Below are 72089 nucleotides of genomic sequence, written 5' to 3'. Positions count from 1 at the left end.
ACGTTTGTTTTCGGGCGATCGCTCGTAGCGTGAAGTGAGGCATACACGATGTCGCACTGTTATCGTTTCATTTACTTTGATTTGTCTTGTTTTTTTTAAGGTAGAGCCTTAGATGCCTCATCAAGCACAAAAATTGACGGTCGGCGTCCCGCGTAGCCAACACGAGTGATGCACAATATCACCACACGATGACGTCGACAGAACTTGTGACGTCACTATGACGTCATTCAACGTGACGTCATATGATGACGCCATCACATGACAATGACATGGTCGCTTTGCATTGCCTCCGTGATCCGGGCCGATCATGGAGGCAATGTAAAAGCAGGCGAGGTGCAGAAAGCTTGCAATGCCTTCGATCTTGTGGGCAGTCCGAAACCACGTTATGTGCAGAAAGCTTTCGGAGAGGAGCGAGGGAGGATCAATGCATCGACCGACGAAAAAGATGGCTTTCGTTTTCGAGTCATCTCAGGAGAATGCATAAGAGACCATGTTTTTTTTTTTTCATGTAAATTTTTCGCATACATTTTACCTATGCGGTCAGTTCTTCAACATGTATAGGTAAGTCTTACATGTTGGCATCGATATTGGTGACCACCACGTTTTTCATCACCTGACGGAAACAAATCGTCAGACCACACATTGTCACAACTATTTCTGGCTACAAAAAGCGGGCTTGCGCGCCAGACGCCATATTATTATTGTTAGTCGTTACGCAAATGGCAAGCATGTCAAATTAGTGATGCCATGGCCTATCGGTCGTGTTGGGCGTATACATACATTCGTGCCCCTCCGTGCCAAGTTTTGTGCATACCACGTGAACGAGACGCGAGTAATTTTTTTACTATTGGTACCGCGGCCACGCCGACTGACACATTCGTCTTCGCATGAAATGGTTTGAAACAGCAGAGCGCCGGAGGCAGCCTTGTAAAACAAATCGAATGCACAAAATAAAAGATAGGATATGAAGGGTGCAAACGCGTTAGCATGCATGAGCTAGTTACTACGTGTATATGTGCTACCCCGTTCTCCTGATTATCTCCAGTTTATTCTTTCCTGCAGCAAGTTTTCGTTCGTCATTCCACACGAAAGTAAGTTAAGCGCCTTTTCTCACGCAGAAGTGCGCGCAGGATGCGTTCCTCAAACAGCCGCGGAAGTGTGGACCAATGCCCCCGTTTCACAACACGCCAACTAACAAACGCGTTCTCTGTGTGATGAGTCGCTGCAGTACGCAGCGACGCAGTATCGTTGCAGTGACGCAGTATTAAATATTGCCAAAATTTCCGCAATTTTAGCTAATAGCGGCCAAAATATCACGCGCGTAGCAGACGCTCGCCGCTTTGACGCGGCTTCCGCCGCGGAGAAAGCCCACGATGGATGAATGGATGCTATGAGCGTCCCCTTTATAACGGGGCGGTGACATGTCTGCCACTATAGTGCCTAGAATATACTGGCTAGTGTGCTGAGCGCGCGCTTTGGCGTGGCCACCGCGCTGATGCCTTCCCTCAGTCACCGCATGGCGGCGCTGCGACTCGCTAAGTTTTGGAATAGGGAAGTTCCCGGGACATAGGCTGGGATCAGTGATGAGACAAGCTAGCGCAAAACTCGCAACTAAGGCTAATGGACGTAACCTCGTGATAATCGCGGGAGGTCTAAACGACGTCTTGAATGAAGAATCAGCCGAACTAGCGCCCACATTGGCGAAAGGGGTCGATGACATGCGCGCCATTTCCCCTCAGGTGCAGATAGTGGTATGCACAATACCGGAAGTACCAGTGAGGAATATCAACTTGCAAAGAGCGGTTGTCGACGCAAACAAAGAGATACGGCGAATTAGTCGAGAGAAGGGCTTCGAGGTAGTGGATATAAACAGGGAGGTGCACAGGTGGGGCGGTTTCCAAAGAGACAGAATTCACTTCGATAAGAGGCTTGGTCATGAGGTGGGTTGGCGACTTGCAGGTCGCGCAGTAGCTTTTTTGGGGGGCACGCGGGCCCTTCGGTGCCCAGGGTAGCTTGTAATGAGGAAAACAACCAGGGGGACTCTTTGACAGGCAGTATAGCGAAAAACCAGAGAAAAGGTAAAAGGAGGGAGAAGGCGCGTGTTGCAATTAGTTACATAAACATGCAGGGTGGCAGAAAAAAGGCAAAATGGTTAGAGATTGAGGAGCAGTTAAGCAAGGAACAGATAGGTGTTTATGCGGTTACAGAAACACACCTTAGAGACTTGGAAGAGCCACCACACATTGACAATTATATTTGGGAAGGATGTAACAGGATCACATCAGAAAGGAGAGGTGGGGGTGTTGGAATGCTGATCCATAGCAGAACAAAAGTGGATAGAGTGAAACAAACGTGTTCAGAGCACATGTGGGTTTCGGGCACAGTAGGTGGAAAGAAAGCGTGGCTAGGTGTAGCTTACTTGTGGACGGGGAATAACTGCAGAGAAAAGAATCTGGAGATAGTGAAATGCATAGGCACCGATATTAAAGAATTTGGTCCTGATGCCGAAATAATCTTTCTAGGGGACATGAACGCTCACATTCATGACCTTGACGGATATTCAGACACCAATGGCAAGTTATTGCTAGATCTCTGCGAGCAACATAGTCTTGAGATAGTTAACGTGGGGCCTAAGTGTGAGGGGCAGATCACGTGGGAAGTCGGAACCGGCAATCGAGCATTGATTATTGTCTCATGACAGAAGGAATATATGACAAACTTAGAGAGATGAGAATAGACGAGGAAGGCATTAACAGCTTGGGTAGTGATCATAAACGCATAATATTACAAATGGGATATAAAACTGATAATAAGAACATAGAATCAAAGTTTGGCAGCTTGTATCTAAATGACAAACAAATAACAAATATAGCCGCAAGAGTCGAGGAAAAAGTAGACGACCTACCAGGTAAAGACTGGAAGTATAGTGAGCTGCTACATATAATCACAAAAGAAATGGAAAAAGAGAAGAAAACTATTTGTTGGAAAGGAAAAAGAAAGCCAAAAAGTTGGTGGAACAAAGAAATCCGGGAGGCGATCGAGAAGCGACGTGAGGCATCACGGGAGCACAGACAAGCAAAAAAGGAGAAGCGGCCACAGGACGAAGTCAACCAAATATGGGAAATATATTTAGAGCAAAAATCCATTGTGCAGAAATTAGTCGAGGCAAAAATTAAAGGTGAAAGTGAACGCTGGATGACAGAGATTCGCGAAAAGAAGAAGGCCGCGCCTAGGATACTTTGGAGCCACCTAAAAGCGCTGGGTAGGAAGTCTGTCACAATGCAACAACATATGGCAGATGAAGGAGGAAATCAATTGGAAGGGTATGAAGCGCTAGGTTACATCCGAAAGATAACAGCCGATTCGTTTAAAAAGGTCGCCCAGGGGATTCCCCCGGTGGGTAAAAGTGCGCAAAGGAGTGCAACCGACGAAGATGTAGTACTAGAGAATTTCAATTGGAAGAAAGCCGAAGGAAAAATTCCTAGGCGCACTACACCGGGCTTAGATGGGGTTCCCGTCAGTCTCATTAACGAACTCAGACATAACACTAAAGAAGCACTGCTGAAAGCCGTAGAAAAGTGCTTACAGGAGAGGGAAATACCAGACAGTTGGCGAAAAAGTAGAATGAACTTAATCTATAAAGGCAGGGGAGAAAAGGATAGCATTCGCTCGTATAGACCGCTAACCATTACATCGGTGCTATACAGGTTGGCGATGCAGGCAGTAAAATTAAAAATAGAAGCGTGGGTAGAACAAAATGATATTTTGGGAGAACTTCAGAATGGATTTCGAATCGACAGGCGGTTAGACGATAATCTGTTTGTTCTTACCCAGTGTATAGAAATATTGAAAATAGAAAACAGGCCCTTATACGTAGCTTATCTAAATATTACCGGGGCGTATGACAACGTTAATCAGGAAATTTTGTGGGATATACTGAAAGAAGTGGGCATAGGTGACGACTGTATACAGCTTTCGAGGGAAATATACCGAGAAAATACAGTTTGCATAGAATGGGAAGGAATAAGTAGCAAGGACAGCGTTGAAATCAGCAAGGGGCTGAGACAGGGATGCCCTTTGTCCCCGCTGTTATTCATGCTGTACATGGTGAGGATGGAAAAAGCGCTAGAAGGTAGCAACATTGAATTTAATTTGTCACACAAACAGGTCGGCACGATGGTTGAGCAGAAGCTTCCAGGTCTATTTTATGCTGATGATATTGTCTTATTTGCGGACAGTCAAGATGATATACAGCGACTGGCAGATATATGCGGAAGGGAATGTGAGGCTTTAGGACTAGGATTTAGTGCAACAAAATGTGGATTGATGGTATTCAATGATCACGAAGACCATGCGGTCTTTATACAGGGCCAAAAAATACCGAGGGTAAGCGAGTACAAGTACCTCGGAGTATGGGTAAATGAGGGGGATAGATATATGGAGGTACAAGAGAAAGCATCGGTAGCAAAGGGAAAGAGGAATGCTGCCATTATGAAGCACAGAGCTTTATGGGGGTACAATAGGTACGAGGTGCTTCGAGGGCTGTGGAAGGGTGTGATGGTCCCGGGGCTTACATTTGGGAACTCAGTGGTGTGCATGAAGTCAGAGGTACAATCCAGGAATGGATGTAAATCAAAGGACGGTGGGCCGCCTCGCGTTGGGCGCTCACGGGAAGACGACAAATGAGGCTGTAAAGGGTGATATGGGATGGACAGGCTTTGAAGTGAGGGAAGCTCAGAGCAAATGAGATTCGAAGAGAGGCTGAGGAAAATGAAGAAGAGTAGATGGGCAGAGAAGGTTTTCAGGTATTTGTATAGAAAAAAGCGTTGACACGCAGTGGAGAAAAAGAACTAGGAGGCTCACCAGTAAATATACGGCTAGCAGTGCGGGCGATATGGCAACAAGGAGCATTAAGCGGAAGGTCAGAGAGGCGGAGAGGACTTATTGGATGGCAGCGATGGAAAAGAAGCCGGCTCTGAGTAACTACCGAAAGGGAAAAAACGAAATAAGGAGGGAAAGGTTTTATGATAATTCAAGGGGAAGCGCTTTACTGTTTGAAGCAAGGTCGGGCTGCCTTAGAACGCGTAGTTATAAAGCGAGATTCAGTAACGAAGAAGAACAATGTACATGCTGCGGAGGAACTAAGGAAACGATGGAACATGTACTGATTGAATGTGGCGATATTCACCCAGGTATACGTGTGGGCACGAGTCTACATGAAGCCTTGGGTTTTAGGGACAACAATGGAAAGCTGAACACGTCCGCGATAGAAATAAGTAAGAGACGGTTAGAGTATTGGTGGCAGAAAAGTAGAGATAAAGAACAAAAATAAATAATGGGGGGAAAAATAGGGTCATTCTGCCTTAAGAGGCAGAGAGATAGACCGTGAATATATAGTTTTTTTGGTATAATAACATAGATTTAATCAATGTAAATAAGGTATTAGGCCAGCATAAAACAACGAAGCTTTTTTTTTTTCCTTCGAGCCTGGTGGCAGACATGTCACCGCCCCGTTACAAAGGGGACGCTCATAGCATCCATCCATCCATCCGTCCATCGCGCGTCGGCGGCTCCTGCGCTTGCATCTGCGTAGCACGGCGCTTTCTGCTGCGAGTACAGTGTTCTTCGTTCCTTTTAACACAGTCGCCAAAAACACTCGATCGCAAGAAGGAAACCTTAGCGTTAAATTATTGCCGGCAGAGAATCCTCAACTGGTTGGGCACTACAAACGACGAAACGTACCTCACGTCGTCTGCTAGTTTTCGCGACTCTGAGCTTCACCAAAGCGAAGTAGAAAAGTCGCAATTATTATACTACGACACACCCAACTTGCCAGTTGAAAACAATCAGCTAAGGTTGACACGTTAGACACAAAAAATCGTGCCGTAAAGATGGCTGACGGCAATTTAGATCGCGATCAAGTCCGACTCAGATTCATCGCTGTTACACGTGAAGATTCGCTGGTGATTTTACTCGCAGCAGGGTGCTTTGAAGGGCCAGTTGGTACATATTATTCCGTTGAAAACAGCGCGAAGACGGGACGAAGGCTAAGGAAGAGCGCGGTAGCCTTCATCCCGTTTTCGCGCTGTTTTCAATGCAGCGATTCTACTCGAAGTCGACCCAGTCAACTGCTATTCGCGCCTCTCAGTCGCGGTCATATTTTATTATATTAGCGGCGCATCACACTTCGTATGATGCAGCATCATGGACTTGCAGAGTGCATCATGCGCCGTCAGATCGGTGGCTACGATAATTCTCGCGAGCAGATATCTGATCCTGAGCGGGTCGACAGTAATCGCAAATTCCCGTGAAACGCTGGTATTACACAAATATTTCTTGCAGACATTATGACACTAGCTTTTACACTTTGTTCGCTTCCACAAACAGGATGCATTTTGCTCATCCAGTGCTGCAGGTGTCGGCATATGCACCCATACTTTCGGATCGGTGTTTCGATGTTTCTGCAGTTCAGCAGTGCCTCTGCATTGTTGTACTGCGTGAGTAAGTCCTGCAGAGCATTGTTATACGCAAATGTAGGGTGGGGTGGGTCACTTTCACTGTTCCGCGTTTTCGAGCATGGCATCCGCATTTTCTAGACCACATGCGGTGAACACAAGCCTGCAGTCTACTACTCACGCATTTTATTTGAACGCACTGCTCACTTCACAAAAAAACATTACGAACGTGTCTGGAGCTTGAATTTCATTTTAACAGAAGGAAAGGTAAATTTAAAGAAACCGAACAGGGGTCATTTGTCAAGATCGACATCTCATTAGATAATTTCATTAGTCTAGCAATGTGATTGTCTGAAATATTGCCTGAAAAAATCAAGTGCATGGCACCTTTGTGAATATGGGCTCTTGTTTTTAACCGCAATGAACTAACAGTTTAAGGTGGGGTTAGACTTGCTTTGGTAAAAAAATTCAATTTTGGGATTTCAAAATTACCTGATACAGCATTATTTATCTTTCAGAAAATATATCACATTTCGGCACTCGCTGTTTCAAAAAGAATTTTAGGTTCTTTTTCTTTGACACATTGACAGGTAAACGCGCGCGTACCTCTACGTTATTTCTGCTTTTTTTTTTCAAAAGAACATTTTTGTAATTTCTGTACATTTTCTCGAGAACTAGTGCACTTTAAAAAACAAAAAAATTCCGCGTGTTACTAATGGCATTACATAACTGGCACTAGAACCAGTAGCCTATGCGCATTTGTATTTTTTGTATAAAAATCGGTCATAAGTGGCAATTTTCATAAATCAACAAACGTAAAAAACATAACAAATATAGTTTTTGTTGTATGCTCACAATTTTAACTCCACTTCTGTAAAGCGTTAGTAGCTCGGCAGATGGCAGATCTTATTTAAAAAGTACATCAGTAAAAAGAAACACTAATAAAAAAATACTAAGCAATTTCAAACTATGTTTGAGCTTTAATGCAACCTGCGTCTACCTTAAAATACCTCGCAAATTTTAGTCATAGCTTTCATTACTACTGCTGTACAGTCAAACTTCGAAACTCACTTTCAAAGCTTGACCCCACCTTAATAACTGGGAATACAATCTGAGCTGCACTATGAAAAATCCCTCTTTTGCACAACATAACCATCAACTTATCAAGTAATGTTCAAAACACACACATAAATGCGAAAAAAACGCTCAACAGAACAGACACAATACAAATAGTCATAATACCAGTTCTTAAATGAGCAAAACACAGTGGAAAATGCTTAACGGGCAGGGAATACTCACACAACTGCTTAACACAAAAATAATAGTGAGAAACCTCATCTGTACTTCAACAGAAAATGCCATAGTCACACCGACACAGCGGTACGAAGCGTGTTTTCGTCATGTTTTCTACCTGCCCTGATGCTTCTCCCGCTGCATCATTACTCTTTGCAGTTCTAATTTACGCGTGCGTACACAAAGAACAGCGCAAACACGATAAAAACAGACAAATTCGGACACACACGGATCACTTATATAGCTGCGGAGAGACTAACACACCGGCCAAACCGGCGCGCGGGCTACACCCGCTACACCTTTGCGACAAGTGTCGCCGCCTGCCGGCGAAAGTTGGAAGGCATCACCGGCCTTGCCACCTCCTCCCATAGGAGACCCCCTCCGCTCAGCACACTAGCCAGTTATATTCTAGGCACTATACTGCCACCATGCTCGAAGAAAAGAAAAAGAAAAACTTCCTTGTTTCATGCTGGCCTAATACCTCATCTACATTGATTAAATCTATGTTATTATACAAAAAAAAATATAAATTCACGGTCTATCTCTCTGCCTCTTAAGGCAGAATGACCTTACTTTTTCCCCATTATTTATTTTTATTACTTTATCCCTACTTTTCTGCCACCAATACTCCAACCGTATCGTACTTATTTCTATCGCGGGACGTGTTCAGCTTTCATTGTTGTCCCTAAAACCCAAGGCTTCTTGTAGGCTCGTGCCCACAGTATACCTGGGTGAATTTCGCCACAATTCAATCAGTACATGTTCCAGTCGTTTCTTTAGTTCCCCCGCAGCATGTACGTACATTGTTCTTCTTCGTTAACTGAATCTCGCTTTAATAACTACGCGTTACCCGACTTGCTAAAACAGTAAAGCGCTTCCCCTTGAATTATCATAAAACCTTTCCCTCCTTATTCGTTTTTTCCCTTTCGGTAGTTACTCAGAGCCGGCTTCTTTCCATCGCTGTCATCCAATAAGTCCTCTCCGCCTCTCTGACCTTCCGCTTAATGCTCCTTGTTGCCATATCGCCCGCACTCTAGCCGTATATTTACTGGTGAGCCTCCTAGTTCTTTTTCTCCACTGCGTGTCAACGCTTTTTCTATACAAATACCTGAAAACCTTCTCTGCCCATCTACTCTTCTTCATTTTCCTCAGCCTCTCTTCGAATCTCATTTTGCTCTGAGCTTCCCTCACTTCAAAGCCTGTCCATCCCATATCACCCTTTACAGCCTCATTTGTTGTCTTCCCGTGAGCGCCCACGCGAGGCGGCCCACCGTCCTTTGATTTACATCCATTCCTGGTTGTACTCTGACTTCATGCACACCACTGAGTTCCCAAATGTAAGCCCCGGGACCATCACACCCTTCCACAGCCCTCGAAGCACCTCGTACCTATTGTATCCCCATAAGCTCTGTGCTTCATAGTTAAGCATTCCTTTTTTCCCTTTGTTACCGGTGCTTTCTCTTGTACCTCCATATATCTATCCCCCTCATTTACCCATACTCCGAGGTACTTGTACTCACTTACCGTCGGTATTTTTTGGCCCTGTATGAAGACCGCATAGTCTTCGTGATCATTGAATACCATCAATCCACATTTTGCTGTACTAAATCCTAGTCCTAGAGACTCCCATTCCCTTCCGCATATATCTGCCAGTCGCTGTTCATCTTGACTGTCCGCAAATAAGACAATATCATCAGCATAAATAGACCTGGCAGCTTCTGCTCAACCATCGTGCCGACCTGTTTGTGCGACAAATTAAATTCAATTTTGCTACCTTCTAGCGCTTTTTCCATCCTCACCATGTACAGCATGAATAACAGCGGGGACAAAGGGCATCCCTGTCTCAGTCCCTTGCTAATTTCAACCTGGTCCTTGCTACTTATTCTTTCCCATTCTATACAAACTGTATTTTCTCGGTATATTTCCCTCAAAAGCTTTATACAGTCGTCCCCTATGCCCACTTCTTTCAATATATCCCACAAAATTTCCTGATTAACGTTGTCATAGGCCCCGGTGATATCTAGATAAGCTACGTATAAGGGCCTGTTTTCTATTTTCGATATTTCTATACACTGGGTAAGAACAAACAGATTATCGTCTAACCGCCTGTCGATTCGAAATCCATTCTGAAGTTCTCCCAAAATATCATTTTGTTCTACCCACGCTTCTATTTTTAATTTTACTGCCTGCATCGCCAACCTGTATAGACCATAACACAGCGAATTCCATGCGCATCGCCATATTTGCATCGCGCGTCGCGCCATCTATCGCACACGACGAAACAAACATGCGCGGGCTGCCACGCCAGCAGACGCTACACAGAGCAAACGTGAAACTTCCGAAACTCAGCCCGTTGGAGAGCGTGTTTCGCGTCTTTTCTAGCCTGGACATTTCGCTGAGTTTATTGGAACATCAAGAACATCTTCCTCATGCAAGTCCACAATATATACAGTACGTGCTGAGTGGGCTGCGAAGCAACCTCGTTAGATACGTACGCTGTTACATTTGTAAAAAAAAACGTTCTCGCTGTAGTACGCGTGAATCGTAATTGCAGTGCAGCTCGCGAAAGAGTGAAACGATGTTTTGTTGCCCCTATTCAAGTTGTGCACAAAGTTTTGTGAAAGCTCATCATTTCAGCATGCCTCGCGCAATAATTAGAGTACGCTTTATGGGTAGTTTCGCGGAGCGTAATTTTGTGTTTCACGGCGCTCTATAATGCGTCTTGCTCACAAAAGCGTGCTATCACAGAGTATAACATGAAAATCGTTCAGCGATCCCTATTGGAAGCTACCTGCGCTATTTTATTCTTGTAACAATGGTGCTTTACAAGCGAAACTGCGCTACTCTTAGTTAAGCCGGTAAGCTACGCCTGCGACGTAAAGGACACTGGCGCGAGTACTGTTTACTTACGTGCCAATATATGCATTATGTGCAGCTGGATGCCTCGTGTCCAAATAAGTTTGGGGACATCAAACACTGAAATGAAAGCACGAAATTCTGGCCAGCTGTTGAGGAGCACCGTGTCATTTATTACCTTTTGAAGACGAAATCTCGAAGGCGTGAATGCCATCAAAGCACTAAAGCTAATACTACGTTGAAAGTGGCAAAGCATGCTGATTGCTTGTGCTTGAAAGCACTACCTTGCACTAGATTTTCGTCAAAGGAAACGCTCAAAGGTATGAAGTACACGCTCACACAAAGCTCGCGCTTGCCTTCAACCCAGCTGCGTGTCACGCAAATTAGGTTCGCAAAATAAAATAGGTGGGCCATCACACTGCAGATACCGCTGTTAGTATACTCACTCGCGCATTTTCACTCGGCTCCTAGTTTTTTTGCTTGAATCACGGTTATGCACTCGCGGCGAAGCTGAAAACACCGCACCGGCACAATTTCCGTGGCGCGTCGTAATCGTCGCAGACACACGCTAATATCCTCTTGTTGCGCTGCTTGTTTTGGCATCCAAAGACGACGCAGTAGTGCCCGACGAGCTCTCATACGCTGAAGCGGCGTGAACGGGTACTTTATCGCACTTTAAAGCCTCAGAACTGCAGCTTGCCCTGTTTACTTGGTGCAGCCCCCGCGCGCGCTTTGGCAGCCCCGGTTAGCCCGGCGTCTGGGTGCGAGAGTATCCGCTCGACTCGCCAGAAGCCTGGGTGCGAGACAGGCGTGCTCTGGTGTATAGCACCGATGTAATGGTTTAGCGGTCTATACGAGCGAATGTTATCCTTTTCTCCCCAGCCTTTATAGATTAAGTTCATTCTACTTTTTCGCCAACTGTCTGGTATTTCCCTCTCCTGTAAGCACTTTTCTACGGCTTTCAGCAGTGCTTCTTTAGTGTTATGTTCCGAGTTCGTTAATGAGGCTGACGGGAACCCCATCTAAGCCCGGGTAGTGCGCCTAGGAATTTTTCCTTCGGCTTTCTTCCAATTGAAATTCTCTAGTACTACATCTTCGTCGGTGCACTCCTTGCGCATTTTACTCACCGGGGGAATCCCCTGGGCGACCTTTTTAAACGAATCGGCTGTTATCTTTCGGATGTAACCTAGGGCTTCATACCCTTCCAATTGATTTCCTCCTTCATCTACCATATGTTGTTGCATTGTGACAGACTTCCTACCCAGCGCTTTTAGGTGGCTCCAAAATATCCTAGGCGCGGCCTTCTTCTTTTCGCGAATCTCTGTCATCCAGCGTTCACTTTCACCTTTAATTTTTGCCTCGACTAATTTCTGCACAATGGATTTTTGCTCTAAATATATTTCCCATATTTGGTTGACTTCGTCCTGTGGTCGCTTCTCCTTTTTTGCTTGTCTGTGCTCCCGTGATGCCTCACGCCGCTTCTCGATCGCCTCCCGGATTTCTTTGTTCCACCCAACTTTTTGGCTTTCTCTTTCCTTTCCAACAAATAGTTTTCTTCTCTTTTTCCATTTCTTTTGTGATTATATGTAGCAGCTCACTATACTTCCAGTCTTTACCTGGTAGGTCGTCTACTTTTTCCTCGACTCTTGCGGCTATATTTGTTATTTGTTTGTCATTTAGATACAAGCTGCCAAACTTTGATTCTATGTTCTTATTATCAGTTTTATATCCCATTTGTAATATTATGCGTTTATGATCACTACCCAAGCTGTTAATGCCTTCCTCGTCTATTCTCATCTCTCTAAGTTTGTCATATATTCCTTCTGTCATGAGACAATAATCAATGCTCGATTGCCGGTTTCCGACTTCCCACGTGATCTGCCCCTCACACTTAGGCCCCACGTTAACTATTTCAAGACTATGTTGCTCGCAGAGATCTAGCAATAACTTGCCATTGGTGTCTGAATATCCGTCAAGGTCATGAATGTGAGCGTTCATGTCCCCTAGAAGGATTATTTCGGCATCAGGACCAAATTCTTTAATATCGGTGCTTATGCATTTCACTATCTCCAGATTCTTTTCTCTGCAGTTATTCCCCGTCCACAAGTAAGCTACACCTAGCCACGTTTTCTTTCCACCTACTGTGCCCGAAACCCACATGTCCTCTGAACACGTTTGTTTCACTCTATCCAATTTTGTTCTGCTATGGATCAGCATTCCAACACCCCCACCTCTCCTTTCTGATGTGATCCTGTTACATCCTTCCCAAATATAATTGTCAATATGTGGTGGCTCTTCCAAGTCTCTAAGGTGTGTTTCTGTAACCGCATAAACACCTATCTGTTCCTTGCTTAACTGCTCCTCAATCTCTAACCATTTTGCCTTTTTTCTGCCACCCTGCATGTTTATGTAACTAATTGCAACACGCGCCTTCTCCCTTCTACCTTTTCTCTGGTTTTTCGCTATACTGCCTGTCAAAGAGTCCCCCTGGTTGTTTTCCTCATTACAAGCTACCCTGGGCACCGAAGGGCCCGCGTGCCCCCCAAAAAAGCTACTGCGCGACCTGCCAGTCGCCAACCCACCTCATGACCAAGCCTCTTATCGAAGTGAATTCAGTCTCTTTGGAAACCGCCCCACCTGTGCACCTCCCTGTTTATATCCACTACCTCGAAGCCCTTCTCTCGACTAATTCGCCATATCTCTTTGTTTGCGTCGACAACAGCTCTTTGCAAGTTGATATCTCTCACTGGTACTTCCGGTATTGTGCATACCACTATCTGCACCTGAGAGGAAATGGCGCGCATGTCCTCGACCCCTTTCGCCAATGTGGTCGCTAGTTCGGCTGATTCTTCATTCAAGACGTCGTTTAGACCTCCCGCGATTATCACGAAGTTACGTCCATTAGCCTTAGTTGCGAGTTTTGCGCTAGCTTGTCTCATCACTGATCCCAGCCTATGTCCCGGGAACTTCCCTATTAAAACTCGTTTGTCGCCTCTCACCCTTTCCTTGACTGCTTCTTCGCATCTAACTAAATTCGAGTCCCCGGCGATTATCACGTGCTCCGACTCTTCTGCTGTACCGTCCCGCACCTGGCCACTGCCTCGGTTATTAGCGCGTGTCACTGCTGCTTTGTCCCCTCCCCTTCCCAAAACTACTTCGCGGAAGCTGGGTCCTGTGACCCTTGCACCTGTCTTTTCCAAACCTGTTTCCCCCTTCGAGTCTACCACTGTGGGGGTCGATGTCCCGCTGTTCCCGCTGTCGCTTGCTTCTTTGTTCACCATGACTACCTTTGCTAACCCCTCCTCGGCTGACTTAAGCCTTTCCCCCATAGCCATCGTTTTTTCCCGCTCTGTCGCCAACGCAATCTCCAGCTCGGCGATTCTTACCATGAGCTCATTCTGGGCAGCCATCATTATTTCCATTTTCGCCTCTAACTCGCATTGCTTAGACTTGGCGTCAGCTCCCTCTGTCTTCTCATCCGTACAAACCTCTATTTTCCATCCCATTCCGCACCCTGTACACTTTACGGTCTTTTTCACCATGGCTAGATCGTTCACACGGCGGATTAGATACACTTAAAGTCAAATGGTATCACAAAACTCCGCAAGTATGCTATACTTCAAAGCACATGTGTGCCTTTCAGCCACGTGGTGAACGAACAACAACAACAAAAAAAAAAAGACCCAGGCGACTGTCACACAGGAAACAGTACAAAATTGTAAGCCCTATTAAGCTTCAATCTAGTGGCTTATCTACTCATATAACTAAAAAAACAAGCTCGAATCATGCAAAAAAAAAAAAAAAAAAAAAAACTTATCTGACGCTGTCATTCCGGAGCCCACGAAAAACACGTCCGTCCTCTCCAGCGCCTCCAGCGGAGGCGCTGGAGGCGCCTGCGCGCTCCGGATGGATGGATGGATGCTATGAGCGTCCCCTTTGTAACGGGGCGGTTACATGTCTGCCACCAGGCTCGGAGAAAAAAAAGAAAAAAAAAGAAAACCTTCCTTGTTTTATGTTGGCCTAATACCTTATTTACATTGATTAAATCTATGTTATTATACCAAAAATATAAATTCACGGTCTATCTCTCTGCCTCTTAAGGCAGAATGACCTTATTTTTTCCCCCATTATTTATTTTGTTCTTTATCTCTACTTTTCTGCCACCAATACTCTAACCGTCTCTTACTTATTTCTATCGCGGACGTGTTCGGCTTTCCATTGTTGTCCCTGCGCTCCGTCTCCGGAGCGCAGCGCCCCTAGCGGCGTCATAAAAACACGTTTCACCGCGGCGGCCGACAGAAGCGTCTGCTCACGACACTAGCCAAACCCTTCTAGGCTCTCTACTGACGCATAGAGTTTCCTACACTTACCTAGAGGGAAAAGTGGCGCTGCAAGCTGTTGGACGCTAGAGTTACTGTATACGCCTAGTGCACGCCGACGGAAGCGCCATAAGCGGCGAACTCAATCATTGCTCTCGGGAAAGCAAGCAGACGGCCGCCGTGGTTTCCTACGTCGTTGTACGTGTGTTTCCGCGTTGTTCACGTTTCCATAGTGAAATAAGCAACGTTCGTCGTATGTGTGGTGGCCGAAACTTCAAGGGATGTCGAATAACAATTGCTGTGGAGTGGAGTGCTCAAACACCTACAAAAACACGCCCGGAACACGGTTTTACTCACCTACTGCAAGGCCTCCTGAGCAAGAGCAACGGAAGCAATGGATCGCCGCTGTTCGTTGGCAAAGACGAGCCGCTTCGTCATTGTGCGGGTTAACACGTCGCTTCTTGTTCTCATGCTTTCGTTCTGTCATATCGGTGCTCGCTGGATAGAGTCGATCATGTTGACACTGGTAGACGACCAAAGTTATCAGCCTGAGCATGCGTTGGTTCGGTTCGACCGCCGTGCAGGGCACTTCGCTCAAACGTTCTATATTTCAGAAGTGTTGTAGTTCGGGCGAGTTGGTCATCCATGAACTTAGCTTGTACTAGCGCGGTACATGTACCGCGCTATTCCAAGCTAAGTTCTATATTTATTATTTACAGAAACAAATGCAGCAATGGTTGACTTCAGAAAGAACAAGAAGTGATTGAGACGTCACCTTTGTAAACAAAACAAAGCGGATGTTCACCACGAGCTGCACCTCATAGCTGGATCTTGTTACGCTGGTCTGCGCGACGCACCTTTGATATTCGCAATGCCCACGAACTATAGGTGGCGCGCCGTACTTTTCAAGATGGCGCCAGGAGGAGGGTCAACCCGTTTGTTAGCATAGGAACAGATAGTACGTGCGGACGTACGGCCCGTGCCACTTTCACCGGATGAAGTCATGAGCTGTGCTGAATTGGATATGAGACTAAACTACTTTCCCAAGCCACGGAAAGTGCTAAGTACTCGCCACCTAATTATTTGCTGTGGTGTGAAAGGTTATATTTCAGCTCCGTTACCGTGCATAACGATGCTTTGCGAAATCCTGTGCGTGCTACATAAAACTGTATGAGCTAAAATTGACGTATGAGCAGAACGGCACTCCGAGGTAGTACGTACCGAGCCAACGTTTATAGATAGATACGTTGTACCGAGCCTGCCTTACGATTTGCCGCAGTAGTAGGCCGCCAGCGAGTAGCGCCATCGCTGCTGCACGGGACCGCACGTTTAACCTCGTGATGGTTTGCAAACATAATACGCCGTCGTCATTACTTGTGCAGTTGGGAACGCGGAGTTACGTCTTCAACGAAACACAAGCATTTAACTTCCCATTCAGTAGCGCTTGTGTCACAGCCATGCTGAGACTCTAGCCGCGTGCAATTCACTTCACTCGCATGTTGAAGGCTTGATCATCGAAACACGAATATCGAAAAGAATGCACATGTATCCTTTTCGCAACGTCGAAGAAGTTAGCCGAGAGGCGTGGATTGTGGCTGTGACTGCACGTTCCAACGCTCTAACCATTTCGCTTCCCTGGTCGAGCTCAAACGTGTTGGCGGCATGCGGCGCTCCATATTATCCACAATAATTGATACATGCAATGAACAAGAGGAACTATGCTTTTATTTTGATCTCGCTCAAGGATATTATACATTAAATACAATCAAAGTGACTACGAGCGTGAAAGAACATTAACGCACGAGGGGACGTGAAGTGCAACTCGCTCCTCGGAGTTAGCAGCTGATCGTTCACCGTCGCTGTCACTCTCGGTGCCTTCACAGTCTTCTACGTCGAGTGAAAAATCCTCGTCGTCAAGATGGTTCTTTCAACATCACTGCTGAAAGCATTCTGAAGAATTTCCTCCGCCGAACAACTTCTACCACTCCGCGTCACCACGTTTACAATTACAGAGACGTCAGGGCGCGGAGAACATTTCGCCTATTTCGCTCTCAGATCGGTCAACGAGCAAATCGCTTGCAGTGTGCTGCCACCTATCAACAACGTACAAAAACAAGCGGCGCAGCGCTGGCTATGAAACATGAAACGAAGGACGGCGTGGAAAGCGTTCGCTCCACCAAAGGCGTGGAGCAGACGCGTCCTCGAATGATTGAAACGTCGCTCGCACGATTAGTAACAGCGCTTTGCTGACAAATGATAGAGGCATATTTTAATGTATCGACAACTTGAGATCGCTCAGTTTTACAAGAGCACATCGCGAGCTGGCGCGACCTCCCGCGTACAGTGTTATGGGATTCATGCACTACAAGAAACACTGACCAATGCTATATCAAGTAACACAGGGTGAGCTTCAACTGAATATGTCAGACGATAACACATAATTAACCTACGTGGCTACAGAAAGCCTCGCGAAGCTGATATAGTATGCGTACGCCGTGCGCTAGCATTGGAAGCGAGAGTCGGCACGTATTTTCACGAAAACATCGCGCCTCGCAAGAACGAATCAGATTTCTCGTGTCACTGAGGGCCCGATTTGTTCACTGATGCAGGGAACATGCCAAGTCGTAGTGTTCCTTCCTTGCCAACGCGTTAACACTGAGGTTAGCACAGCCGAACAAGGGAGCGACTGCGTAGTGCTGCCATTTTGTCATCTACTAACCCTCCTCGAGAGGACGCTCCTGAATTCCGCTTGGCGGCGCGACAGTCTATGGGCATTGCGAATTCACCAGCATGACGATTCACTCCACGCGGACGTTCGTTCTCCTCCGCAGTCGGTCATCACATGTCTTCTCGGCGACCCTCTTCAAAACTTGTCACTGTCATCTCTTGATACTTAACTCACAGCACTAGATCATCAAACAACACGTCTTCTGCGGTCGAGCGAACGATGCTATCACTAGAACGACATAACTTCATCGCCGACTAACTCCTCACTGACTGGCTCTGCCCCCGCGCGCTTGCTGCGCTTGCATTGCCTGTATCGGCTCGCGCCTGGGTTCGGGAAGGTGCGTATGATTCGTCTGTGCGTAGCACAGCGAAAGCTAGCGAAAGGGCGAGATCCTCTCACCGATTCGTCTGCGGAATCAGACGGCGCCGCTGGCTCGGCTTTGCTTCCTCGAATATCCCGATCTTTCGCGTTCGTTGGCTGTGTCGGTGGCGTCTTCTGCGGAGAGGGTAAGAGGCGCGCGGGCCCGCTCCCGGCGCCTTTTTATACTTGTTTTTTCGATGCGCGCGTTCTGTCGCGCACGAACCGTCGGCGCCAGGCTTTCATGCCGTCGTTCGAAATCGGCGATGTGCGCTTAGTTAAGCGCTCGTTCGTGGCAAATATCGTGCACAAGTCCACTTTCGTAGAGGCCCGCGCCTTTCCTGCAGCTGCCAGTGCAGAATTAGTTGTCTGGCACCCGCACGAAGGGGAAATAGCAGCCGCGAACTTCATTCATCTCCTCACAGCAAGGCTGTGCAAAGCGCTGTCGTCTGCTCGGCTTCCCGCACGTACTCTCGGCGGCGCCCGCTAGGTGGCTATCAGTGGCGCCTCTATAGACGGTGCACAAGGCGTATATACTGTATATACAGTAACTCTAGTGGACGCATGGGAATGCACTGCCGGTATAGTGCCTAGAATATACTGGCTAGTGTGCTGAGCGCGCGCTTTGGCGTGGCCACCGCGCTGATGCCTTCCTATAGTCACCGCATGGCGGCGCTGCGACTCGCTAAGGTCTCTAAGGTCCACCGCGCGTCGGCGGCTCCTGCGCTTGCAGCTGCGTAGCACGGCGCTTTCTGCCGCAAATACAGTGTTCTTCGTTCCTTTTAACACAGTCGTCAAAACGCTCGATCGGAAGAAGGAAATTTTATTGCCAAATTATTGCCCGCAGAGAATCCCCAACTAGTTGGGCACTAGAAAATGACGAAGCGTTTCACACGTACCTCACGTCGTCTGCTAGTTTTCGCGACTCTGTGCTTCACCACCAAAGCGAAGTAGAAAAGTCGCAATTAATATACTACGACACACCCAACTTGCCAGTCGAAAACAATCAGCTAAGGTTGACACGTTAGATGCAAAAAATCGTGAAATCGTGTCGTAAGGATGGGCTCACGGCAGTTTCGATCGCGATCAAGTTCGACTCGGATTCTTCGCTGCTACTCGTGAACATTCGCTGGCGATTTTACTCGCAGCAGGGTGCTTTGAAGGGCCAGTTGCTACATCTTATTCCGTTGAAAACCGCGCGAAGACGGGACGAAGGCTAAGGAACAGCGCTTGTGTTCCATAGCCTTCATCCCGTGTTCGCGCTGTTTTCAACGCAGCGATTCTACTCGAAGTCGATCAAGTCAACTGCAATTCGCGCCTCTCAGTCGCGGTCATATTTTATTATATTAGCGGTGCATCACACTCGGTATGATGCACCATCATGGACTTGCAGAGTGTATCATGCGCCGTCAGACCGGTGGCTACGATAATTCTCGCGAGCAGATATTTGATCTGGAGCGGGTCGACAGTAATCTCAAATTCCGGTGTAACGCTGGTATTACACAAATACAAATATTACACACGCTGTTTTTACACAAATATTTCTTGCAGACATTATGACACCAGCTTTTGCACTTTGTTGGCTTCCGCAAACAGGATGCATTTTGCTCATCCAATGCTACAGATAAGCATATGCCCCATACTTTCGGATCGGTTGTTTCGACGTTTCTGCAGTTCACCTGTGCCTACTGCATGCATTGTTGTACTACGTGAGTAAGTCTGTAGAGCATCGTTTATACGCAAATAGGTTGGGGTCACTTTCACTGTTCTGCGTTTTCCAGCATGGCATCCGTATTTTCTAGACCACATGCGGTGAACACAAGGCAGTCTGAATAGGATTCACTACTCATGCATTTTATTTGAACGGCACTGCTCACTTCACAAAAAACATTACGAATGTGTCTGGAGCTTCAATTTCATTTTAACGGAAGGAAAGGTAAGTTCAAAGGAACCGAACAGGGGTCATTATAGTCAAGATCGACAACTCAATTAGATATTTTCATTAGTGTAGCATTGTGATTGGCTGAAATATTGCCTGAAAAAATCAAGTGCAAGGCACCTTTGTGAATATGGGCTCTTGTTTTTAACCGCAATAAGCTAACAGTTTAAGGTGGGTTTTTGGTAAAAACCCCTGGCTATGTATGCGCAAATGCTTGCCATGATTAACAATGCAGAAATGGTCACGACCAATAAACAGCCGACGACGACGTTGACCTAACAGGCACTGGAGCATCCCAAAAGGAGCCCAATCCCTACGGGTCTCCCGCTTCCTAATGACAGCTACTTCAGTCTCCCCTCTACATCTCCTTTCTCTGTACACGAGTATGGTTTTGCTGTCACCACCCTCCTGTTATTTTTTTTTGCTTTTATTGTTACCGCACTTGACTACACGGTCACTCCTAGCTTCGTTGGGTCCAGCTGTTTTTGTTGTCAAACGCTGCCCCAGCAATTTCTCTGCACGTACGCTGCATGCCCTATGTGCACGACCGCCGGAGGCTTTAGCGCGTCCCTCCCGTCCAGATGCAGCGACAGACTGTCTTTGAGACAGTTGCAGTTTGCAGACAGACACAAATGCCGATCCTTCAGAAAAACAAGCATACGTAAGTGCAGCAAAGCGGCACGCGTGGTGCCGATCGACAAAGGTCCTTCAAACGAATGAATGGCGTGAACATGCGCTGCAGGGGAATCAGCTTAAAAGAAGAATAAAATGCTCGACCCCCTCCTCCCTCCATTTTTTTTTTGTGGTCTCTTAGATTAAGATTTTTTTGTGGTCTCTTAGATTAAGGTGCACATTAAAGAACGCCAGGTGGTCAAAACTGATGCGGAGTACCCACTATGATGCGCGGCCTAATCGCATCGTGATTTCAGCCCGTAATTCTCCAAAAACAATGAATATATTAAATTTCTATGGATTCAAAACTATTGTAACTGGTGGAGCGAACCTATAACAAATTCGCCCTGGATGAAAAAATTATCCTAACATCTAGTTTCTCTCTGCAGAGGCAATTGGCTAAGTTGTGATCAAAGAGGCAAGTAATGGCTCGGAGTAGCACAAAATTTGTTTCAGCTTGCAGCTGAGTGCAGACAGGTGGGCTGGGAAAATTCCAACCTTTCTTGGTAAAGAGCCCACTTGACAGCACGGCAAGTGCCCAGAAATTAATAGGTATGGTCTAATCATTCTGTGCGTTCCCACATTGTAAGTAACCACATGCTTAATACACAACACAGATACATAACAAACACTTCATGGCGACAACAATACTGTAGGAAATATCAGTACATCACTTATAAACACATGGACATCAAGTAAACTTGTACAACCAAGTCACGAGCTCCTTGGATTGCTTATCCTTTTTGCTTAGAACAATTATAAGACAGCAGTAGATGAACCCACAAACAACAGTCTTGAACTGCTAAGTCAATTTTTGCAGCAGACTTCCAAGTCTTTGCCTGGCATAATTCTCTGTTTTTTTTAATTCCAAATACCACAGAATCCTAATACGTACAAACATTTGCAGAAACAATTTGCGACAGTGAGCACTGCAAAATGGGCGATTAGTCACCTCTATCATAATACGAAACAGTTTCTCTGACACCCCTCTCAAGTGTGCTACAGCACCTATTTGAACAGATAATGCTTTTTCCAATTTTCTGACAAAATTGAAAGCTGCTTCTGTGGGCACTGTTAAATTACCTAGAGTCTTGTCCTGCACCTCCACTGCTTTGAACATCATGGAGATTTGGTTTGGTGAAGACAAATCTTGGCTTTTGTCTTTCAAGAGATCCTTGCACTGTGAGCATGGTGCTTTTTCCAGAAATGCTTGTACTAGGTATCCTGACACGTAACAAACTATGTTTGATTCAAGTACATCTGGTGGTTCTTCGGTGCCTTCGCTGTCTGAAAGGTTTGAGCTGAAGGTGTCGGCCACAGTAGGACTTTCTTGAACGAGTCTTAATTTCTCTAGCTCTGCTAGAAGAACAGCCTTATCTGCTTGGCAGTTGCTGCCATCTGAAAGCTTGAAGACCTTTCCGACAATGATATGCCTGAGATCGGCAGCGAACTGAAATGTGTTTGGAGTTTCGTTACAGCCGTGCTGCTGTTGAACGATCCCAAAGAAGTTCTCCAAGGGATCCTGATTCAGACGACGAGTGAGCAAAAATTTGAAGTTATAGGATTCCTGCAGATCTGCCCACAGCATACAAACCGCTTTAATCGTCACCTGCCAGCCCTGAATGGTTCTTGGTTGCCTAGGTGCTTTGAATTTCCAAAATTTAATCCATGCAATGCAAGAATTAAATGTGCCCTGTAGAAGTATTAATTGCATACCTCATTTTTCTCTCAGTTATCTTTACACAAGAACTGTTCAATGAATCAAACAACTCATCTATTTTCTCAACAAACTCAGCCGTGCTTGTGACTTCTGGTGGGAGAACATTAAATGCTATGAATGCTTCTATTCCTAGATAGACACTGTTGCTGAGTGCCTGAGAGGCCCACTTTACTTTCATATTACCAAATGCACTTTCATAGATGTGCCCTCAGTGAGTTTGTGTAGGTATTTTAGTTTCAGGTGATGTGCTGATTCATACAAAGTCTTAATATGCCCCCAGGAAGCAACCTTATCACCAATAGAAATATCATGCTCATGCTCATAATCATGCTCATAATAGAAATATCATGCTCAAATATTATTCCTCATACATTTCAACAGGTGGGGGACGTCAAAAATGAAGGAATCTTCTCTTTATCAGTAATAAAGAAAGGCCTGTCAACGCTTACACCCAGTGTCCTTGCAATAACACAATTGCTGCTACCCTGGTCACAAACCAATGCTTTGACGAAGAGGCCACATGCCTTTAGCTCAATGATTAGCTTTTTCAATGACATTAAAAAGGGCCCTGTGCGAACTGTCCCCTCTTCTGTCAAAAAGGCTACTGGCTGTATCCATTTCTTCGCTATCCCAGAGACCAACACAAGTGCTGCAGTGTTCGCTGTGCCATTTGTTCTTTCTCTGGCATTATCAACATATCCATGTATGATGTCTTCCTTAGGGTCATACTGCAAATTTCTTTTTAAAGAAATCTTGTCAAAAATCAGGCAGCAAGCTCTGTCTTGAGTTTCCCAATTTTTTTTTTGCCTTTTCTTTGAATAACTCGAGAATCTGAGGCAGAACTCCTGTCTTTATATTTACGGCCGACAACCACGTGCCTTCAGGACTTTACTGTGGGAAGGCTTAGTACTAGGGGTGCGCGAATATTCGAGTTTCGAATTCGAATCGAATACTACCTAATCGAATAATTCGACAGTACGAATATCTAAAACGCGACAAAGGCCAATGGTGCAACTTGGTGAAGGTGGGGTGGCTAAAACTAACGCTAACGTCATTACAATAGGCCTTTCGTTAAAACTTTCACCAATTTCCTGGTTCGAAAATGAGCGCATGTTTACTTTAGGAGGAGATTATGTTATTTCAGTACGTAAAAAAAAAGAAAGACAAGAAAAGTGGGAAGCCCTTCTCAACTTTGCTTCCGGACTTCTTGCATAGTTCGGTTGCATATGCTGCAAGGGCCATAAAACATCCCGACTTTGGCCTGTGAAACCCTTGATGATTGGTTTCAGATGCGAAAATTTGTTCACGCTGTGCAGTCGCCACTGCCACACTGACCACTCGTTCAGAAACTCCGTTCTATCAGAAACTCCCATCGTTTCGGCGTACAATCAAAACGCTACTGTAAATGGGCGCCCGAAGATTTTCGGGCCCAGAGCACCCATGGCGATGCAGCACAATAACGTGACCATTGTCAGATGAGCCGCATTGTACGGCCATAGGAAAAAAAAAAGCTATCTACTGTACCACCCTCTCTTACCCTTTAGGAAGTTAAAAGTGGCGCTGCTGACTAGAATGGTGGCTCTTCTATCAACATGGATGCACGCCCATAAAAGCTGAAAAAAAAAAAAAGACTCCCGAACAAGTGCGTAAGCTGTCACCACACCGTAACTTCCTTGATTTTTTTTTTTTGTCTTGCCGTAACTGGTGGTGCACGCTTCAATACTATTCGATATTTTCGGCCACTATTCGGCACTATTCGATTCGAGATGAAATTTCACTATTCGCACGCCCCTATGTAGTACCTTTGATAGATATTTATATGCCTCAGGGCTTGTAAAGTAAATACTGAGGGCAAACTGTCTAAGTTGCATCGGCCATCGTCTCCCATGTTTTTTCAGTGGTTGCAGATGCATTTGCACTCTTAGAAATTCCAAAAAGTCCTCCTCCTTTAGGTACCTGCCTGCTTCAAGAAGAAGCTGCGCATGAGATGCAATTGGTCTCTTGGGCTTTTTAAGTCTTGCAACAATTTGATGGAGGTGGGAGTTCTCGTCGCAGTAGCACTGAAGCCTCTTCATAGAACGTGGAGTGAGCACCTTCCGGGTCCTGGTCCTGGCTCTTGGGGTTCCTGGAAAATCAAAAAGCCACATCACTAATGTTAAGTCTAAGCAAGAGGCTTTACAACTTACACTTTGGTTAAATGGTTTGCTAAGTTTGGTGCACTAGAAACACGTACATTTGTATTTTAATGCAACATATTATTACCTGGAATTTTGTGTGCATCCTTTACAAAATTTGCAAGCTGTGCCCAAATTGAAATACCAGGTCAGGCTAGTGTAAAAGGCTAATTTGGTATTTTTGCATGTTATGAGAACAAAATAAACACAGGCAAAATGTATTTTTTGTCACACAGCCACGTATATGACTGGCCAAAAGTAAGCACACACCCAGTGGCGTATAATAAAACGTTAAAACAAAAGTGCATTTATTTAATGAAAGCATCTATTTAATGTAATGAGCTGTATCATTAACCAGTTGTAGTGCCAATATTTATATATTGGGGACGCATGTGGGAATAATTCCTTTTTGTTTTGTAGAATGAAGACACACTTACTGGAATTACTATGTAATCTTGCGTTAACCTTGCTTTAATAAGAGGAACAATACCTACTCTGTGTAGTTGGTGGTGTTGGCAATGGCTCCTGTGCCCCCTGGGATGCTGGCTCTTGTATTGTTGGAGAGATATTGAGGGGCACTGGAATGAATGCTGTATATCAGTATACAAATTTAAGCAGGAGCAATGGCATTGTGCTTTATTTCTGGAAAGCTCCCACTTACTGGTCTCCCGCCTTGATGCTGACAGCTCTGGAGAGAAGTTGGGGAAATCTTGGTATTCTGAAAGTACACATCATTACATTAATTCAATATCCACTTTAGAAAAAACACATCAGATGAAATACACACTTTCAATCAGGTAAACAATGAAACTTACCATCTATGGAAGAAGCAAAACGAAGCTTCGACACTTCTAACATAAGAAATATTATTTGCGAAACCACTGCCGTTACAGGGTGGAAGGTACAAAAATACTCATCAGGCAAAATTTGTCACAAAATTTAGATTTTAGAGTGAGCGTGACACCAAGAAAAAAGATAAGAGTTTCTTAACAATCTCGACGGTCCCAAACACACACATCCCTACATTCTGGTGAGATGGGTCTCAGATCTCAGTATCGGTGGAGGAGTATGAGACCCCCAGAGACCGCATTAACTTTAAGCCCCCCTGACTTTAAGCACTGCTGATAATAATCTAAATGTTTAACACAATCTAATCATTCATGGAGAACCCCAAAGCACTTAAACGTCCTCTTTCACCTAATGCGATTACCATTAAGTTCAATAATCACCGCTGTTCGCGCCCATCGGGGATATAAAATCTATTTTAAAAAACTAGCGCTCGATTATTCGAAGAAACGCTGCACGCATAGCCCACTTCAAATTGCCTAGGCGTCCTATTGCAAATCACGCGCAATCCCTTTACGTACAGTACACCGAAATCACAAACCAGACGTGTCGCGTGTGCAAGTTACACGGCAATGCAAAGCTGACACTGAACAATATGTGGTTTATGTATTGGTCATTATAGCAATATTTTAGTTGATGTAAAAACTATGTCAAAGAAACGACGACGGACCATTGAACAAGAGCATAAGTGACGCGCCGGTTTACCTGTTTACGGTGCGGAATCAACAGATCGACTCCATGAAAGCGTCAAACGTACCCCTCGATCTCGATCGCTGCGGCATTTCTAAATTCGCCGGTAAACCGACTGAGCTACTATTGCTGTAAAGATAAAAGGGCGTCTGCGAAATGAGGCGAAAGGTGCTTCCGCATTTGCGTTGCCGCCGAACAATTTGAACGCCAACGGCCACGGAAAAGATCGATACCAATTGGATTTTGGTCCCGTTAGTCATCACTGAAGTCTTAAAACGTTGACACTCCAATTAAAAAGCAGCTATACAAATTAAGTCTACATGTAATTCACTCTCTAGTTGTCCAAAGCAAAATAACATGTTTGAATAATTCATTGGCTTGCGCAAAACAATTTCTTAAAGTGGAAAATTTGGGTGGTTTAGCGCCCCTAGCAGGGAAAATAGCCGACCGCTAAAAGAGGAGTCAGTAGCTCCACTCTGCGCGCATATCGATAGAACTAGCCAAGGAGGTTTAACCTCCTTGGAACTAGCCGCGGTCGATTTTTTTTTCGCCCCTGCGGCGATCGCTAGAACTTGAAACTTTCCGGGGGCGATATGCCGAGCCGGTTGGGCAGCAGGTGTCCGTGCGCGAGTAGTGCTGATAAAATGCGCCGTGTTCCTGCGCCGGTAGAGGACGTCACTGAGTGCTAGCAGTGGTAGCCTCTCAAGGAGCAGGGCCGAGGTGTGCGAGCGAACCGTCGGCGATGTCGTGACCCTGCTTGAGGCCGCACGACGAGGACATGTCCACCTACAGGACAAGGCATGTAGCTATCGCTAAAAAGAGCAATATCGCGTAACCCTGGGGAGGGGGGGGGGGGTCGCCGCTATGTACGATCAATCGGGGGGGCGTCTTCGCTCCACCCCGTGATGAAGCGCGCGGTTTTCCTCGTGACTGGTCCATTGGCGGCCTTTCGAAAAAAAAAAAAAAAAAAAAAAAAACCCCACAACCACGAAAGTGCAATGCTGACTGCTTCGCGCATGCATGTGCGTCTTCAGCCTATTGTTCCAATAATTTTGCCGATGGCGGTGTGCAGCATGCTTTAATGGCTACTGTGTGGACTTTGTAAAGGACCGGGTTCCTATTCGACAGGCATTTGTTCCCGTAAAGCACACTGCAAGCCTCGCCATGGGACAGCAGAAAGGGTTTCGTCGTAGCTGGAGGAGGCGCGATTCTCGGTGCCTTTCTTTCGTGCCGTAGTTTTCGCTGTTCAAGCACATTTGAAATGGTGGCATTGTAAAGAGCCAAGTATTTTTTGACAAGCAAAATTGTGCTAGCAGTGGAGCACATAGTGTGCAGCGTTGAATGCCCACATCTGTTGAAGCACTGGCCCGTGGCACAGCTTACAATAAATAACGTATGCATCATTATTTTTTTTCCTGCCACAATGGCTTGTGCTAGGGATTCGTGCAGGTGCACACCAGCGTGCACACAGGATGTCCTTAAAGCTTGTCTGCGTAAATGCGAAGACAAAAAAATGACATTGCACAATGTTACGGCATGTAATCACTAGGTGCAGAATGGGAATGTTTAAAATTTTAATTATGGGTCACAAGTGGAGCAGCAAACATGTAATAGTGATTTCATTCTGCCTGTATGTTGATAAACCACTTTCAAAAATTTCGACTACAGAGGTGAGTTGTAGGCTTATGCAATGACTTGGGCTGGTATCGTGTGACATTTCATTGAATGGGGCACTGCCCATTTCAGTGCATGCTGATTGCCAATCGTCACTGGGAACTCTTTAGTCTGCACACGTTAAAATACAGTCGATCTAGTGGACTGTTTTACTGCCAGCAGGGTTGTTATTCTGTCACAGAATACTGTCCCTTCTGGCAGTATTCTGGTGGTATTAGCGACATTCTGTAATCAGGGTTGCCAGGTTTGGCTGCTTTGCACCAACTTGGCTAGTTTTTGAGGTCAGTGGCAGCATAAAAATGTCTTGTCTGCTTGGGTAGTTTGCATTCTCTAGATTTTTTTTTTCCAAAATGTAGGTAACGTTTGTCACTGGCGTTCGAGCATGTGGTGTCAAACATGCTGGTTATTTGAGTGTTCCCAGCTTTGCCGCTTACAGTATACAAATAAAGGCTTCGGACACGTAACTTTGAACTGCAACTTCAAGCAAAAAAGACAATCCAGGACGCTCTATACTCCGCATCGTGGGTGCACTTAACATTAGAAATTGGATGACCAACGAACGTCGATTCTTAAAATTAACTTCCCACTGCTACTAAAGAATGTTGGTCATCCCGCAAGAAAAGATTGGGAAGGATAAGACTGCAATTTATGCTTGTACAATGGCAATCGTGATTTTGGGTGGACTAAGCCATATTCATTTTTGTCGTCGCCAAAAGGCTGCTGCTGCTGCTGGTACATTTAAACTCATGCAAAATGTCTGAAGAGTGTGATTTTTGCAAAAGCATGAAAGATTTCGTCACTCCGCTTGATATGATTGGTAAAATCAACAGTTTATGCTTAAACTGGGCAGCTCTGATTTTAAACTGTTAGCTAGTGTACTTATTTACATCGCTAAAAGGCTGTTACATGTTGCTGTTTTAATGAAAATGTCAGTTGTTTTTACAGAAGCATTGCTACTTTTGACTGCTTTTACTGCTCTCGACTCAAAATGGCTGCTTTTTGGCTAGTTTTTCTGATTTTTTGGCTACATCTTGTTTTTTCAACCCTGCCTGTGATAGTCCACTTAGTGGACTATAGGCCTAGTGCACTGCAGCTTTGACTGAACAAGTGGCGCGCTACTAATCAGTCGTGGCTTAGAGCACGTGCGTACGGGTGGAACCACAGCAGCTCGAAAGGACAAAGCTAATTCGCGGTCAACAGGAGTGTATGCTATTCGAGAGAAGCTGTGCCACTGTTGCTTGTATGGCTGCCAAAAAGAAAATTATATGGATTTATATAGAAGGCTCACGAGAACGAACGTTGGATGAGGGCGGTGCGACGTACGAGATAAGCAAACACTCTTGGGTTTTTTCAATGCGATCCTAGCTATTATATTTGCTCGTCGTATACTCTGCCTCTTTTTATCCCCGATGGAGGGTAGCTTGTGAAGCACCTAAGCCGCATCGGCAGTGGCCACTTCTTGGGCGATTGGGATCAGAGAAGCTCGATAGCCCTGCACTCTGGCCGACACTTTTTCCTTCATGCAATGGGAAATGCGAACCTGTACATCTGGAAGCACATGGTAGGCCTGTGCAGGATGTGTGTTGACAAACAGAGCCAAGGCGTACACCATTGCCCAGCCTTGCATGTGCACCTTGCTCTCACAATGTACAATTTGTTCTATAGATAACTGGGAAAATGTGCAGAAATCATTGAACAGCCCCAAGTAAACTAGAGGAACGGAATGAATGAACTTTTCTCGGGCTTAGCCTGAACACCAACTACCAACAGAACGGATGCAAAAGTCAAAGGAAGCTCTTCGCGTAATACGTAAAAAGAATGCTTTTATTTAATATAAATAATACAAGACTGTTGATAAAACTTTGATAACCTGAAGGCGGATGACCTAGTCGACGCTCTTCATCTGAGCAACACACTTGCAAGTGAATTCGGAGGGCCCCTTTGCAGACACGGTTACACTGTAAACATGATTGCCGTGAAGAAGACTGCTTTTATTTTAAACATCTTTCTACATGTTCCGTTATCCACACAGTAACGCCCACTGCTCGTTCCGCACTTTAATTGCAAAGAGGGCCCGCAACATGTCATGACGGGATCATGCGCACTGCCGCTACTGGTGGCGCTGACTGTCCTAGCGCCACCAGACCAGCTGTGGAGGCCTACAAGAGAATACCATTTACAAATGAAGCAAACTGAATGATGAGAAAAAATGGTGGCCAAGCTCAAGGATGCATGTTCTTGCCACGCCTTTTCAAAAGGGATCAAACGGCCGTGCACTTATAGGTGTGCAATAACCAACCCCAGGTGACTTAAAATTAACATAGGCATACCTCGTAATCATATCATGGTTTTGGCATTTAAACACAAGAATTTAGTATGGTGACAATGCTCGAATTACTTGGTTAAATCAGGAAATTGGCAAAATACAGAAAGGGATTTTCCAAGCCTTGAAAATCTAAAATTGCACTGTAGCGACACCCAAAAGCAACAAGACATTATGTTTGCCCATGCCTGCGCGTGTGGAAACTGACTTGGTGTCTTGGATGGGAGGGCAATGTAGGCCACGGGAAGCTATGACAGGCTGTCGATCTGCAAAAACGTGGAGAACAACTGCAGTGATTGCGCGATCTGATGCATAAACCATGAAATAACGAAAGCACCCTCTGGCACATAAGAGCACTATCAACTGCAGAGTCCGTTGTTGCGTGCATGGTCGCAGTGTGCTGCTGCGTCATACTGAATCTTGGGCTGTGACTACGCAGTTTTAATGCCTTAGAGTAATGCCTTAGAGTGCATGCAAGAAAAATGAGAAAAAGCTCATAATCTTTTTTTTTACTTATCTATTTCTGCAAAAAGTTAGTTATATTGGGTTTGGTGTCCAAGTTTGTTTCGTTACAAGAAACAACCAAGAAGAAAAGGCGAAAGGAAAGAGCATCAACTTGCAACTGAGTTGACGCTCAGTTGCGAGTGGACGCTCTTTCCTTTCGCCTTTTCTTCTTGGTGATTTGCGTCAAATTTTCTTGCTACATGCCCAACATGTTTTGCATGTGTGCAAGTTTGTTTCGTTAACTAGGATTAATAAGAACATTGAACCCTATGGGTACCTGCCGGGGAATGGAAATTTTTTCATTGGATCAGGAACTTAATAAAATTGTGTTTTAAATGTATATTATACTAAAGGTTTGCGAAGTTACTGGTTGATGCCATTGAACAAAGTTGTGGAGCAGTGGTGGTATGTGCCAGGGTAATGCTTTGTGCCACTCGCATGTGTGCAAGACCGAAATATTATCATTGTGCTCTGCAATGTGCAGTTCATACAGTTAGGAATCTTATGGTCCAAGTTTGCAGTCATGACACATGCATCACTCTGACTATGTGACAGCCAGCACTTTTTGGGCCACTGTGGAGGGCCACATTCATTCACAAAGCATTGCCCAGGCTTTTGCTTTCATTGTATACTGGAATGTGTAAACTCAGTGTCCCCCTAGGGTTCAGTGATGGTGCAAAAAGCCATGCACTTCGAAGGTGGCATTTCATATGCTGAGCATATGAAATGCTACCTTTGCGCCCGTGTTGTGCAGTCTCTTCTTCGTGTCTTGTTTTTTGCGCTGTTCAATACGAACCCCAACCAACTCTCCCTTTTGCTGGAGCATATACTGGCTGACAGTGCTGGGCAGTATCAAAGATACATATACCTTAGATACTATCTTAGATACTCTTTGTGTATCTTGTATCTGTATCGCGATACGTCTCGGAACACGTGTATCAGTATCTGTATTTCCGATACATTGAAGAATGCATCGTGTATCTCAGGATACAAGATACTGCGATCGCACCACCACCGTGCGAAACAATAAACGTTGGCTGAACGCCGCTTCTCAAGCCGGTACTGCTGACACTGTCACCAGAATATAACTAAAGGCAGTGACATATTATTTCACATTTACGCCAGAGTTTTCCAGCGAAGATAGACGAAGGGCTCTGAGCATTGGTGGAGCAGAGTCACGTGGTGGTGCTCGCGTCATCTCGAGAGACAAGCACGCGAACGTCTATGCCTAGCCGACATTTTCTTCCCTGGCTTCTCTTTTCTTTTAAGTTGTGTCAGTGCTAGGCACTTAGCCGTTCCTGTGCCGCGTACTCCAATGCGTGCGGCGTCTTTCGCACACATGCTGATGCCGCTGTAGTGTCGTTGTCAAAGTTTCTCTTGCATGTCGTGGCTTTCACACATCGGTGATTTGAAGGATTTCGCGGATATAAGTTTCGCTTGCATGCAATGAGATTGACTTATATGCAAATAACATTCTAACAGCTATAGCACCGTGCGCCGATACCGATGCCGGATCTAACAGAACATGCATCCACCTAAGCAAAGTTATCAGTGATATTGCTCGAGATGTTTCATGCAAAGTACGCCTGTATGCAGATGATTGTGTGATTTACTATTGCATTCGATCTGTCTCTGACCATGAGTACTTGCAACACAATATAGATAGTATCATGCACTGGTGTGTTAGGTGGCGTATGTCTCTGAACCCTAGTAAGTGTCAATGCGTCTCCTTCACTCGTAAACACGATCCATACCTGTTTGATTACACATTAGACTCTGTCCAGCTAACGCGAGCAACTGATTATAAATACCTTGGTGTACATTTTTCATCAAATCTTACTTGGACTAAACACGTTGAGTATGTTACAGCGAAATCCTGTAGAATGTTAAATTTTGTTAAACGAAACTTCCGCTTAGCCTCCCAAAATCAGAGAATTACTTTATTTTTCGAACGTCAGACCTATGTTAGAGTATGCCTGTGTGGCTTAGGACCCGCAGAGTAAAACCCTATGTAATATGCTCAAGCTGGTACAAAACCGTGCAGCCCGTTTTGTCAGTTCTAACTATGACTTCACGTTTAGTGTTACTGCAATAAAGGATAGGTTGGGGTGGGAACTACTAAGTACACGTAGAAAAAACATTAGATTGGAAATGCTTTTCAAAATCTTTCATGGCTTGGTCAAAATAGATACAGAATCTTACATTTTACCTCCCCATTTCTTGTCTCACAGGAGTGATCACCCTCTAAAAATAAGAGAAAGTTTTTGCAGAACAAACATATACCAATACTCGTTTTTTCCACACACAATCTCCCAGTGGAATCAGCTTCCACAGGAAATTGTTGACTGTTGCACTGAAACTTCGTTCAGAGATATACTGTTATGCTCATAGTTTTCTTCTTTTTTTCCTTTTTTGTTGTTGATCTTGTTTTCTTAGTTATCCATTTATGTAAGCATATGTTACCCTGTGTATTCCCCCCTGCAATAATGCCTTCGGGCGCTGCAGGTACTTTAAATAAATAAATAAATACGTCTCTTCTTTTATTCAAAGAGTTCTAAGATCATAATTAAAATCACAAGCACAAAATCATAAAAAAATTACAAGCACTAAATATAATCATGTGTTTAAAATCATAAGTTCTTTCTTAGCTGTCCTTCTTTTCCATCCCATACATTACATATGTCTCTATATCGTTTCTTTTTCGGTCTGCTTACTGCAATATGTCCTTAATGTGCTGCCAAGGTAAGCCCTTTGCTTTATTCTTACTTTTGAACTGTCTGCGTCATTTGTGCTACTGTTTACATACTTATATTCCACTTGAATTTACTATCATGTAAAGGCGATGTTGAGAACAAATGTATAATTATCCGGCTCTGCCTATATACAGTAACAAACTCTGCTTACTGCTAAGTAAATTAGCGAAATTGAGTTTTCATTATGATAGTCATCTTAAAGTTGTTAGCAAAGGGATTCGAGAAACCAAATGCTCCATTTTTCTCATGTGCGTCCCGAAGAGTCGCTTTACGCTATTTTCCATAGGCAGTGAATTTTCTATGGTCTTACCTTAAATGCCTAATTGTCATACCTATTAGGGGTTACTCGCCACGCTGGTATAGCGCTTATGGTGCTTGACTTCTGTCCCAGTCGCGGCGGCCGCATTTCGGTCGAGGGAAAATGGTCGAGGCCCGTGCGCTTATATTGTGGTTTTAGGACCCCAGGAGGTCGAAATTTCCGGAGCCCCCCATTACAGCACCTCTTATAATCGTAGCGTGCTTTTGAGACGCAAAACGCACCGATTATTCTTAATTATATTATGAGCTCCTACATATATCACTGGTTCTTGGGGTGGCCGTATGTAACGTGTTTCCATACTTATTCATTGCGTTTCATACGGAATTGCTTTTTGTATTTTACTTATATATATTTGTTTTCCTTTTTACTGTTACAAATCACCAGGCAATCGGAGCTATAAGTGCCAATAGTGTGAAGAGCGGCGGCGACCTGGGCACTTTGTGCAACTGTACAATACTTCTGAAAGGTTTCTGGGCTGCACTTGTTCTTGGGGCCGTACACCTGTCCGGTGAGCCGCTATAAGGAAAACAGGGGCGTAGCCCAGAAATTTTTTTTCGATTGGTGGGGGGGAGAAGTGGCACCTCCTTGATCTGAAATAGGGTCCGGGCAGGCAGATGTGATCAAGTGCCACTTTGTGTTCTCTATGCCATAACAAAAAAATCGGGGGGGGGGCACAGGCTTGTTGTGCCCCCACCCCCCCTGGCTGCGCCGCTGGTGAAAACCATAAGACTTTTACGGGCAAGGTAGAACTCCACAGCGGTATTTGCACCATCGTGCAGAGGCTTCTTATTGACGTTCTTGTAAGTGGATGGCAACCCGCTAGCTGGTCGGCAAGCAGAGCAGCGACTTCCATCAATTACAAAAGTGACAAGCAAAAACCGCTATCAGCGAAGTGTATAAAGAGCTATTATGTTAAGCAGCCAAAGAAAAGCCATAAGTTGTTTCGGAATGAAACTGGCATAGCTCGAGCTAGAAGTACAAAACTTCTGAGATACCAACAGACACTTCATTCAAATCAAACAGAATTGCTCGCAGTTAATAAATTTTCGAGAGACAATTGTTGCGTAAAGGCCTTTAGTGCTACATTATATGGATATATAATAACAAACTTGCGAATGTATCGAAGTATCTCAAGATACAATTGGAATGTATCGTATCGGATACAATCAGTGTTGTAGTATCTTGTATCTGTATCTCAAATACTTCTTGCCTAAGTATCTTGTATCGTATCATGATACAATTTGACAGTATCTTTGCCCAGCCCTGCTGGCTGAAGATTCGATTGAATTTACTGATGACAAGCACCCACATCAATCCATTCTTGATACTCGGGCAGTTCAGTGCTCTCTTGTCAGCTCATTGTCCCCAAAATATACTATACCAGCACCTGTGCACAATACACTGGACTCCAGTCAAGCTTCTTAATGGGCGCCCTGTTTGGTTCACAGTAAGCATTTGGGTATGCATTATTAGGAATGCAGACGCTTTCTTAATGGCCATCTTTAGTGTCATAGTTCTGTGTTACAGAGTTTATTTCCAAACTTTTTTAGAATGCCCCAATTTCAGAAGCACTTTTCCTCTTGTCAGAACTTTAGAAACTTTGTCAGGAAGCAATTTTTCTTCAGGCTTCTACAAAGTTCTTGCAACGTTTACTCTCCTAGCCATCTCGCACTAAAACTTCTGGATAGATACTGCATACAGCTTCAAAAAGTATGCTCCTGGTGTTTTGACATTTATCTACGGGTGAATATCTTATTTGTTATAATTAACCTAGAAAATTGCATGGAACAATTTTGCATGTGCACATCAGCATGTTAGCTTACTTGGTCAGAATATTTTGTCAGTGGGTGTGCTGAAAACCTAACTGGGTGGACATCCCTTTTTTTTTGGGGGGGGGGGGGGGGGTAGCCCTGTCCGTCAACATTTCATGAGTGTCTACTCCTCTGTTCATCTTCGTTGCACACTTGTGGGCAGTGAAATGAGATTGTTCGGTTGTATTTGTGACACTATGTGAGGTGAATGTGGAAACCACTCGTGAAAGGGAAGAGTGTAATGCGTTGTTTAAGGAAACGCTTTAGTCACAAGGGTGGCTTAAGCTTTTTATCTATAGCTATCCAGCTGTAGTGCACTGGTTGCACAAAGGTATTCGAGAACATGCAAACAACTTCAGGAATACCTATAATATTTACCACCATTTCCTCTTGCATATCTTTTTGAGATTCAGTATATTCATTCCAGTTTTTTTTTTACCCTTAACCCATATATGCCTAAACTCAGAAAAAATGACAAAAGTTTTTTTTTCACAAAAAGTGCACTTCTACTTGCAAAAGAAAGCACAAGTTCTTTATTTACTGCCAGGTAAATGCAACACTGTTTAGGACACTGGGCATTGGGTGCTATGTGCGGGTGTGGTAAGCCTGGAAACATTTAATGTGCACACCGGCATTGCACTTCTTCCTTTCCATGACGTCTTTCATTCAAAGCACGCGTTTGCCTGGAGAAAGTGGTCGGCACGTGGCAGCATGAAAAGCTAGTAATATCTAGGCTTGCACACGTTGAGAATGAGACCTGCTTGATGTGCTGTAGGTGGCGCTAGTCAGCGGCTAAAGAAATAGCGATGTTAGAGTGCATCAAAGAAGTGTCCCATATGTAGGACACTGGGCATATGCGGGTTAATCAGTGAGTTCAATTTAAATAACGGCAGCATGCTTGGATGAGATAGTAACAGTGCTTCCGCAATAGCAGCCTTAAAATAACTTTCAGCTTTGTTCCCTCTACGTACTGCCAAACTGTCCCAGAGGCTCGGTGGTTACGGTTCTCGGCTGCTGACCCTAAAGATGCAGGTTCTATCCTGGCTGCAGCAGTTTCATTTAAATGGAGACAAAATTCGAGAGGACCATGTGCTGTGGGATGTCAGTGCACGTCACAGAACCCCAGGTGGTCAGAATATCCGGAGCCTTCCTTTAAGGCCTGCCTCATAGCCTGAGTCTCTTTGTAACGTTACACCCCATAAACCAACCAACTAGCATAGCAGATTTAAAAATTAGGAACCACACAAGGAGGGTGACATGGCTGCAGAAGTTCACAGCCAGCCACTCTTGAGTAACACAGGCCCTGTGGATACAAGAAAACCCGTTAATAACGAGTTTTACCTAATAAAAGCATACACTCAAGGCTTGGCTGTTCACTCTGCCTCCTTAAGCTACTTACAATGGCCATGATTGGCTTTTCAATGTTTCCAGCCATGATGATGTGCACCTGCTGGAGAAACTGAATGTAGTCAGCCAGGCAGTGCTTATTCCTCTGTTTCCGATGGCTACAAGTTCCTGTCTCACCCCCAAAATGGAGGATTTCATGACATTCAAGAGGGTGATGTTCTTGAAGCCATTATCAATTTGCAAGTACGTTGTCAGTATGCAAGGTGACCCAAGACAGTGTACAACTTTCATCTCCTCTGTCATAGTGGAAGCTGTTACCTTGAATAAACGGGCTAGGTAGGTAATGAAGGTGCTGGTGAAGTCGACCACCCAAAGAGGTTAAATAATCCTTTAAGTCGCGAATTATGATTGACTGTCGATAAACATGTTAAGATTTTTAGCAATCTTTTCCAAAATGCTGCAGATTGTGACTGAAGGTGGTAGAATGATGTTCTGGGCACTTTTTAGTGCACCCATTATAATGTAATTAAATATCTTTATTTAGCTGTCAGTGATGCTTTGCTTTTTTAGAAAGTAAGTTCACTGCTCATAGCGTATGCACAAGTCAATCAATGGCACTGTAGGATGGAGTATATTGCTGCATCTTAGCAATATTCTTGCCTATCTGTTGCAGGGTCCATGACTTGCAGAGGCTCCTGGAGTCTGATCGTATTGACACACGGAGGCTTCGTGAGCTCTGCTTCCAAGGTACATGCACGTAAAGGCTGATGCTAGAGCTTTCCTCTTAAAAAGGCTTGCGACAGGAATAGTCTTGATGAAACTTGCCTGAGGATCAAGTGGCAGAGCCATCATAGAGCCCTTTGTTTGAATATCTGGCGCAAAAACACCAGTGTGCTGTGAACTTGAATTCTGATAAGGCCTTGTTTAAGCCAACATTGAGGTTCTTGTAACCAGGAAATATATCTTACGTTGTGTTGTAGAGTGGGCTTTAAACTCTAAATAAGAAATTATTTTTGCATTAACGTTCAAGATGCCGCAACCACAGAATGTGGGCTATAGTATGTAAGAATTGTAATGTGAGTGAGGTGGTTTAAGTTCATGGTGGAAAATGAGCATAGTGATGCACTGAAGTGTGGAAAGAAAGGTAATGGAGGACTGAAGAAGCAGTAGAATGACAAACATGTCCGCTGACTACCAAATGAGCGTATTGATCACAAAACACCCCTATATATATATATATATATATATATATATATATATATATACACACACACTGCCATGCTTGTTTCTTGCTTTATTTTGATGTACTCGGGTTTCATCCACAAAAACTGTTAGCAGTGCTCGGCGCAATGTTCAGGAAGTTTCACTATTGTGCGAGATCATTATGTTAAGATTATGCGCAGGACGCGAACACTCAAGTTTATTCTAGAGCTTACGCAAGCACCAGCAATAACGTTGGAAAGTTAGATGACTGCTGTATAAAAGACAACACTTTCCAGCGATGATCAGATTACCGACGGCCGACGCTCCATTCGCCGCCATCAGTGTACAGCATGCATTGCTTGTACCTTGTCTTTTTTCATTTTCCGGGCACAAGTTCGCCCAAATAAAGATCCTTCTTGAACCCGCCAACTGCTGCCTTCTTCGTCACAACCACGTGACGTCTGGTGGAGGTGTGGTTCGTTCTTGTTCCGGATGCCTCCCTCAAGCCGTGAACCCAGCCCAATTCATCAACAAGATGCCACCACTATCAGGGACAATCAAACCAGCTGCAGACTAAAAGGACTACTGCCACAATACGGACTCCTACTGGACAAGCCAAAAGCCACAGTGACAAAGACAGCAGGCATGATGACGGCCGCAGTGTCCTCTGCAGTGCTGGTGATGCAGCCACCAGGGAGCCACCGACTTTCCATGGATCGCCAAATGAAGACCCTAAAACCTGGCTTGAGACGTTCGAAAAGGTCTCAGCATTTAACAACTGGAACTCAGAGGACAAGCTGCGCCACGTGTACTTTTACCTGGAAGACGCAGCAATGACCTGCTTCGTTAATCGGGAGTCCACACTTAGAACCTGGGACATCTTTTGCAGCGCTTTCTTGGAAACGTTCACAAGCGTTGTCCAAAAGAAAAGGGCCACGGCCTCGCTGGTGCAACTCCCAAACAAAAGTGTAACCATCTTGTTAGAGGAAAGGACCAGACTGTTCCGCCACGCTGACCCTGCCATGCCCGAGAAGAAGGTCCGTCTCCTCATGCGAGCAGTAAAGCAAGAGCTCTTCGCTGGGCTGATGCGGAATCCACCCCTGACAGTTCAAGAATTTGTCTCAGAAGCAGCGACGATTGAGAAGATGCTTGAAATGCGCACCCGCCAGTACAGTCGCCAATCGATTCAAGACAGCGCAGCTGTTCACTCTCTCGGCTCCGACGACCTGTGCGAAATGATCCGAGCAATCGTGTGCGAGGAGCTTCACAAGCTGCTACCCACACCACAGCCTCAAGTGGACTCAATTGCGGAAATCGTGCAGGAATAAATCCAGCAGTCACTTGGGGTTCCTGAGACAGCGCAGCCTCAGCCTGAAGCCATTACCTGTGCTGCTGCTGTCTGCCGTCGCTACCCACCCCCGCAACACCACCAAGACGCCGAACCACAGCAGTTGCGTCGCCAGCGCTACACACCCAGGAAGACAGATGTTTGGCGTGCCCCTGACAACTGGCTCTCTGCTACCAAAGTCGGCCACCTCTACCTCCACTGCCAGTACCAACCAGGGTTGCCAATAGTGGCTCGTTTTCGCCAAATTGGTGAATTTTGAGAGGCCCGTGGCGACCTAAAATTATGAATGGCGACATGGCGAATTTTTGGCTATTTTTGGTTTAGGTCTCCACTGAGTTATGCATCCTAAGCTGAGTGTCTTCCCAACGAATGAGCGGCAACATTCTCTGTATTTTTCTTGGTTTTAGACCCACGAGTAGAATGTACACATTACGCGTCATTCAGTATGTTCGTCCTGTAACTCGTGTGTATCTCCTCAATTCATCTAGATGCAGGAGGTACTTACATTTTGGAGGTACTTACATAGCTTTCGGTGCTTTAAGCTTCTCTAAAGTTTCACTTCTGAAAGGGCTAAACGACGGGTTGGCCGCGTGTTCCGACCATTTGTTCCGCTAAAACTCCAACTGTTTTGAATAGCTTGGCGACTTATTCACTGTTACAGTACTCCCAATTCAGCTCGTAAAGACTGTTGGAATAGTGAAGAGAGGTGGATACGTGGCTATTTGTGCAATAAAAAAATATTGAGGCATTTTCCACTGTTCTCGGTGAGCGTGTGCAATGAAAACAATTGCTATGTAACATTTTACATTGCCTACCTGTTCATTAATAACGCATCGGATTGACGCGTGTAGATATAAGTGACTATAAGAAATGGTTGGTGGCCCTTGCAGGGGCATCTGCGCAAACAGGCGTTTGGTGTGTAGCGACACCACGGACCTGAGCTAATGGGGAAGTTCCAACCCCCTCCCACGCCTAGCCGTGCGTGGCATTGCCGTGTCTGGGAAAAAGGGGATCCTGGGGGTTGAGCCAACGCCGGGTGATTGGACCTTTAATCATCATCGTCAGCCTGTCTACGCCCACTGCAGGGCAAAGGCCTCTCCCATGTTCCGCCAATCAACCCGGTCCTGTGCTTTCTGCTGCCACGTTATACCGGCAAACTTCTTAATCTCATCTACCCACCTAATTTTCTGTCTCCCCCTCACGCGTTTGCCATCTCTTGGAATCCAGTCAGTTACCCTTAATGACCACCGGTTATCCTGCCGACGTGCTACGTGCCCGGCCCATATCCATTTCTTCTTCTTGATTTCAACTATGATGTCCTTAACTCCTGTTTGTTCCCTGACCCACTCTGCTCTCTTCCTGTCTCTTAAGGTTACACCTATCATTTTCCTTTCCATCGCTCGCTGCGTCGTCCTCAATTTAAGTTGAACCCTCTTTGTAAGTCTCCAGGTTTCTGCTCCGTAGGTAAGTACCGGTAAGATGCAGCTGTTATATACCTTCCTCTTGAGGGATAGTGGTAGATTACCATTCATGATTTGATATTGCTTGCCGAATGAGCCCCAACCCATCCTTATTCTTCTAGTTATTGCACTCTCATGGTTCGGCTCCGCGGTTACTACCTGTCCTAAGTAGACGTACTCCTTTACAACTTCCAGTGTCTCGCCACCTATCGCAAAGCGCTGTTCTCTGCCAAGATTGTTCCACATTACTTTAGTTTTATGCATATTAATTTTCAGACCTACTCTTCTACTTTCCCTATCCAGTTCAGTAATCATGAGCTGTAATTCGTCTCCCGCGTTACTCATCAATGCAATGTCATCAGCGAATCGTAGGTTACTGAGATACTCTCCATTAACTCTTATCCCTAATTCTTCCCAATCTAAAGCCCTGAAAACCTCCTGTAAACACGCGGTGAATAACATTGGAGAGATCGTGTCTCCCTGCCGTACGCCCTTCTTTATTGGGATTCTGTCGCTTTCTTTATGGAGGACTATAGTGGCTGTGGATCCGCTGTAGATTTCTTCCATTATGTTTATATAGGCTTCGTCGATGCCCTGATTCCGCAGTGCCTGCATGACTGCTGATGTCTCCACCTGGTGGACCTTTAAAGGTGGATCTTTAATGCCCCCCAGCAAAGGCAACACACCCCTTTGTTCCAACCCCCTCCCACGCCTAGCCGTGCGTGGCATTGCCGTGTCCGGGAAAAAGGGGATCCTGGGGGTTGAGCCGACGCCGGGTGATTGGACCTTTAATGCCCCCCGGCAAAGGCAACACACCCCTTTGGCCCCGGCTTCACGTAAACAGCACTCCTGGGCTGGCCCACCCAGGGGAAATCGGCAGTTGCCTTTTCCTGTCTCTCTCTCTCTACATCTTCGTCTTTTGCTCTCACTTTGTCTTTCCTCTCTTCTCCTCCCTTCCATTTACTTCCAATTTTCCTGGTGGCAAGGGCTAACCTTGTGTGGCTATCCTACCTAGGCTAAACCACATTCGGTTATAGTAACGGCGCACTACTGGCGTTGCGCAGACTTGTTCACATGTTCTGCCACGTCCCCTGGTTGGTCTCCGTGGTGGGCAGTAGGCGCAGTTTCTGAACAAATTACTTTTTTATGGGAACTTTCAACCCTTCTTCAATCTATCGTACCCCGAAAAGGGTACGCGCCAACGCAACGTCACTGTTCTGTCCTAAAGGCAAACATTTCCGAAATTTTATGTGCTTCACTGCGAGCAACCGACGACTAAAGCTAGAGTTATTTCACCATTCCTAGTGGCCAAGTGCCTAAAAGAGACTATTGGAGCCAGTTACAAGGCCACAAAGATGGCAAGTGGGGATCTGCTGCTCGAACTAAAAGACAAAGAACAGTTCAACAAACTCACACATCTAGTAGCTTTTGGTAACATCCCTGTATCTGTAAGTCCACACCGAGCTATGAACACAGTCAAAGGCGTAGTGTCGGACGAAGACTTGATGACATTGAACGAAGATGAACTCCTCGACGGATGGAGGGACCAAGGTGTAATCCTTGTGCAACGAATCAAAATCAGGCGGAACAACATCGAAATCGCAACGAAGCATCTAATAATTACCTTCAGTTCAACCACACTACCCGAGACTTGAAACCGGCTATGTCAAGCTTCATGTCCGACCGTATGTCCCTAATACGAGGCGTTGCTTCAAGTGCCATAGATTTGGTCATGGATCGCAGAGCTGCCGAGGGCAGCTTATTTGCTCTAAGTGTGGCACCACCGACCACAGTACTGATGACTGCAGAAATGATGAGGTCCACTGTGCAAACTGCGATGGCAGTCACCCTGCATACTCCAGAGCTTGCCCGGCCTGGAAGAAAGAAAAAGAAATAATCACTGTAAAGGTAACAGAAAACATAACATTCCGCGAAGCTAGACAATAGATTTCATCGTCATTCCCACTGAAAACAACTTGCGTTGAAGTGGTGCAACGAGGGGCGGCACCACTAAGGTCCCTGGCAGTTGCCCGGACCACGCCTAGCGTGCCGAGGCTAACGCCACTCGCCCCTATGGCGGGAGCAGCCAGCGCTGCCCTGCCCACTGTCAATCAGTCCACACCTGTGGTCTCCACAAGCTCTGGCAGCAGCCGGGGCAACGAAGAGGCCAAGGAGGTCCCATCGACCTCCGGCTTGGTGGGGGCAAGGACTTTGTCAACCGTGGCGAAGTCTACACTACGCAAACACCGCTCGGTAGAGTGACTGTCTGTCGCTTCTCAAGAGGCAATGGACACTACTGGTCCACTGGCGCAGGCTGCGGCGAAGGAGCGGCGAGCATGCCTCGACCGCTCCAAAAAAGACAAAACCCTAATCACAGGGCCTGATAAAGGCTCTATAACATAAGTGACTCCCCTTTTTTTGCAACACACAACACACGTACACTTTCAACATGGACACAATATTACAGTGGAACATTAGAGGACTCTTACACAATCTAGACGATATACAAGAACTCCTCCTCAGTAAATTGTGTCCAAAGGTGCTGTGTACAGGAGACACACTTAAATCCGAAGCACACAAATTTCCTCTGTCAGGATGTTGTTTTTAGGAAAGACCGCCAGGATGCTCTCGCATCATCTGGCGGTGTAGCAATCATACTAGACCAAAACGTAGCATGCCAGCACTTTCCACTCCGAACGGCACTGGAGGCAGTAGCTGTTCGAGCTATACTCGCGAATAAATTCATTACTATCCGCTCAATATATATACCCCCACACTACCAGCTATAGGAACATGAATTCGAATCATTTATAGATGATTTGCCCGAACCTTGCCTTGTTCTCAGTGATTTCAATGCTCACAGCAGCCTGTGGGGCGACTCTCGCACTGGCACGCGAGGCCTCCTCATTGAGAATTTCCTCTTTTCTGCAGGCACATGTTTACTCAACAAAAAAGAACCCACTTTTTTTTAGCCTCGCGAACAAATCTTATTCAGCCATTGACCTTAGCATCATCTCTCCATCGATTTTATATGATTTTAACTGGGAAGTGGTTGAAAACCATTACGGGAGTGACCACTTCCCAATACTCCTCAAAACACAAAAACAAAATGAATCTCCACCCCAGGCTCCTCGGTGGAAGCTTGACAGAGCCAATTGAGAGGAGTTTCACAAACTTACAGAGATCTCGTGGGCGGACATTTCATCTTTTAGTATTGACGCTGCTGTTGAGTATTTTACCGCTTTTATAATTAACGCTGCTTTTGAATGCATACCAGAAATAACTAGGGGGACCCGCAAACGTCGTGTTCCCTGGTGGAATGACTAGTGCCGCCAAGCTCGGAGAAAACAATAAAGCGTGGGGGCTTCTTTGCGATTCCCCCACAGCAGAAAACCTTAATTTTAAACAGGTGAAATCGGAAGACCGGAGAACCTGCTTGCAGGCTAGAAGAGAAAGCTGGCAGAAGTTTATTTCGGGCATAAATTCCTACAGGGGAGATGAGGCTAAGGTCTGGAATGATGTGAGAAAAGTAAGTGGTCAACCAGCATATTCGATGCCCTTAGTAGACACCCAGGGGCAAAGCCTGGAAAACCAAGCTGACTCTCTGGGTGCCCATTTGGAATTAGTATCTAGTTCTGCACATTATTCCGAAAGCTTCCAAAGGTACAAAACAAAGTTGGAACGGGAGAGGTTGGAAAGGAAATCTACAAAAAAAGAGGCATACAGTCAAACCTCGTTAATACGTACCCGCTTTAAACGTACTAACGGTTAAAACGTAGTTGCGACGAATCCCCGACCGAGCCCCATAGAGCCCAGTGCATTCGCTGACCGCTTAAGCCGTAGTGGTTCGCCCTATGCCTACCGGTTAGTGCGTACCCTGAGCCCGAGATAACTTTTTGTGCCATAAAATTTTACTGCACCGCTGAAATTCTGGACGCCACAATGTGACGCCAAAGGTTTTCCGTCTTTTCTAGAAGTGCGGAGATCGGTCGATCACCGATTCCGACTTCCGCGCGATTGCGGCGACGCCTTTGCGGGTAAGCATCGGGAAAGAACGAAGGCGAGGCGGCGGCCACCGACGAACGCGCCAGCATGACTTATCGCCGACAACCTTATCACAATAAGTATCTTCAGCTATCTGCCCGGGCACGCGTGCAGCACAGCGCTACTTTAAGCCTACTGCACGCTTTTACTTGGCGACAACCTCAACGCGCTGGGCCGCCGATCGCTGCCGCCTCGTGCGGGGCTGTGTTCAAGCGCGCACCGCTTTGTAGAAACGAAAGCAGATCGCTGTTGCGGAGTTGAGCATTGCGGGTCGCGGACGCCGCGAAACCTCGCTGCATTGATGCTATCACGCTAAACGCACGCGTACGGTACAGCAAGCGTAGCGCTGTTGTAACCATATTGCACGCTTTTATTAGGCAACCACCCAACGCGCCTCCGTTCGCTGCCAGGACCGCTACAGCGTCGCGGAGGAAGCTCGACATCGCTGCGTTAACCGAACAAGCTACTCGTCGCATCTGTGCACGGTCTGGAACGAAGTGGGCACGAAGAACAATCCCACGACTGATGCGCGCGTGCGGTACAGCAAGCGGCCCGGTAGCGACGGCGTACGTGAGCCGAGCAGGCGACGCGCTGCACGCAACTACCCAGGAGACGATCGGCTCCGCGCGGCCGTATCGCGTGTCAGTTTTCGTTTAGTAGCAGATCGCGATACAGACGCATACACATACATTGCGGAATGCAGACATCGTCTGTTCTGTCGCCATGTCGGTCACTGTGTATTCCGGATCTTGTAATAGTTTCGAAATGCTCTTTGGCGTGGCCACCTCATGCTATCGCCCATGAAACACAAAACCTCTATAAAACGTCTTTAAAACGTTTAAAACCTCTATAAACCTCTATAAAACGTTTTATAGAGGTTTCGTGTTTCGTGGGCGGGTGGTCGTGCGAGAGTGCCCGGATCTTTTCTCCACTTTGGCAAAAAGAAAGAAGCGGCTTTGCGGTGGGTACTTTAGGCAATATTTGCTGTGGCACTCTATTTATTTCTTTGCTGGCGGCGATGGCGTATGCCAGGAGAGGCAAATTTGTACTTGGTGGTTAATGCGTACTACCGTTTAGTGCGTAGTTATGCCGCGTTCCCGGCAGGTACGTATTAACGAGGTTTCACTGTACAATACACCGTTCCGCCTAGCAGAGCTACAGGCAGCAGTTAACTGTTGCTACAAGTCTGCCACAGGTTCTGATCGTATTGTGTACGAAATGTCAACACACTTTTCCCATGAAACACAAAAAACACTCTTTTCTCTCTACCATGAAATATGGTTTTCCGGTGAGATCCACTCTTCCTGGAAAGAAGCTATCGTGATACCTATTCTGAAACAGGGCAAGGATCCATGCTCTGTCATTAGTTACGGACCCATCGTGCTAACAGGTTGCCTAAGTAAAGTCTTTGAAAAAATGTTAAACTGCCGGTTAATATATTTTCTTGAAATGAATAGTTTACTTGACCCGTACTAGTGCGGATTTCGAAAGTGTCGATCCACAACGGACCACTTAATCCGCATTGAGTCACAGATTCGCGAAGCATTTGTCCACAAGCAATTTTTCCTCTCGGTATTCCTTGATAAGGAAAAAGTGTACGATACAACATGGCGCTTTGGAATACTGAGAGACCTGTGACACTTAGGTGTGCAAGGTAGAATGTTCACCATGGTCGAAAATTATCTATCCAATCGCACATTTCGTGTTCGAGTGGGCAATGTTTTCTCCCGACCATTTCTTCAGGAAACGGGAGTACCACAGGTTGGTTTGCTGAGTTGCACCCTTGTTATTATAAAAATGAATTCCTTGCGTCCCTGCATCTCACATAACACGTTCTATTCCACATATGTGAATGATGTCCAGAACGGCTTTAAGTCTTCTTATCTTGCAATGTGTGAGAGGCGTGTTCAGCTCTGTCTCAACAAGGTGTCTAAATGGGCAGATGAAAACGGGTTCAGGCTAAGCCCACAAAAGAGCAGGTGTGTTCTCTTTTCTAGAAAGAGAGGCCTCCACCCAAAACCCGAAATTGACTTGTATGGCCAGCGGTTACCTGTAGAGGTGGAACATAAATTTCTAGGTCTAATTCTGGACTCTTAAACAGACCTTTATTTCACACATCAAGCATATAAAAAATAAGTGTATGAAAACCATGAACATCCTAAAAGTGCTGTCACGCACTGCATGGAGCAGTGACAGGAAGTGCCTGATGAATCTATACAGAAGCCTCATTCGCACACGCCTAGATTACGGGGCCGTTGTTTATCAGTCTGCGACACCAAGCGCCTTGAAGATGCTTAACCCTGTTCACCACCTAGGCATTCACCTTTCTATGGGTGCGTTTCAAACGAGCACCGTAGAAAGCCTCTACGTTTAATGCAACGACTGGTCGCTTTACCTGCAGAGATCTTGCATGTCCTTTTTATATTACCTGAAAGTGAACGCAGACAAAGAACACCCCACACACTATACCGTCAATGATTTATCGAGTTCTGCCCTGTTTAACAATCGTCCTGCAGGGAGACAGCCCTTATCACTTCGTGTGAGGGCCCTCGCTGAGGAAACGGCTGTGCTACTTCATGAACACCGTTTGATGGCTCCCGTTGCATATCTGCCGCCGTGTCAGTGGCAGCTCATAGACTGCGATGCTTCCTTTGTAGAAGTAACGAAACACGCACCTAATGCACATATACGTACTCACTTTCTTGAGCTGCAGCACAAATACGCCTGTCCTGAATTCTTTACGGAATCTTCAAAGTCTCACACTGGTGTGTCCTATACAGCTGTTGGTCCATCCTTTTCCAATTCCGGTATTCTGCACCCAATTCAAGTATCTTCACAGCAGAAGCTTACACGATACTTGTGACCGTTAACCACATTAAGAAATTAAAATTAATATGTGCAGTCCTATACACGGATTCTCTGAGCATCGTAAAAACTTTAAAAACTTTGAAAAAACAGAAAAATCCTGTCCGTGTGTCGCTTTACTCCCTATTATGCACGCTCTACACACTAAAACAACATGTTGTAGTGTGCTGGGTGCCAGGGCACTGCAAGATCGGGGGAGATGTGTTGGCGGACAGACTAGCTGCCTCGGCCCACGACAACGCTGCCGCCAATACATCGATAGCTGTCCCTGCACTTGGAACTTAAACACCTAATAAAAGAAAAGCTGAGAGCGTATTAGCAGCAAGGCTGTCGGAACGAAATGTTTTTCGTTTCGGTTTTAGTTTCGTTCCACCACAAAAAGTTCCATTTCGTTTCTGTTCCGTATCGCAAAAAAAAAAGTTCCATAACGGTTGGTAACGTTTTTTTTATGCAAGAATTTCAAGTAAAGGTTATCATAAAAAACATTGGAATTGTGATGTAGTTACTTGCCCTCCTCTTAAGAAAGTGGGACAAGGGTGAAACACGTTCTTCAGAGGAGTGGAAGTAACTGTACCACGAATTCCTACCAACTAGCACAAACCAGGGCTGGGCAGAGATACTCGGAAAAGTATTCCGGAATACAGATATCGAAATACATGGACTGGAAGCCTAAAATACAGATACTGAGATACATTTGCCTTTAGCGTAACGGTATATTTCGGAGATACTTTCGCAATAGGACGAAAAAAGTATTCCGGAATACAGATACAGCAATGCAGATACTGGAATACTTTTTTTTTATTTCAAGGATGCTCATACTCCGCAAAGACATAAGTGCACCATAATGTTGTTAGTAAAGTTGCAGCGCATTGATACTTTCAGTTTATTTATTTATTTATTTATTTATTACAGTACCCTCAGCGCCAATAAGACATTAAAGAGGGAGGGGGGTTACAAAGTACATAATTAGTAATAATGACATAGTTACACGTATCAATTGCAATAAAAAAGTACGCTATTTCACAGCAAGAGTAACAAGCATTGGACACCGAAATCGACATACTTGGTGACAACAAAATGAGCAATGCTAGAAATAGCACAGTCTAAGCAAATCAGTCGAATCATTAATGAACACCGGTGAATTGAGATAAAGCTTACATTTATTTTGCACATAAGATCAGCTTCGGTGAGAAGGTTCTTGTGTAGGCTTCTCAAATAGGCTGCCTTCTAGACAGCGTCGGTTCGACCTCAGCACAAGACTCGCGAAAGAATGAAAGTCTACCGCTGCAGACGAGCACAAATTCGTGTTATAGTGAATAAATGCCGCCTTCATAGCGGAATAGCCCTGCAGCGTGGCGATATCTCTTCTCGGGTCATCTAGATACCGAAACACTTCCGCCCTCACGTGGGTTGTTCTGTCCAGAAGCTGAAGTCGGTCTCTATCCTCGGATCCTCAGCCGTCTGGTCCGGTCAGCGCCAGGTCAGACGGCTGAGGATTCCGCTGCCCATATATAGGCTGGCCATAATTACCTACGCGCAATGGAACCCAATACGTCAAAACTGTACAATTCAAACATTGGCTTCCTAAAATCACGTTGTTTGGGGGTGAGAGGGTTTAAGCGCTCCCAAGTCGCTCCTGCCAGCTTTCTAAACAGACGTGGAAACAGGGACAGCTGCTCAGAGTGCCACATCAGAAACTACAGCAAGCACTCATCGCCTGGGCCGAAAGGGCCACTCTTCAATAAAGCTATTACCACCACCGACGCTACCAGCACCCATTTCAGCAAGCCGCCACAGGCGAAGTCGGCTCTGACGGTGGGGGAGTCTGGTACCACAAAAGACAGTTTCACGCTTGTGATCAATTAGGAACGCACCCCGACACGCTGGAGAGGTGGCTGAAAGGGCGACAAAGATAGCCATTTTCTAGTCACTTCCGCCGCGACTACGGGAACTGCTTTTCGAAGTGCCGCCGCTTTGAGAACTGAACGCACGCGAAGCATTGCAAAGCCTCTGTTGCAAGGCGGTATCCACGCGGGAGGGTCACGAAGTAATGGCTTGCTACCCGAAAAAAATTAGGCATGCTGCACTGGCCTTGAGAGACAGCGACTTTCGTCGGCAGAGGCCGACAACACTGCCTCCGTGATTCTGCCGTCTCTGGCGTCGCGTGCTTTACCACATGGGCCATTCCGCGCATGAGGGGAAACCATCGCCGCCCTTTCTGTCGGCAACCGGCGGCGCGCCTTTGCTTGTCTTGGCACAAAAAAAATCTTCATTCCCCCCTTGGAAACACGCCTCAGCTCATTCCTGATAAAAAAAAAATGTAACGGGATACTCGTGTCCTGCGTTGTATCACGATACAAATGATACATTGTAAATGTATTTCACTACTGAGATACAAATACATTTTTCAAATGTATCTCGATACAGAAATACAGATACTCAAAAGTATCTCTGAAATACTATCGCGATACTCTTGTATCGCGATACTGCCCAGCCCTGGCACAAACCAGCATTAATTTCAAAGTCGTAGTATTTATTTTCTCAAAAGACAAACATGAATTTTTTTTAGTGGGCTCAATGCTTTGTGTCAAGGGAGTGAGCATGACCCGAGAAGCAGCACGTCATTGAGTGTACTCTCTGATGTGCGAGACCGCTGTTCTGATAGAAAGATAGCCAGGCCTGCACGGAATATGCAGCACAGTCACAGCGAAAGCTGGAAGAGCGGACTTTGTAGAGCCCGTTATAGAGTCTCTTGGGGCAACTAATACAAGTACACTTGCAAGGTACCCACTACGCCATAAATCACAATTTTTCTGAAGTAGCGAAGTTCCCACTATGCCATTTTTCGTCATTCTTCGGAGGATCGTGGTACCCGCTACACATCTGTAAGGCATAATGAGCACTTTGTGCTGTGGCTGATGATGATGATGTATTATGGCTGGGCACTTTGCAGTGGGTGGGAAGCAGTGTTGCAGAATGGGGGCCTCCATTCCATTCCGGGGAATTAGAACTTGCCGCAATTCCATTCCTTTCAATTCCTCGGAAGTAAAAAACTTAGCCCATTTGGACACTGGGAATGGCCGGGCAGCTCAATTCCATTCCTGCAGTTCTTCAACGTAGGAAAGGTCCCTTGATAGTTTTATCGAGTTAAGAATGAACGCCCCATAAAGCTGATGCCATCAGATGCATTAAGAACTGCAAAAGTACGCAAAACACGTTACCAAGGTCGAGGGATAGTAACTTGGTGACGTATCTCGTGCAGTACAACCACTCTACTAATTCCCATAGGGGCAGTTCTCCCGCTACCTATAGTGTTTGCATGGTCAGCGTGTTTGAACGAATGGTGGTGTTATAATATTGTTTAAGCTTAAATGTGCTAATGCTAAAATGACGACATAGCATACTTTTTTGCTGACAAAAGTAGTATTCAAGAAGGCTAAGCAGTTTTGCCACGCGTCTGGAGCGGTTGGGAATATGGAGAAAACGAAGATTTCGTTAATGGGGAAGAAAACCCTCTATATCTGCTGGCATTAATTGGAACAGTGCACCGCTCGGGCACCTTGTGCCTTTGCATCGAATACGGAACACTGGGCCGCACTGCTCGTCAGCACTCATGCTTGTCAAGCGCACCTCACAAGCATTGATGGGGTGAGGAGAACTTTCTGTGTTCACCTGTGGGCATTTATGCAATGCCTTCTTTGTCGCAAAGGTTATTTACGTGTGTCAGGTACTAAACTGCTCATGAGATAAAGATCAGGCTGCGCATAGAGTATTTGCCACTTTCGTGTGGGGGTATCAATGGGAACCAACGCGCAGAAATAATTTGTTTTCTCCCTTCTGTATCTGCTGGGATAGTGCATTTGTTCGTACACTAACTTATGCCTCGGTTTGTAGTAGGCGCGTTGCTTAAAAATGTACCGTGCTTGTAATTAGCCAAGCCATTTTAACCCATATATGCCCAGTGTCCTACATATAGGACGCTTCTTTGATGCACTCTAACATCGCTATTTCTTTAGCTGATGACTAGCGCCACCTACAGCACATCAAGCAGGCCTCATTCTCAACGTGTGCAAGCCTAGACATTGCTTGCTTTTCATGCTGCCACGTACTGACTGCTTTCTCCGGGCAAACGCGTGCTTTGTGTGAAAGACGTCATGGAGAGCAAGAAGTGCACGTGAAATGCCGACCGCTTTCTCCGGGCAAACGCGTGCTTTGTATGAAATACATCATGGAGATGAAGAAGTGCAATGTAGGTGTGCACGTGAAATGTTTCAAGGCTTACCACAGCCGCACATGGCACCCCTAATGCCCAATGTCCTCTATGTATACACCTTTTCAAATTCTCACGCCAGGAGGGCGCCATATTGAAATGCGCGCCGTCTAACGTGCAAGATTGGCCAAATCGCCATCTTGGGCTGCACGTACTCGAACCGGCGCGCTATCCGTTGGTGTGAGATCTCTGCTAAAGCCTGTGTTTGCTGATTTTTAGTTTCTTTAGACTGTTTTGTTCGATGTCATCGCTGCTACTGACCGATTCATCGCTGTCTGAACCTTTCAGCGGCGCGCATTTGCGCTTGCAACGCAAGAATGAGCTGCGCGTCTGTGACGGTCGATCATGGCGTGAAGTGTTAATAATTGGTAACTAGAGTGTTCTTGCAGCTGTCTACTGCTTTCCTTTACTGGCGTACTAAAAGTCTGCGGCTTATTCATCAATTTCACACCTCCGTGCATACTCGTTCGCGGCGCCTAAGTTTGTCAGCTGTAAACTGTAAACACCGCACAATCCTTCTTCACAGATACCTTGACCTACATTCACCCCAACGACGTCGAAGACTAGGTTGAGGACGTGTGAGTGGCCAGAAATACTGCGAGTGAACATTGTTGAGGCGAATGCGAGGGGTCTTTGCCAGGTGTGCAACTACGAGGCACTGGAGTCGCACAACTACGTGCAGTCTGGCTGGGTGGGTCAGTCGCTGGCGCACAATGTGAAGGAAAAAGTCGTGCTGGTGAAGGGGAATGTGACACCATCGCAAGCAGTGAACAGTAGGCCCCATCGCACGTGGGTTTCCGTGAGGCCCTTCGGTGAAGTACAGTGCGCGCAGGCTGCACATGCTGTAAGGAGTGGGGTTCGGCGGGTCTCGTTACGGTAGCTGGCTCCCGCCGTCCGTCCCCATAGCCGATGATTTCCCAGTGAGGAGGCGCGTTCTTTCAAGAAGGAACGTATATTTATTTACATGGTTAAGAGATTGGAGTGAAAAGAGAGAGCAGAGAAATAACGTCAAAAGTCCTCGGCTTTTATAGCCCCGAAACCGTCACTGCAGAAGCACAGGCAAACCGGTGTCAGCGTCTCCCGCCAATCCGGTGACCTGTCGTCTTGGCGTCCGGCCTCCCGAAAGGAGGCAAAGAGTCACACAATACACTCGCCACGCCCCGAAGACTCGTAGGTGAGGAGGTCGGCGAGGAGTTTCCGTCCAAAGGGGAAAGGGCCGATGACCTCCGCTTCCCCTGCCAGTAATACTCGGAAGAAGCGTTGAATGATGGCTTCCTCGGGTGAAGGCCCCACCTGGGTTGATGGGAGCGTCTTCAACGGCGCAGTCCCACGCTGACCAAAACGCACGATAAAGCGGGTGTGTCGAATTCCGGAAAACACGCAGACCGCTCCCTCCGGCGCAGGTTAATTTTCCCTGCTGCGGGAGGGGTAGAAGGCAGATGTGGCTGGCTGAGAATCCCTTCCGCGGTGCTATCTCACGCAGAGAACAACAAGCCAAAAAGGGGTCTCCGAATTCCGACGTCCTTTTTCTGGGAAATCCATCCACGGCGACATGTCCGCTCGCCCGGCAAAAGCTCCTCCAGGAAGAATCGGCATTCCTGCCTCCGTCTAACCGCCGATACGTTGGGGGGGAGACAGCATTCTGGTAGATAGCTGTGTGATAACCGGGTAGTCCTGGGCCATGCCGGTCACCGGACCAAATCACACACACGTACGTTGGCGGGTTACACACATGACTGGCCGGTCATGTGCGCCGTATTTATTTCCTTGCAACATCGACGCCCCCGGGCGCCGGAACGGCAAACTAATATTATCACATCCCTCCCCCCTTTATTAATGGATGCAAACAATTTGTTCAAGGTGAGTAGCGCGATACTGGTCGTCGAATTCTGGCACTTCGACGCAGGACAGGAGTACTGGGTGTTGTGACAGCAAGTTCCGTTTCCCTCGCCACGTCTTCCCTGGGATCTTGCCTAGACTCGGTGTCGTGAAGGCGATCCGGAGTTAGCTGCCTCTGACCCACGTCCAAGCTTGGAGCCAGACCTGTAGCTACTGGGCTGCCCGACTCTTGGTTGTCTGCACTTAGTTCCTCAGGGGCTGGCGGATGTGATCCAGATGTCGAGTTAAACGCCGTCCGTCCTCCAGTAGAACATCCATGGACGAAGTGCGTTGTTCGGTGACGACTGCAGGGAGCCACGCAGGACCTGGACGGAAGTTCCTTGCGAACACCTGGTCACCAGGGTGACCCAAAACCCTGGGTCTTGTTCCTTGGTCGCATCTGATTTTCTGCTTAAGTTGCTTCTGTAGCACCTTAGTCCTGAGGTCTGGGTGTAGCAGGTCCAACGCAGTCCTCAGCTTCCGCCCCAACAACAGCTCCGACGGACAGCAACCCGTGACCTCGTGAGGCGTTGACCTGTAAGTCAGGAGCATGCGGGCAATTTGAGTGCGAATATCTCCAGGGCCAGCCTTCCGCAACTTGTTTTTGACCGTCTGCACTGCCCGCTCTGCAGCACCGTTAGACGCTGGATGATACGGTGGCACCAGCATTCGCCTCACCCCGTTTTTCTTGAGGAATGTGGAGTAGAGCTCACTGGTAAATGCTGGCCCATTATCCGACACGACCACATCTGGAAGGCCTTGGTTTGCGAACATAATTCGCATGCAGGAAATAGTTGCTTCAGCCGAGGGTGTCGAGACCGGGAACACTTCAATCCACTTAGAGAAAGCATCGACTGCGATAAAAAAATAGGTGTTCCTGTAAGGACCGGCATAGTCCACATGCAGCCGTGACCACGGTTTCTCCGGGAACGGCCAGGGCATGACAGGCACTGGTCGTGACACTCTTTGATGCTCCTGGCACATACGGCACCTTTGAATGGTTATCGCTATGTCGTTATCCAAGCTAGGCCACCACACATGGCTACGCGCAACTGCCTTCATTTTGGACAGTCCTGGATGACTCTCATGCAGCAACTGGAGGACTTCCCTTTGTAAGGATTTTGGAACAATGACTCTGTTGCCCCACAATAGACAATTCCCTTGCACACTCATCTCATGAAAGCGCGTCTCGTAGGGTCTTCCCTCTGACCCTAGGTTGTCTGGCAGCCTGACCACAACGCTGCTCTTACTTTCGACAGCACCGGGTCTCTGGAGGTAGCTGCCGCAACAGCATTTGACGACAGTACCCCCGGGTATGCTCCTTCGAGCATTAACACTTCGGCAGGGCAGTCAACAACAAATTCGGCAGTTGGCAGAGGTAGCCGGCTTAACCCATCGGCATGTGCAATTAGTGAACCCGGCCTATACTTCAGGTCGTAACTGTACCCCGACAGCAGCAAGGCCCACCTTAGCACTCTCGGAGAACAGGATTCGGGAACTGGTTTGTCTGCTGCGAGCAGGCCGAGCAGCGGTTTGTGATCTGTGACGGCCTCGAAATGCCGGCCCCATAAGTACTGCCTGAACTTTGTAACGCCAAATACAAGGCTCAATGCCTCCTTGTCTAATTGGCTGTAGTTTTTCTCTGCGGTTGCCAGGCTGCGGGAAGCAAAACCAATGGGGCGCTCTTCTCCAGATGGCTCTCGCTGCGCCAGTACTGCTCCAATACCGAAGGGAGAGGCATCAGTGACAAGCACAGTTGGCTTTCCTGGGTCAAAGTGTGCCAATATAGCAGCAGAGGCCAATAGCTCCTTGCTTCTCCGAAATGCCTGCTCTTCATCAGTTTCCCAGCGCCACGGTGTTCCCGACGCCAACAAACTATTGAGCGGCTGTAACACGGCAGAAAGGTTTGGCAAGAATCTTCTGTAAAAATTAACCAACCCGAGGTAACTCTGAAGTTCCTTGACCGCTCGGGGTGCGGGGGCTTCCAGCACTGCTTCAGTCTTAGCCGGGTTTGGACGCAGCCCAGCCGCACTAATGATATGACCCAAGTACTGGACTTCTGGTTTCAAGAATTCGCATTTGGATAACTTCAGCCGCAGTCCCGCGGTTTTCAGGCGATCCAACACTCGGCCCAAGTTCTCCCAATGCTCTTTGTCACTGGTTCCTGTGACCAGAATATCGTCAAAGTACACTACGACATGGTCAAGGTCGTGCAAAAGATTTTCCATCTCTCGCTGAAATATAGCTGGAGCTGATGAAACCCCGAACGGCAGCCTTGTGAATCGGTATAACCCCCTCGGAGTGTTAATGGTGACTAGCTCTTGGCACTTCTCATCGAGTGGGACCTGCTCCAACATCACAAGTGGCGACGAAGATGGGACTGACGAACCGCACGGGCACAGCACAATCGCAAGTCGTCATGCCTGTCGTGGGGAAGCTGGATTCGTTCGACCCGAGTACATCGGAGTGGGCGGAATACCGTGAGCGGGCCGAGCTGTACTTCATCGCGAACGACATCCCGAGCGACAAGCAGACAGCTGTATTTTTGACATGCTGCGGTCCAGAGACTTATTCTCTGCTACGAGGCCTCCTAGCACCAAGCAGGCCCGCCCAAGCAGGACTGACCGAAATTTTTACTACACTTGGCAAGCACTACGCCCCCCGCGTATCAGAAGTAGTGGCAAGTTTCAAGTTTTTCTCAAGGCATCGAAAAGAGGGGGAGACCGTAAGTGACTACATTGCCTCGTTGAAGAAGTTAGCCGAAGACTGCAATTCGCAACATTTCGAGAGCGCATGTTGCGCGACCAGATAGTCAGCGGAATCAATGACGTAACCATGCAAACACGGCTGCTGGAACGACGTGTTTAACCTTCGAAACTGCGAAGGACACCGTCGTAGCGATGGAAGCTGCGCGTAAAGATTCACGCGCATTGAGCCGTCAGCAAGCACAGCTACTATCTGACGAAGCTCCGGAGCAAGCGAACGTTGTCGCCTCGGGGAAAAATGATTGCTGTTGCTTTCGTTGCGGGGGAGGTCATTCTACGCGTTCGTGTAGGCACGGCAACACGATCTGTCACAACTGCCGTCAAAAAGGGCACCTTGCAAGAGTTTGCAGAGTTCAGCCGGGGAGTAGAAATGTCGACCGGAGCCAGTCTAGTCGCAGCCGGTCTAGTCGCGTGAACAACCTGGGCGACCTGCCTGTCTCTGCTGAAGAGCCCGAAGTTTTCGACTTGTGGACGCTTCACACAGCTAGTTCGGAGCCAATGCGCATAGCGGTTGAAGATAACGGCGTAACGCTCGATATGGAGTTGGACACCGGCGCAAGTGTGTCGACCATTGATGAAGGCAAGTTCGCCGAGCTTTTTCCGTCGGTGCCGTTGGAGCCATCGAGTGTGCAGCTGAGAAGTTTTTTCGGCGACATGAAACGCGTCCAGGGAAAGCTGGAAGCATTGGTCAAACTTGGCGACAAGGAGCGCCAGCTGCCACTATTTGTCGTGAAAGGGGCGTGTCCTACGCTGTTTGGACGAAGCTGGATGAAGGCCTTCAAGCTAGGCATCGCTCAGACGGAGGGAGTCAACGTCGTGAAGTTTACGGAAGACCTGGTAAGCCAATATCACGAAGTTTTTTCGGAGCAGCTTGGCACGTTTCACGGCGTTGCAGCTTCTATATCCGTACAAAAGGGCGCGAAGCCACGTTTTGTCAAGGCACGTCCGATACCATTTGCTTTGCGTGATCGCGTTTTTGAAGAACTACAGAGGATGGAACGGGAAGGCGTTATCAAACCGGTGAAAACGTCTCAGTGGGCCGCGCCCATCGTTCCTGTATTGAAGCGCGACGGCCGGGTTCGGGTCTGCGGCGATTTTAAGACTACCATAAACCCGGTGACAGTCGTCGAGTCCTACCCCATTCCTAGGATTGAGGAACTTTTTGCGCGGCTTACAGGGGGCAAGAAGTTCACAAAGCTTGACTTGCAAGACGCCTACCAGCAGGTCCCACCCTCGTCGCCACTTGTGATAACCGGGTAGTCCTGGGCCATGCCGGTCACCGGACCAAATCACACACACGTACGTTGGCGGGTTACACACATGACTGGCCGGTCATGTGCGCCGTATTTATTTCCTTGCAACATCGACGCCCCCGGGCGCCGGAACGGCAAACTAATATTATCACAAGCTGCACACTCAATGGCGTCTGCCTCGACGAATTTTAAGGCCAAACGTAACAGCTCCTCTGCCGCCCGGAAAATCTCGGCTGGCCAGCGCTCACAACCGCTGGGCACGAAGAGAAAGGCTGGTGATGAGGGCGACGTCCTGGCTTGGAACCGCAACTGCGAACTCCCAACAAACTCCCAAACCACCTCACAATGATCGACAGCAGCAAAGCGAACCACACAACACAATGCCACGCCGCGATCAAGCGCCTTGGACTCGCTAAAAACTCTCCAGGCTTCTCAAGACACACAAAGAAATGAAAAACCCGCTACTTTAAAATTTTGGCAGAATTTCGTGCCGCCAAAGCTACAACACTCATGGATGAGGAGATGCCTACAAGAGGGATCATTTTGCCGTCCAAGCAAAACAACACCAAAAGCAGATATAATCTGGCTCTAGATCCCTGAAACAACCAATTTTAAAACACGTCTGCTCCTACCATCCGCACTGCTATGTAGCGTTACCTTCTCATATCTAACTACACGAAAAACAACCAACACAACTTTCACATGAAGACTGACTAAAATCTACACAAGATATCTGTGCGTATTCTCTACGCTCACTGAAAACAAACTCAAAACGTAGCCGCTATTACCTACTTGAGACACAACCTGACGTACTCAAACACTTTCACAACAGATTCAGCTGCGTCATACAACTGTCTGAAACGTGTCCCTATCCTTAATGTTCGGTAAAGCGTAACGCTTAGCTTGCGTGATCACACGACCAGTAAGTCATCAATAAAAGTAAACAAAACAGAGGGAATAAATATCGCGTACTAACAGGCTGTGTGGTCAATGCCACCCGTCCCTGAGAGCCACTCTGATAAAGAACGCACTGCGCTCTGCTGTGCTCTTTAGCTCTACACTGCTCGCATTCATAGAGCGCTGAAACATTAACACGCATCACTAACCGTACGCCACATCCCTAGAAACTCAACTTCTCTAAACACGCGACAGAACCTAAATGTTAACGAAAAACAACACGCAAAGAAAATAACTCTTGATGCCGTACACCTCGGGAGCACCTGACGTAATCTGCGTTAGATTCGTGCTGAATATCAGGCCCAACATGCTTGTCAATCCTGACAGTGGTCCATGAAAATAGCCACATTCAGCGCCAAACCTGAGCATTTCAAAAACCGCTTTGGTTTTACTCTAAAACCTTCCTCAAAATTGCTCATTTGCTCCCTTAAAATGGGTGACAGTATACTACTTCGCGCTATACATAAAAACATAAACAAGTGAAATTCGGTTCCGCTCGACAAACGCTACCACTGCTTCACAATTAGCGGTCGTACCAATTTTCACATATGACTACCGTGACTCGATCTTACGCGGTCAGCTCACTTCCGTGCGGGTCACTGCTTCCGCACAAGTTACTCATAATATTGCGCCCACAACTATTTCGCACAATGCTTATAGGCTCAATAAAAGAAACACATACATCGCTTAAAAATACCCGAAAGTAAAAAACTGCTTAGCTAAACAAACTAGTCGCGGAGATGACAAAAGAACACTACATCAAACTAGAATAACCTTACAAAAAAAAAGTTCTTTTGACGAACACATTCTCCGACAAGCTTACAGGTTTCTTCCCCTTTTTAGTCGTACTCGTGGCGGTCGCGGTCTTGGCGGCATTTTAGATCGCCAGAGACTACAATGAGCGCGCGCCATTAGCTGTATTTCTCCGTCACGCCTCGTTCGGGAAATCAGACTGCTTCCTTCACAAAGGCGAAGGGGATGCCAGAGACGCGGGGGAAAGAGTGGCAGTCCTCTCCTTTTGTTTGCTCTCGCCCGGCGCTCTGCTCCTCCTGCCTTGCGTCTAGGAATACCTCGACATGGTTGTCCCCGCAAACTTGTACCTGTCGAAGGCACCCTCCGTCGTGGGGATGCGCATTGTTCTCCCCCGCTTCCCCTCTTTCGCCGCTTGCACCTTGCTGCGCGCCCCGAAGGACGTTTCCCTGAACTGCCCGATGACCTGTCCTTTTTCTTTCTGCGCTGCGGCGGTCGCTTGCACCCGACTGTACGCCTCAAAGGGCGTTTTCTCAAACTACCCGCTCGCCTGTCCTGTGTTTCGCTCTGCCGTGTGCCACCTGTCTCAACACTTCGCGGCGCCGCACGAGTCCGCTTTTTTCTTTTGCGGCGACGTTTGCGAACATTTCCCCGATTACGGTGGACTTTACTCTGGATTGCGACGTCGGCATCTTCACAACTCATGGATGCTTGTGCGCCACTTTCTCTCTTGCTTAAATCAATCGACTTCTCCGCTCCGTTGCACTGTCGGGCCAATTGATCTGTGCTCTCATTTGCAAAAACTACAGCTGGGCCCTTCTCGACAGTATGGCTCTCTACCCTCTCACACTCTGGGATATTTCCTCCGCTATCAAAAGGAACTTTTTTAGAGAGGCCCTCTCCGATAGTACTGTCTTTCTGGAGCGTCGCGTCACCGCTACGTTTAGGACTAGCGTTGTCCTCTTCTCCTTCGACTTCCGGAAGGCCATTCACGTGTTGGGGTGCGAGGGAAGTCTCCAACTCCTCGATGACCCTATTAGGGCGGCTGGAACTAGGCTCGGTCCCACACGGAGTGCCTTTCGGAATCCTTTCATACTCGATACCAGCCGCGGTCTCGTCTTCCATTTGCTCGGCCTTCGCACAATGAGAGAAACGCATACATTTATCAGGCGCGGTTTCACTATCCGCGACCTGTCTCTCGGTTTTCTCCGCAGAAGGCTCCGTGCGCATGTCGCACTCGTAGAGACGCGTACCTTTACCTGGTGGTATCTCACAAGGAGCGGCTTTCTCTGTGGCTTTAAAGTGCACCGCACTCGCCACTTCTTCGCACCTTTCGTGCGCAACCTCTGCGGACGTCTGACTTCTCCGCCGCATTGCCTCAACTTTACGCTCCAACCTTCCAATCTCTTCGTCTAAGGCTCGCTCGCGTTCTTCTCTTGTTTTTCTCTCTCCTCTCTTCTCTTTTCTCGCTCTTCAAACCTTTTGAAAGCTATCAACGCGCAGTTAATGTCCTCCTCACTGGACTCCCTAATAATCAGCTTCCACATATTTGTCCTTGCCATTTTATTATCTACTTTGATGCCGAGATGCTCGCACACAAACAAAAGCTCATCTTTCAGCATCGTCCTCAAATCCATGACTGCCGCTTTGCTTTGGTCCTGCTCACACATAATTAGGTGATCCCTCAAACTCACTCGTTACGCATAACTAGGTGATCTACCTAACCCACAAAAACACAATCCAGCTTCTACACTACTCAAGTGTAAATGCAAAATGAAGCCTGGAAAGTCATAGCAAAGACCAAGCACTCACCACAAACGCAGCACCATGTCGCAAGGTCCATCCCACCGCTGCCAACCAGTTGTTAGGAGTGGGGTTCGGCGGGTCTCGTTACGGTAGCTGGCTCCCGCCGTCCGTCCCCATAGCCGATGATTTCCCAGTGAGGAGGCGCGTTCTTTCAAGAAGGAACGTAGATTTATTTACATGGTTAAGAGATTGGAGTGAAAAGAGAGAGCAGAGAAATAACGTCAAAAGTCCTCGGCTTTTATAGCCCCGAAACCGTCACTGCAGAAGCACAGGCAAACCGGTGTCAGCGTCTCCCGCCAATCCGGTGACCTGTCGTCCTGGCGTCCGGCCTCCCGAAAGGAGGCAAAGAGTCACACAATACACTCGCCACGCCCCGAAGACTCGTAGGTGAGAAGGTCGGCGAGGAGTTTCCGTCCAAAGGGGAAAGGGCCGATGACCTCCGCTTCCCCTGCCAGTAATACTCGGAAGAAGCGTTGAATGATGGCTTCCTCGGGTGAAGGCCCCACCTGGGTTGATGGGAGCGTCTTCAACGGCGCAGTCCCACGCTGACCAAAACGCACGATAAAGCGGGTGTGTCGAATTCCGGAAAACACGCAGACCGCTCCCTCCGGCGCAGGTTAATTTTCCCTGCTGCGGGAGGGGTAGAAGGCAGATGTGGCTGGCTGAGAATCCCTTCCGCGGTGCTATCTCACGCAGAGAACAACAAGCCAAAAAGGGGTCTCCGAATTCCGACGTCCTTTTTCTGGGAAATCCATCCACGGTGACATGTCCGCTCGCCCGGCAAAAGCTCCTCCAGGAAGAATCGGCATTCCTGCCTCCGTCTAAGCGCCGATACGGGGGGGGGGGAGACAGCATTCTGGTAGATAGCTGCACACTCAATGGCGTCTGCCTCGACGAATTTTAAGGCCAAACGTAACAATGCGTAACCGGACAAGGAGGAGTTTGCAGCCGTGTAGGCCGCTGTGTTATGGACGATATGAAGTACGAATCCGTAACATTCTTACGAGTTACTAGGTGAGTCATCAGTGGCTTGCGTACCTTCCTATCCAGGATGCTGCGAGGGAACGATGTTCTCGTCGGATTTCTTGCCGCCAACGAAATACCGGGAAGAGAGGCGTGACGATGGCGACTGTGGAAGTTCTTCTGATTTACTGAAGCCACCCACTGATGCCGCAATTCAGGCGATGAAGGAAAACGACGCAGCGCGAACATGCCACACTTGCACTCATCGCGTGGCGTACTGTGCTGTGGACACACGATTGCACCTAAAAGATTTCTCTTCTGCTGCTTGTTCGTTCACTCGTACACAACACAGTGATGGCCAGACGACTTGCTATGCAAATTCAGTAAATTTTCTGCCATGGTAGTCACTTCGTATCGGAGACGGGTGCACAACACAGCCACACAAACGCGTACCGAAGCAACACAAACACAGCAGTGGCGCAGCCCAAAGCACGATGGCAACACTGAGAGCATACCCTCTACCCCTGCAGCTCAATGGTTCGAGGCTGCTCCTGTGAAAAGGTGTATAGGATGGCTTGAAAAACAGTGTTGTGTTTACCTGGCAGTAAATAAAGAACTTGTGCTTTCTTTTGAGAGTAGAAGAACACTTTTTGTGAAAAAAAAATATTTTGTCATTTTTTTTTAGTTTGGGCATATATGGGTTAAAAATACTGCTTTATTGTTAATTTCGAGGCTCTGACTTACTAATGTTTGAAGTTTGAAAGACAGGACGCAGAAGAAAACGTGCTCTGTTTTCGGAAAAAGACGTAATTCTATTCCCATTCCGTTCCGTGCAAAAGGCGCTTAATTCCATTCTCATTCCATTCCTCCAAGCGTTGTCCCCATTCCATTCCGGGATCGGGAAAATGTGGAATGATTCTGGAGTTACTCCAATTCTGGTGGGGCAACTCCGCAACACTGATGGGAAGCATTAAAGCAGCGCTTAAAGTCTCCCTTCATTGGAGGGGGGCTCTCAGAGGGAGGCGACCTATGTACGTACATACACACATACATACAGCCCCTCCTTAAGAAATGGAAGGGGGGCCGGGCCCTCCCGAGCTCCCCCTGTCTTAAGCCCTGCATTAAAGCACACACTCTTTGCGCTATTAGCATTGTCTGATGACTGGATGTTATTTTCCTCTTCTGCCATGCTATATTATGTTAACGCGATTCCTTGCCCGACATGACACCTGTATAGAGTGTTTTTGTGAAGGAGTTACAAGCACCAGCGTGGCACTCTCGTAGAAGACCCGACTGCCACACAGAGGGCGCTGGTTAAAATCCCATCCGATCCTAGAAATTCGTTTCTCATTTAATTTTTTCTTATATCACGCGATAGCGGTCACGGACACCGGCGGCGGCGGACAACTATGGTGCCAAAGTCAGCTGTTGTGATCTCATAACAGCTTTCGCTGTAACAAACTTCAGCGCCGACAATGCCCTCTCCACTTTTACCTGCATGACAGGCGCGCGAAAGTCAACTTGCGTTAATATAAACATCTCTGGTTGCCACTGTTTTCGTTTTTCGCACAATTTCAACATATCTTTGCTTTGGAATTCCTGCCTGAGGTACGCACTAATACTGTACCCTGAGATATTCATAACTGCTCACGTTGCATGAGCTCAGTTGTTCCGGATTGCGAAGTTTTCTCGTGAACCAAAAAACAATTGAAAAAATTTCGGTTTCACTCCAGAACGAAATAATAAAGTTTCGGTTACGTTTTCGTTCCGGTCAAAAATATCAATTTTCGTTTTCGGTTTTTGTTCCGTTCCGACACCCTGTTAGCAGCGTTTATGGGATAAGCAAACCCAAAATAAAGGACATGTCATCAAGCCGAATCTTGGATATTGGCCACCAGTATCCAGGTCACGCCTCACACAAGTAACACTTACTAGGCTTCAAATAGGACACACCCACAGCACACATGCATACCTTTTGTCCGATGGTGATCCACCTGTGTGTGATAAATGCGCTTCCCACTGTTTCCGTTTTCCCGCCGACACCAAGTACCATTGCATCCAGCGATGTTCATAGGTAGGGAACCGCTTTTTAAATACGAATCCTTGTTCGCGTTTTTAAGGGATGTAAATAGTTTTCACATCATGTTTTCAGGCAACCCGTAGCACGACCTCTGATTAGCGGTTGCTGCTGCGGTGGCTACATTAAAATAGCACCTGCCTCACGGCCCTTGGACACAAGGGCTGTTGATGAAGCATTCGTGCCGTCTCCATCTTTCTGTAGTTTCATTATCATGACCACTTGTCATTGATCCTCACTGCACACATCACGTCACTCTGATAATTTTAATATCCATATGTTTTAGCCGCCCTAGGGCACGGAATTTTAGGCCCCTATACAGCCACGTAACATTATCATAGCTCACCTCCCTTTCAGACCATCGTAAACCACGGACCATTGTTACTCCTTTATCATTTTTCATGGCGCTCTTTGGCCAAGCATGGCCCTTGCGCCAATAAAACCCATATATAATCATCAAAGGGTTGGTGGCGTCTGGTATCATATTAGTTCACACTGAAAAGGTGTAAGACTCGCTAATGATCGGTTCCTGTAAGAATTCTGTCGTGTTACCTTCAATAAACCTTTTAACACTTTCGTGACCGCGCCTATTCCCATCGATAGTATGTTATCGATGACTTCAAGATCAAGTTTTGGCACTCTCTGAGCGGTTCTGGACAGCTCACGCAATACAGAGCATAAAATAACATGTTTTTTATCAGTTTTGTTTGCGAGTTTGTTTTTACCACCGCGGGGAGATTTTTAAAGCTCGTTCGCAGTCGGGTAGGTGAGCGCTCGTTGTTTCAGACTTCGCGTCGACGCCGCTCGCGGGTGCTCCACAGAAACGGGGAATTTCGACGGATTCCGATTAATATGAGCGGGAATCTCTGGATGATGGTAGCAGCACAGACACGAAACATGACTTCAATTCACCAGGCGAAGTCGTACGGACGGCGGAAGTGCATCAAACCTCCCTGGAACATCAGCAGCTATCCGCCGGTAAGTTTCGTCTTCTCCTCGGGTCGTTTTATCGCTGCCGCGCGTCGATGTAAACGTATCCGGTGCGTTCTAAACACAACAGCTCTTATCTGCAAGGTGTTAACTTCATTCGGGCGGGAGCATTTGGCGCCGGCTGCAGAAAGAGCGCAGTTCTCTTCGCGAAGACGTCGCGGAGCGGACTTTGACCCAACGCTCCGGCGTGCTGCGCGGCGGCGTCTTCATGTTGTTTTTTGCGCAGAAGTCGTCAGAGAGACATGCAACCACACAGATAAGTATGCGTGGACGCATACTTTCGAAAAGCCAACATACAGTGAGAGGGACGGATCCATGGAGGGATGTTACCGTAGAGAAGATGAGCAAGTTCGTCTCACTCCATGTGTACATGGTAATCGTTGAAGTCCCATGCTTGCATTGGTGTTGGGGTCGACGACACGTATTTCCAGACCTTCGTCTACCGTCAGTGATGCCACGGAAAAGGTTCAAGGCTTCTTGAGTGTCTCTGATCTGAAGAAGACGACCGTCGCATCCCACGAGAATCTTCACCACGTGTCTTCTCTGTTGCAACACATGAACGATTTTTCTACGCTATCTTTTAACCCCGTCGGAACCTTTCAGTGAATGAGAAAATGGTGAAATGTGAAGGTCGGTATGGTATTCGGCAGTATATGAGCGAGAAATAGGTGAAATGAGAGTACGATTATGGATTTTTGCAGATTTGGAACAGGCTACACTGTTCATTTCAACAAATGCACAGGAAAATTGAAAAGTACCAGAACTGCAAACTATGCTAGGAAAGCTGAACAGAAAAAAAAAATTTTTTCCCGAAACATGCGCAGCCAGCCTTTGTTTCACCGCGTCGAGAACCTGCATCGCGCGGAGGCCTGATAGGCACTAGTGCCTATATTCTTGTATTTATGTAAATAATCTTTGTACTTACAGAGCTTATATTTCCACTATTATTCTACGAGGGCTTTGCGTTCAAAACATATATTTCGATTTTTTTAATGTTTAACCTTTGCAGAGTAGCATTGATGTTTTTATCAATCTTTCTTTTTGATGCATTTTTCTTTGTTTGATATTTTTTTTATTTTATTAGAAACAAAACCGTTGTTTGAAATTAATACTGTTGGAAAGACCAATTCTTCCTCTATCATTTGATACCCTACACTTTAGCATCAATTATAATTCTTTGGCAGGGAAAAAATATTTCCTAGACTAGCCAAAAACAACCGATTTTTCCGCGGTCACGAAAATGTTAATCCTTTTAATTCATATAAGGGTACGTAAAGCTGCCTACAAACAACGCTTTCACGGTTTTCGCCCAAGGTTTACCACACTTTTACTCTAAAAAGACAGGGCGTGCAAACACGGACACAAGAAAGAAGTCAGGACACCACAAACGCCGACTAACAACGGAAGGACTTCGTAGTTGACGTCGCTCACTCGTCGTAGCACTTTGTAAGGGCCGAAATACCGACTGAGAAGCTTTTCAGAAAGACCTTTGCGGCGCACGGGGGCCCATACCAACACTTGGTCACCCGGTTGGTAATCGACTTGTCTGTGGCGACTTGTCTGTGGTTGTAGCGCCATGTGTCGACGTCCTGTTGTTTCTTGATGTTCACGCGGGCCAGTTGGCGTGCTTCCTCGGCTCGTTGCACAAAACACTCAGCATCTTCGTCAAGATTGTCGATGTTGTCAATGTCGCAGGGGAGCATTGCATCCAACATCGTCTGGACATCACGACCGTATAGGAGACGAAACGGCGTGAAGCGTGTGGTCTCTTGCGTAGCGGTATTGTACGCGAATGTTACGTAAGGCAGCACCTCATCCCACGTCTTGTGCTGTACGTCTATGTACATAGACAGCATATCAGTCATCGTTTTGTTCAGCCTTTCGGTCAATCCGTTTGTCTGTGGGTGATAGGCTGTTGTCTTGTGATGCGTGGTGCAACTTAGCTGAAAAACCTGCTCAAGGAGCCTTGCCGTAAACGCCGTTCCTCAGTCTGTGATGACGCAGGATGGAGCGCCGTGGCGTAGTAGAACGCTCTCTGCGAAAAACTGAGCGACTTCGGAAGCTGTGCCTTTGGGAAGAGCCTTCGTTTCAGCGTAGCGGGTTAAATAATCTGTAGCGACGATTATCCACTTGTTTCCCGAAGACGACAAGGGAAACGGGCCCAGGAGGTCCATGCCGACTTGATCAAAGGGTGTTCTGGGTGGCTGGATAGGGTTAAGTAACCCCGCAGGCTTAACAGATGGGGACTTTCGGCGCTGGCATTCGCGGCAGGCTTGAACGTATTGTTTAACGCAAGCGGCAAGTTTCGGCCAGTAGTATGACTTGTGTACCCTAACGAGGGTTCGGGTGATGCCCAGGTGGCCAGATGAAGGTTCGTCGTGGCAGGCAAATAGAATTTCGTCACGAAGCCCTGCTGGAACGACCAGTAGATAAGTTTTGTTGCTGGCAGCAGCGTTCTTCTTGTACAGCACGCCCTGTCGCAAACAAAAGGATGACAATCCGCGAGCGATATTCGGGGGCAGAGATACGTTGCGGCCTTCTAGATGTTCCATTATAGGTCGCAATCCAGCGTCTGCTCGCTGCTGTGTAGCTAAGTCTGTTATGCTTACGGCTCCAAGAAAAGGGCAGTCATCTTCGAGGTGTTGAGCGGGAGGTTCAACTGGCGCGCGTGATAACGTGTCTGCATCTTCGTGTGCGTGACCTGACTTATACAAGATAGTGACGTTGTACTCCTGCAGACGTAAGCTCCACCGTGCTAGTCGTCCGGAAGGGTCTCTTAAGTTCGCGAGCCAGCACAGCGAGTGATGATCCGTCACTATCTTGAATGGGCGGCCATAGAGGTACGGTCGAAACTTAGCAAGTGCCCATACGACGGCAAGGCACTCCTTCTCCGTGGTACTGTAGTTGGACTCCGGGCGTGATAGGGTGCGACTTGCGTAAGCGATGACTCTTTCAACTCCCTCCTGCCGCTGTACGAGTACCGCGCCCAGACCGATGTTACTGGCGTCGGTGTGAATTTCTGTTTCGGCTTCCTCGTCGAAGTGCCCAAGAACAGGAGGTGATGCCAGGCGATGGCGAAGCTCGGTGAATGCAGTTTCTTGTTCAGAGCTCCAAACGAATGGTGTGTCGGCTCTAGTGAGTCGAGTAAGTGGTTCGGCAATTTTCGAAAAATTGCCTATAAAGCGCCGGTAGTATGCACATAGCCCAAGGAACCGCCGAACACTTTTCTTATCGGCAGGAGTCGGGAAGGCTGCTACAGCGGTGGTTTTCTCGGGGTCAGGACGAACGCCTTCCGCGCTCACAAGATGCCCAAGGAACTTCAGTTCTTCGTAGCCAAAGTGGCATTTCTGTGGCTTTAACGTAAGGTTAGCCGACCGGATTGCCTCGAGTACTTGTCGTAGTCGCTTCAGATGTTCGGAGAAGCTGGCTGAAAATACGACCACGTCATCTAAGTAGACAAGGCAGCTTTGCCACTTTAAGTCGGCTAACACAGTGTCCATCATGCGTTGGAAGGTAGCTGGCGCAGAGCAGAGACCAAACGGGAGCACTCGAAATTCATAGAGGCCATCCGGCGTGACAAAGGCTGTTTTTTCACGGTCGCGTTCATCAACCTCGATTTGCCAATAGCCACTCTTCAAATCAAGGGAAGAAAATACTTCGCTCGCCGTAGCCGGTCAAGAGAGTCATCAATACGCTGGTAGCGGATAAACGTCTTTTTTTGTGACGTTGTTGAGCTTTCTGTAATCGACACAGAAGCGAAGCGTACCATCCTTCTTCTTGACCAGGACGATGGGTGATGACCACGGACTGTTCGAAGGCTGGATAACGCCATCGTCGATCATTTCCTTGACTTGCTCCTTAATGGCTGCGCGTTCTTTCTGCGAGACACGGTATGGCTGTTGGTGGATAGGTCTTGCGTCATCGTGATTATCCTGTGCTGCGTGATTGGTGTACTCACTTTAGACGATTGAGCAAAGCACGTCCTGAATTCAATTAACAGCTCTCGCAAGGCCTTCTTGTGCTCTTCTGACAGTGCGTCGTTGATGTCACATCTGTTACGGCTTGTCCATCGCGGCTACTGTCTTCACACGTAAAACTCTCAATGACGTCCTCCAAGGCTTCAGCGTAGGCGACGGCAGTGCCACGGAACAGATGACGATGCTCATTTGTGAAATTCGTGATCATGACCTCGGCTTGACCGTTCCTAATGTCAACGATGCCTCGTGCCACAGAAATTCCAAGCGCCAGCAACAGGGAGACGTTGCACTCTGCCAGTGTTTCACCATCACTTGTTCCTTCGGAAGTCACCTGAATCATGATACTTGCACGAGGTGGTATTGTCACACTGTCGTCGGAAACACGAAGGGCGGCTGTACGGCAGCAGGTGTCCTTTGACGTAGCCTTGACTGTAGAAAAGGAAATGCAGCGTCTGCGTAGGTCGATTATGGCACCGTATTCCCGAAGAAAGTCCATTCCGAGAATTAATTCGCGGGAGCATTCGCGTAGCACGAGGGAGCTGACCAAAAACGTGGAACTTCGTATTGTAGCCTCGCAGTGCACACACCAAGCGGCGTGACAACATGTCCTCCAGCAGTGCGTACGTGGGACCCTGTCCAAGGCAGGATAACTTTCTTGCAGTAGGCTGGCCAATTTTCCGCTAATAATCGAGTAGTCAGCGCCAGTATCTACTAGAGCAGTTACATTCCGACCGTCGATAAGCACAGGTATGTCCATTAGAAATGTCGCCAGGCTGAGATACATGCGTCCTCGAATTTCCGTCGGTCCGATGTCTCGTCGATTGGAGGTCGAGGTCTTCATCACGTCGATAATCAGCGGCCTCGCCTCGAAAGGTCGCTGGCGTCAGTTTTCCAGGTGAGGGCTCGGAGATCGTCCTTGCGGCATGCGACTCCTGTTGCCCGAATAGGATGGCGACCGTGGTGATGGTGAACGCGACTGACGCCTGGGTGGTAGACCGCTGCCGAGCGATAAAATCTTCAATTTCGGGTGGTCGCTGTCCGAACCGGGGACGGGGTGAATTGGCAGGAAAACCCTGAAGGCCAAGTCGCCGGTACTGGCACTCTCGGTACACGTGACCCGCCTCACCACAGTGGTAGCAGAGCGGTCGTCGGTCCGGCATGCGCCAAATGTCGGATTTACGCGCGGCGGGCCGAGTGTCCTCAAAATAAGGAAACCGCCTGTGCAGACTGAAGTGTGGCATACGGGGTTGCTGCCGATAGCGGCACTGTTGCAGGTGAGATGTGTCGAATGTGTCGGCATAACTGGCGTGCTGGAAGCCTCACCGGAGGTGGTGTCACCGACGACGGGACGGTGCGTCTCAAATCGTCGGCGTAACTCACACGTCGAGGTTCACTTGAAGGTGTGAATGCCTGAAGTGGTGCAGGAACCTGAACAGGTGCTTCGCGACGATGCGCGTCGAGCGCATGCTGCACTTCTTCACGTATGATGCTGGCGATGCAGTTAGGGGTAGGCTGCTGCTGCGCCTGGTGCAACTGTTGCAGTTCGTCGCGGACAACCGAACAGTATAAGCTGCCGAAGCGTTTCCACGTCAGTCGGGAATGATCCTAGGCCGGTAGTATAGGTAGCATTCACATGCCGATCATACTGGTTCCGCTGCTGCAGCGCCTTCTCCATGGCGACGGCTTCAGCTGAGGAACTCCGCAACCGTCTTAGGCGGCACTACGAATGAGTCCACCAAAGAGCTGCTCTTTCACACCTTGCATCAAGTGTCGCTAGCTTCTTGTCTTCAGGCATAGTTTGGGATTGGCTCGGTTGAACAGATGGACCATATCCTCCACGTACATAGCCACATCTTCATTAGGCATCTGAATGCGGGACTGGAGGGCCCATTCAGCTCGCTCTCGACGATCAGGGCTGGAGTACGTCTCGAGGAGCCTGCGACAGAACTCGCGTCCATGATGTTAGGAGGCCCTTGCGGTTCTGGAACCATGTACGAGCACCATCCAGAAGACTGAAGTAGACGTTCCTGAGTTTCGCGTCTTCGTCCCACCCATTGAAATCCGCTACGTGCTCGAACTCAGCCAGCCAGTCTTCCACGTCTTCAAAAAGACCACCACGGAAGGGACTCGGCACGCGCGGTTTTTGCAGTGTGTAATAAGCGGGTGCACCTGCAGCTGCAGCTGCAGCAGCAGGGATGGCAGCAGGGGTGAGCGCAGTAGTATCCTCCATACCTGTCGACGTTGAAGTTGTACAGCGGGGCACAATCTCGGGGGCCAGTCCCCGAATTCTCCGGCTAGCACGGTGTACTGGCGTAAGTTCCGGTGTCTGGTTCGCGTTCCTGCTACTGGAAGGGGTCTGTTGCATAGGTGAGATTACCCAGCACCTCCACCAATAAAATGTCACGTTTAATACAAAGGCGACGTGCACAAGGCGGCGATACAAGGCCCCAATTCCCGAACGGGGTCGGCACAGCACAGCCAAAACAAAGGCACTGGCGCGAGAGCTACTGCGTCTTCGTCTGCCTCTTTCTCGCTGGCATATTAAGCGCGTGGCAATATGCGTCAACGCTTAGTGCTGACATTGTACGCGTGCTTTATGAAGAAATAAGTGGCGAGGAGATGTCTCCTGTAAGAAGGGTTTGAAGGCGAGGACAAAACCAATGGAAAAAGGCGCCGGATTATATGATTCTTCCCACGGACGCA

General features: G+C 47.2%; 1 protein-coding gene across 1 annotated transcript; it reads right to left on the bottom strand.

Moving 5' to 3' along the window:
• Window positions 1–54052: 54052 nt before the first annotated feature.
• LOC119391919 (uncharacterized) lies at window positions 54053–71061 on the bottom strand. Its single transcript, XM_037659568.1, has 4 exons — window positions 71024–71061; window positions 70710–70956; window positions 69176–69287; window positions 54053–54702 (listed from the first exon to the last, which is right to left on the bottom strand). The coding sequence occupies exons 1-4, from the start codon at window positions 71059–71061 to the stop codon at window positions 54053–54055; spliced, it is 1047 nt and encodes a 348-aa protein (XP_037515496.1).
• Between the last annotated feature and the right edge of the window lie 1028 nt (window positions 71062–72089).

This window comes from Rhipicephalus sanguineus, chromosome 4, assembly GCF_013339695.2.
Source record: "Rhipicephalus sanguineus isolate Rsan-2018 chromosome 4, BIME_Rsan_1.4, whole genome shotgun sequence".
NCBI lineage: Eukaryota > Metazoa > Arthropoda > Arachnida > Ixodida > Ixodidae > Rhipicephalus > Rhipicephalus sanguineus.
Note: the sequence above shows the minus strand (reverse complement) of the source record. Positions and strands in the feature narration are given on the sequence as shown.

Coding starts and splice junctions, on each gene's coding strand:
- LOC119391919 (XM_037659568.1), bottom strand. CDS start 71,061: ATGGAGAAGGCGCTGCAGCAGCGGAACCAGTATGATCG. Junction 70,957..71,023: donor CAGCGGAACCAGTATGATCG/GCATGTGAATGC, acceptor ACGCTTCGGCAG/CTTATACTGTTCGGTTGTCC. Junction 54,703..69,175: donor CCTGGTCAAGAAGAAGGATG/GTACGCTTCGCT, acceptor TTTTTATCGCAG/TCGATGCTTTCTCTAAGTGG.